This window comes from Eubalaena glacialis, chromosome 5, assembly GCF_028564815.1.
Source record: "Eubalaena glacialis isolate mEubGla1 chromosome 5, mEubGla1.1.hap2.+ XY, whole genome shotgun sequence".
In the NCBI taxonomy this organism is placed as follows: domain Eukaryota; kingdom Metazoa; phylum Chordata; class Mammalia; order Artiodactyla; family Balaenidae; genus Eubalaena; species Eubalaena glacialis.
This window is the reverse complement of record NC_083720.1, coordinates 155,832,786-155,891,333: the sequence shown is the minus strand read 5'-3', so window position 1 is coordinate 155,891,333 and position 58,548 is coordinate 155,832,786. Positions and strand designations below refer to the sequence as shown.

At 40.8% G+C, this 58,548-nt stretch overlaps 1 protein-coding gene across 1 annotated transcript; it reads right to left on the bottom strand.

Annotated features, from left to right (window-relative positions):
* Positions 1-9,264: 9,264 nt before the first annotated feature.
* On the bottom strand, positions 9,265-45,092 carry ASIC5 (acid sensing ion channel subunit family member 5). The gene is given in 14 exon segments (XM_061191047.1): positions 9,265-9,419; positions 9,422-9,454; positions 10,816-10,907; positions 16,753-16,921; positions 19,072-19,128; positions 21,395-21,542; positions 22,774-22,923; positions 25,630-25,749; positions 26,375-26,612; positions 41,137-41,335; positions 41,338-41,391; positions 41,394-41,428; positions 44,716-44,782; positions 44,984-45,092. Coding segments are annotated over 14 exon segments (1,626 nt in total).
* Positions 45,093-58,548: the final 13,456 nt, after the last annotated feature.

The following is a 58,548-nucleotide window of genomic DNA, read 5'->3' as shown; positions in this document are numbered from 1 at the left end:
TATCTCTCTGGAGCTCACTCTCACTCATTGTCTCTCTCTCTCTCTCTCTCCCCCTCTCTCCCTCCTGCTCATACAAAAATAATATAGGACTGTTTACTGTAAGAAAGCTCCTTTTTGGCCTCAAGAGGATACGGGAATAGCTCCAAGGTGATTTTGATTTGCTCTTAATAGAGATAGAAATTTGCCAGCACTTTAGAAAGATGTACTAATTTATTCAGAACATCCGAATGGTCACTGACAGAAGTCACATTTAATTGGTGATATACTGTGGTTTGTTAGCATATGAAAAATTGAATGTCATTTAAAGTTGATATTTGAGTCATCTGAGCTACTCTTCCTCTTTCCACAGGTATTTACTTATTGCAGATGTTTAGAACATGGAATAATGGATTTGCATAAAAGCTGCCAGATGTTATTGTGTGGATAATAACTGACCATAATGTAGAAATTGTTGAGTAACTTTTGCAGTAATTCATCTTCTTTCTTATTTTCTCAAAACCCCTAACTCTGGAAAAATCTGTGTCAACTGATTCTAAGTTGGATTTGTAGATCGAAATCCCTTTTCATATGACTTGTATTCCTGCCATTCCCCATTCTTTATTCTGATTTTGGATATAGGCATTCCAATGAGATCATTTTTATTCTTGCTAAGCCCTAGAAGAAAACTTTCTATCACCTTAAATCTAAAAGTAATTACTCACATGCCAACATTCATTTTGCCTTCAGATGAAGAGTGATGCTCCAATAGGCTTTCAGAATTTTAGTAATGAGATGATTTAACAAAATAAGTAACAGAGTCCCTACATTAGATATATTTTTTCCAAAGTCAACCATTCATTTCTTGCTGAATAAATGAATTTATTTGTTTTCTGAATGATTTAAAATAACTGTTCTTACCCACAAGGACCTACTGTGTAGCACAGGGAACTATACTCAATATCTTGTAATAACCTATAATGGAAGTGAATATAAAAAAAGAAAAAATATATATATATGTATAACTGAATCATTTTACCGTACACCTGAAACTAACAACATGGTAAATCAACTATATTTCAATGAAAATTAAAAAAAACAAATAAATAAAAGAAAAAATATTCACCATAAAAATGCTCATTAAAAAATAAAACTAAAATAAAATGTATTATGGAGCTTAAAATAAATAAATAAAGTAACTGTTCCTTTTTCTAAACATTGTTTCTCATTTTTTTCTTCATGACAAGGAAAATTGCAATAAACCTCGGGTGATGACTACTCGCAAAGGAATAGTCAGAACAGAATACATTGACTGGCAATTTTCGGGGGTAAATTCTCAGTCAGAAGAGTTTTTCTTCCAGTAACTACCACACTCGCCCTCATCACTTGCCTTACATCACGCCAAAACAACCCGACAAGTCGGCCGATGCCTACACTGATGTTAGCCTAAGAGCCGTGCAATACCTGCTCCCTCGTGTTAAAGGGGACAGAGCTTACGCAGGACCCTCTGCCCGTCCCACTGACCCTCTGGGCATCACCGTCTCCCTAGCAGGTTACCGTCCTCTGAATCCAATCGGAGCTACACAGATCGTGGCCATGCTTCTGCCGCAGCAGCTCCTTACTCTCCGGTAATTTCTTGTTCTCTAGAGAATCTCAACTTCCATCCTGCCTCTTAATGTCCACTGAATATTTACAGCAAAAATAAGATGCATACACATCAGATAGGACAAAAAAGACACTTAAAAGGCTCACATTATAATCTGATGGGAAACACAGTCTGTGTGAATTAAGACAGCAAAGTCAGAGACTGACGTGGCAGTAGACAGTCAAGGGGGAGAAGCACATTCCAGAAAATCCCAGCAATTTCGCTTCCAATAACATAACCAAAACGAAATGTGCAGTTTCATTGCAAGATCTTTGTTATAGTAAAATACTGAAATTATGTAAGTATGAATTAGTTGGGGAAAAGTCAGTAAATAAATCATGGTATATTTATTGATGTAATTTTGTGCAACAAATAAACTAGATCTTCATGTGTTAACATGAATACACAGTAAACATGTAAAATAAAAAAGTAAGTTTTAGACTGACATATATAGCACTGACTCAATCCATGTAAAATCTGAGGGAGATAGGGCAAACTATAATATTAGTTAAATATGAATGGTAGGCACGTGGCTGTTTATTATTTTCTTAAATTTTTCAATTTTTCATTATATTTAATAATCACAAAAGTGTCAATTGCATATATCTCATTTTCTGTGTTAATTTCTATATAAAGTGTTCAATTATCTTATTTAACTACCGATATATTATAACCTTTAAGTAATTTTAAAATGAGTGCTGATTAAATGGCATACTGTATTTAGACACAAAGGAACTAAGTAGAGATTGAAGAATCTGGGGGAACGTAAACAGCGGAGGCAGAATCTTGAAGAGTGCGGAAGATTTCTGAACTTCCATGAAAAGGAAGGATATTGCTGAAAAACAGGAGAAGATGAGGAGAGTTACTGAGGAACCAATCATCCTGGTGACTCTGTGGGACAGAGAAAGAGCTGCCCCGGATTAGTGTGACCAGAAAGAAGTCAAAAACGATGCTGACTACGTAAGATGGACAGCTTGCAAGGGGCGATGGGAAATTGGAAACTGTAAAGTCATTTGGGATGAGAGAAGGCCACGGTAAGAGAACCATAATACCTAAGACATGTTCTCATGTAGTACATTGTCGAGAGGGGGTGTTGAATTCTGGGAGGCTATTTATCGTCCAGTTTCAGGAATGAAAGCCTGTGTTAGGATAGTGGCCATGGAGCATGAGAGAAAATGAGAAAGGAGAGAACGTGTCCCAGGAGAAAGGACAGGATTTTGTGATTAGACGTGGAACACACGCTCTGCAGGAACCAAGCATTGTCAACAATCCGGAAACAGCAAAATTAAAACCACCAGCTCAGTACACAGTACTTAGGAAGAGTTTAGTGGGCACAGAACAGCTGGAGAAGCGGAGCTTTGCAGTGGCTTCAGTGGTTTTGTCTGCTCTGGGAATCCTCCAGCTTGGTTTCCATTTTGTATTGAATTTTTTTTTTTTTTTAACATCTTTATTGGAGTATAATTGCTTTACAATGGTGTGTTAGTTTCTGCTTTATAACAAAGTGAATCAGCTCTTCATATACATATATCCCCATATCTCCTCATATATACACCACCAAATGTAAAATAGATAGCTAGTGGGAAGCAGCCGCATAGCACAGGGAGGTCAGCTCGGTGCTTTGTGACCACCTAGAGGGGAGGGATGGGGAGGGTGGGAGGGAGGCTCAGTATGTATTGAATTTTAACCGAGTTCATGCTCACAGCATTGCAGAGGTATTGTGACGGCAGGAAGAGCTTGCAGTGTGCCCCAGACACTGTGCACTCGGGACGTGCACCGTCGTGCAAGACGGCACTGGGCCCTCAGCCCTGCAGCTCCTCCAGTTTCTACTCGTCACCGGTCGTGAGGGGGTTCTCAGGGTGTGTGGCAGCTCTTGGGTCCCGCGCAGCTCAATGAACAACCCCAAATGCAGGCGCAGCTGCTTCCCATGACCCTCAGTCCTTGGCCGAATGCTCAGTTATCGTGGATCTGAGCCAAGTTTACTTCCATAAACTCCTTGAGTTTCAAGGTAATTCCTCCTTGCGGCTGGAGGAGAGGCCACAGAAGCAAGTCTTCATCCTCAGCCCCGTCTCCCCAGGCACCGCCTCTAATTCTCACTGCAGCAGTTTCTACAATATTTGACCCATAGAGCCAGACCCACTAAAACACCGACGACAATCAGGACTTGTAGCTTCCGGTGAAGTGTGGGAATTTCCTCTCCGAAACATGCTAACGATGACAAGTCTCACCAGTTTTCTGAGAGTCCTTAACCACTTGGATGACTCAATTCCCTCCTTAATCCATTATTTTTTGCACCTTTTAGTAGAGTTTGATAGAGGAATTCAACTCCATATGTTACTTTTCCAAACTTAAATTTACTTTTTCCTCTGGCCAATCAATCTCATGAGTTATGACATCAACGGGGAGTTTTAGGTTAACTCCTGAAAACATACCTTTATCCTGAGATTATAGTTTACTCAAGTTTCATTTACATTTAGGTTTATAAGTAAAACTGTGAATCTTTTATTATGACATATAGCTGCTGTGGAGAGCTTAAAAATATGCTTTACATAACACATCTCAGTTAATATTACGTCTCAAACTTTCCCCCAAAGATCTCTTTCTATGTGAAATGCACTGCCGGTTAGCACAGGACTCATCGGAGGCCAGTGGTCACTAAACTTCAGGTCCATCTGGGCTGGTGGAGCATCCCGTACCCTAACCTTTAAGAAACAAATTTGCAGCGACACAGGATTCCAGGGATTATTTTGAAGCACTGACATTCTACCTCCCGACCCATTCACTGTCCTGTGGGGAAAGTTCTTTGTTAATTTGTGGCACTCTGGCCAGAAAAGAGCAATGATTCATAAGTGTTCTTATTTACCAGAAACAGATTGTCACATTTTAGCCTGTATATAGTGTTCCTACAAATGTATCCCTCTATTCTGAGTCTTCCTCAGCCCTCACCACTGCCCTTTAAACAAAAAGAATGAATACACTTAATTTTTTCGAGCAGTTTTAGGTTGACAGAAAAACTGAGTGGAAACTACAGAATTCCCGTATACCCCTTACCCCACCACCCCCTAGATTCCCCTATTATTGATGTTTTGCGTTAACACACACGTGTTACAATTGATGCCCCAATATTGATACATTATAATTAGCTAAAGTCCATAGTTTACATTAGGGCTCACTCTCTGTTTCATACACTCTATGGATTTTGACAAATGTCTAATAGCATGTGTCCACCACTACAGTATCATGCAGAAAATTTTCACTGCTCCCCAAATCTCCTGCATATTACCTACTTATCCTTCCCTTCCCTGAGTCCTGTAAACCACTGATTTTTCTTCTTTCTGTTTCTGTAGTTTTGCCTTTTTTCCAGAATCCCACATAGTTAGAATCATACAATATGCTGTCTTTTCAGACTGGCTTCTTTCCCTTAGCAGCATGCATTTAAGGTCCTGCCATGTCTTCTTCATGGTTTGATAGCTCCTTTCTTTGTATGCCATTGCACTTTTAACACAATAGATTTTATTACAATCAAGATATTACTAAATCCGCCCTGATGGAAGATATAAACCCTTTTCCGGAATGGTTGGCAAGTCTGATGCCCCATCAGTTTGCAAATACAATAGTGCATCGTGTCTACACATTACCCTTCCGGGCAGCCTCCAACAATGCCAGGACCACTTGGTTCAATGCCCCAAGTCCCGTTTCCCAGGTACTGACTCTCTCAGGACATTGAGACCAATACTACTTAAGCCTAAGTGTGGTAGCCACTGTCTACTTATTATATTTTATGCACGTTCATGAATAGTGTCCCCCACAGATCATGAGTTCAAATATTCAGCTTCTGGGTGTGCCTCTTTCTGAAGGTTCTTTGGGTGACTCCTCAGTAACATATGGGCATACGGAAGTATGAATATGATAAGCATAACTTGAGAAACAAAACCCAGTGATGATTTCAACCTGCTCTTCGTTCAGGCAGGTCATCAAGGGATGCTGATTGATACCTTTTCTGCAATGACCTCAAGGAGTTACTTGGGTTAACTTTATAGTTTGGCTTCAGGTCACTTTTCCATCTTAGAGGAAAAGCAAATCCAGGGGTCTTCTCAGCATGGATCATGACCTGCAGCCACTCCTGAGAGAATTAAGGGGATTCATTGTCTCATGACGAAGCCCTCTCTCAGGAGAAGCACGACCGCATCCTCTCCCGATGTTATCTGCATCCACGTGCCCCTCCCCCCCTTCCCCAGCCTCTCCCTGTCCACCGTTCACCTGTCTCCACTCAGACCTGGCCTTTCGGATTCAGCCATCTGACCCGCTAACAGACAATGGCAGAAATCTCCTTCCTGGGAGGGCCCCGATTGTCCGTTCCCGAGAAGAAACACCTTTCAGAGGCAAAGGCTCTGGGACCATCATGGCCATGGGCAGAGGCCAGCTCTTCCGGTCAGTCCTAGGTGAGCCACGTAATGCGCGACCTCACTCAGCCCTTCTGTTCCCCTAGGAACATTTACACTTTCAGACGAACCGACATCGTGGTGTCCGTCGCTTGCATGGTGATTCTCCCCTCCTTCGGGACACACAGGTGCAACCCTCGACCCGGGACAGCTAGATCCAGGAAAACAAGAAGCGTGGTTTGGGGATGAGAAAGTCATTGTGTGATTGCAGCGTCCTCCGGCCTTCATTCTCATCCCATCCCCTTTCTTCGGAAGGGACCCTTTTCAAAGACGTTCCTCCTCTACCATTCCTCATAGAGTCAGGTCAGCTCTTCATGACTCGATCACAGTCTCTCCATCTTTTAGGAAAAGCGTTTTGAGTCCAGCTCGAAGGTGGTAGGAGACATGCTAAGACCAGACAACATTAAACTGCTCACCATTTTGGTACATTGACAGCAGTGACTTGTCACCTTGGTCCATGAAATGTAGTTGGTAGAATCAAACAAACACAATCTGTTGCTTCAAGCCCTTAAGGGGACTGGATTCAGCCAAAGGGTAATAAAGCCCAGAGTAGAAATCATGCCTATTCCAGTCAGAACCACTTTGAAGCCACTGGGGTTACTGGCAAGGGTTCTAACAACCTACCTGCCGACGCTTGTTCTTGAGCGCCTTACCCAAAGCCTTTTAAGGCAGTCCCTTTTCTCTCAGCATTCACAACTGTGCCTGACCACATGGGAAAGCAATACGCCATCTTTCCACCCATCATTACGAGGCTTGGACACCTCTATGCTCATTTACACTCATCTACCGAGTAGCCAGCTCTGGGGCCAGAATCAGCGAGCCTCAGCCTTCACATTCCAGGTTCCTTTTGAGTCAGTGGCAGGGTCTTCCAGGTGGGCATCTGATAACCCACTTTGATTCTCTTTCAGAATTCCAACACAGATTTCTAAAATCACCTTCCCCATAGAGAGATATTCCTAATGGTTCAATTACTGGGGGCCCGTTTGATTGGCCATACATTAGTCTGTAAATATCCAAGCATTATTCTGGGAGTGGGAATCCGAAGCCTCAGTTTCTCGATGAGCCTTCTATTTTGCCTATTGTGTGGACTTACCCTTGCCCTTCTGCAACCAAAGTTTTACTATCTAAGGGGGAAGGGTGGCTGGTTTCCAAACTGACTTACACCTTTCAGTTAGGGATTTTCCATCAGTGCATCAGGCAGCTGGCTTTGCTATAGCAGAGAGGGAATCATGACGTTTAGGCTATTTAGCAGTAGGAGCTGGCCATTGGGGGATGTTGTCACTGGCTTTACATGGACAGCTACAACCTGCCCTTGGGGACAGTGTTCTTCTCCTCCACCCCCTCCAGAGCTGCCATCAAATGTGCTCCCATGAGTACCATTTCCACTGCACCAGTGACTGCTGCTGAGTTGCTCTGTCTTTGCTGAAAAGCCCCTCTGACCGTGCAGTTATTGAGGGGCTTAGAGTGATGTGATATCTCAGTTTCAGGATCCGTCTTCACCAAAGGCTGGTAACACAGAAACAATTGACTCCTGAAAGAATTCTAGGTAGTTGCTGCATCTGGTGATGGACGGTCCTAAATTTCCAGTATTTTATGCCAAGATGCAGTATTAGGTTTCTGCCAGAGACTCTAGTCTGCCTACATCCATTTGATGATACTTCCAAAACGATGTACGCTATAGTTAAATGAGAATAGTCACTGTGGGTGGAAACTGGGCAATTCTGGAGGTTCTCAAATGAAAGTGGAGTCAAAGGTGAAACCGACTTATTTAAGCTATAAGCCAATAATGGCACGCCCTCTGTCTCGTATAATAAATGCATCACAAGATGTCTCTTTCCTTCTTGTTCCCCGATCCGCAGTTTCATTCTAGTGCGTCCACTGCAGCAGCCTTGCCCTTTTGGCTTTAGGATACCGCTTGCCACAGCTTCAGGTTCCTATGTGGCCTCATCCCCCCTCAAGAGGAGGTCTGTATTAGGGGCCCAAGCCTTCATCGGCAGCCACCATCCCTCGCTTCCGCGTTGTATCACTCCAGGGTGACCCATCGCTGGCTGCCATGTCGCAAACCTAGGTTTGCTTGTCCCTACAGTATAGCAAATGCTTCGGGAGGACTAGTCCATTTTTCTGCAGGTGACAGAGTTGCAGTTTTGACTTTCAAAGCATGGACTCTCTGTGTTCCTACCTTTGTCAATCCTGAAAGAAGTAACACTCACACATCTGAAATTCTGGGGAACCGTTTGGATGCTGAACACGGCAACCAACTGAAGGTGGACACTCATCCGGAGGAGTCTTCTCCATCCCGTGGTGTTTACCCTCCCATTATCTGCGCTTGATCTTTTACGCAAAGAAAAGAAGAAAGCCAAGATTCACAGGCAGGCGATGGTACTTTTCAGCCACGTGGTCCCTCTCTCCCCTGGCCTGCCTGTTACCACGTGCTGCTTCGATGGCACATTTAGTAATAGAGTCACAAGAGAAGAAGGCTGAAAGTAGACTGATTGCCCGAGGGGTAATGAGAACACTGCAAGTCTTGAATTTCCTCCTTAGATTAAAGAAGTATGTGGAGGTATTGGAGAAAATGGTAAACACTTTGTTCTCCCAACATACTACAAATTTAACTTTACTTTCAAACAGATTTATTGTAAGTCTCCACCTGTATAGGAAATAGAGATCCTGCCCCTCCAAAAGTTAGTTATAAAATTGAAGTCTCCAGATAAAAGAAAATAAATCATGTTGAATTTTCCTGAAAATGAAAATTTTCAGAATTTTATAAAGAACAAATTATATGTATTATTTCCTGAATAAACAAGTATCTTCTCTCCTCAAATATAGTTTATTTATCAGGTTTAATTTATATAGTTAGCCCTAAAGTATGTCTTTTTCCATTACTCAAACTTTCATTCATTAAAAAATATTTCCGAAATGCTTTCAACATAATCTCTACTGTTCTAGGTGCAGGGAATTCCATGGTGGAAAAAAACCCCTAAAAAACAAGACAGTGCCTGTTTCTTTTTTTATATATAAATTAATATATATACCTAAATACAGACGCAGACAGAGATGAAGATATGTATAAAGAGATAGATATCTACAATGGATTTTACTGAATCCCCAGAACTATAACGTAAAGTTACAAAGCAGTGAGTTAGTCATGAATAAATGTGAAGGCATCATGAAGAGAAAAGCAAAAGCTTGTGTCCTAAGTGGACGTCAGCATTCCTGTGTGCTGTTTTTATTCCCCAGATGAACCTGAGGTGCAGGAGCCCCCTGGCTCACTTCAGGGATCTTCAGCAAGAACAAAATGCATATCCAGTAGAAACTGGTGAATATATACTCAGTGATTTCTATCATTGTAATCACGCTGGCCCACAAAATAGGCCCAGCAGACCTCCAAGATCTGCTGGCATAAAACCAATAAAGAAAGTGAATAAATCATGTTTTTTCATGAAAAGCAAATTAAACATTACTAATTTTTAAATTATTTGAAGCTAATTAGTTAATAGTAACTGATATTATATGAATATGAGTTAATGGTATCATATTGTTTGGTATAAATAATGCAACAGCAATTAATATGTCTTAATATTATCTCAGAAGGAAGAGAGAAAAGGCAAACATAAAATCCATTTCCAAAAATATAACTCAAAGACTTTGGAGGTTATTAAACCTCAGCAAATTCATAAAACCTCCTAGAAAAGTACGAATTCATTTCTAAGTGCGGAATGGAGAACAGAAATTGGACATTAGGGCGGCATTACTGCATAATGATGTTTTCCAGAAACAGATTTCCAAGCCATTTGTGACCTCAAGTGTCCAAACGATTTCTTTTTGCAGTATTTCGTTACACGACAATATATTAACAAAGTACTGCCTTCTTTTTAAGAAGTTTTCAACATCTATGTGTCTGTATTGTTTGTGCTTTTTTGTGGTAAAATGGATATAACATCAAAGTTGCCATGTGGACCAATTTTAAGTGTACAGTTCTGCGGCATGAAGCACATTGTTGTAAAACCATCGCCACCATCGTCTCCAGGACCTTCTCATCTTCCCCAGCGGAAACTCCGTCCCCATGAAACACTAGCCCGTCGCCCCTCCCCCAGCCCCCTGTACCCACCACCTTCGTTTGTCCTTATGGATTTCACTGCTGTAGCACTGCCTTCTTAAATAGACACGTTATTAATCTTTGCTCCTTGCCTGGGCCGTGCCTAGGACGATGCTGTTTTGTGAGCGCTGAGGAATTTGTGTGTTTCCTCCCTGTTCAGGGGCTCAGCTGCCAGGGCCTGACTGCGCTCACTTTGCCTGACTCTGATGTCCTCTTCTGTCTCCTCCAGGACCTCCTCGCATAGGCGGTGAGATCTAGGAAACCAGCCATTACGTCTGCCAAGGACGGAAGGGGCGGGAGCGGTGCTCAGCCCTTATCAATAGATTCAGGCTTGTTCAGGCTCTTTGCAGCCCAGTCTGGGTGGAGTTTGTGGAGAGGTCTGCGTCGCTTCGACCCGGACGTGGGGTTGGGGTACGTCTGAGGGGAAGAGGATGCTGAGTGTGTCTAGGACATGACGAGCCCCGGCCTTTACTTGTGAGCACCCCTGTGAGTTTGCTGCAGGCGAGTCAAGGGGCTGGAAAGGCGTCAGATTCACGCGGCAGGCGAACGACAAGCCCTAGGGATTCCTTTCCTCCACTGATAGGCTAAACCTTAAGTACGAAAGGAAAAAACACTGACATAATTTCTTCTAAATTGAGGAACAACGAAATAACACTTACCAAGTAACTCAGACACACTCACTGCTTTTTGAGGCTGGGTTACTTTATAGTTTACGTCACTACGGTTTATTTCAACGTTCACAAGATTGTCCCTGGGAATACCAACAGAGTTAATTGAGCTCAAGATTCTCAGGCCTACTTTTAATTCCTAGTTGACAAAGGTAATATGTATTTTTGGTTCAGAAGTTGTTTAGTGTTGAATTAGACACGCCACTGTATTCAGTACTAATCACAATAGCTTTGCTTGGAAGGCATTCACATCTTGTTGGTATTTAGGGAAAAGAATTTTTCCGCTGACCCAATACTTTTTCTATGCTTTATTCCTGAGAAACTGGAAAAAGACATTAAATGTAAACCTCTGCTGAGTATATTATTTACAAACATTGGAGTGTGTGTCTAATTTTACTTCAAGTCTTGGTCCTGTCCCGTGTGACTTACATGGTCCTGGAGAAAGCACACGGTTTTCCCAAGTCGTGGCACTCCGTCTGTGGCTGGGCTTTTAGACTGGCAAGAAGCAATTAAATAACGTATGGAAAGAACTGGCACAGAACCTGCACATACTGGGTGCTTAATAAATGGTAGTCATTTACCTGACATTCTTAATATATTATGGCATAGACTCAGCTTTCTTAATACATTCTGGAAGTCGTTATATGTGACCAGAGTAGCTAAACAATATTTTTAAATAACTTATGCACCCTCACCATCTCCAGCTCAGATTCCACCTTGAACTTCATTAGTACCTTGAATTACCTCTTGGTATTTCTACTTGGATGTTCAATAGGTATTTCGAATATTCGAAGCCAAACTCTTGATATTTCCCCATTTTAATGCAATAACACTGCACAGCCAATTCATCAATAAATACTTGTTTTACCTTCAAATATGCCCAGACTCCAGCCTCTCACCCACTCACTGCTACCACCTGTGCCTAAGCTGTCATCATCTCTCACCTGGAGTTTTCCAGTCGCTTTCTGGTTGGGCCTTCTGCTTCCGACTTTAGCGCACTCCATCTCAATAGATACTCACTCTTTGCGCTTCACACAAGAGCCAACATAGTACTTGTGTAACTTGCAGATCCATCACTCTCCTGCTCAAAACTCCCCAGAGACTTCCCAGAATATGCCAAGGAAAACCCTCTGTGGCCCTGAGAGATTTCTGTCCACCAGTGACCCACGCCCGGGCCATCCTTGGCCATCACCTACTCTGCCTGTTGACACATCCGGTTCCAAGCTATTCTACCCACACACGAGGCATGCTGTTGGCCTAGGACCTTTCTCTGCATGTGGTTTTCCCTCCTGAAATGTCCTTTCCCCATTAATATCGAGGCCAACTCTTACATTGCCTTTAGGTCAGCAGTTTTCAAAGTGTGGTTGCAGACCCCTAGGGGTCCCCGTTATCTTTTAGGGAGGTTCACAAAGTCAAACTCATTTTCATAAAGTACTAACATGTTATCTGACATTTTCACTATGATTGTATTTCAAGAAAGCTGCAGCAGCCACTTTTGATGTGGAACATCATTTTCACTTGAAGGAACGACTGACGAACGACGGTTCTTCAGACTATGAAATTTGGGGGACATTTTCACAGTAATGAACAAAATGAGCTGTTGCACCCCAAAAATAATGGAGAAGACTTGCAGTCAATAATAAATTGCAAGCTTAACTTTTATGCTAAAGTGAGAATTTTGGAAAATTTATGTCTGCTATGATGAGCTTGACAACTCAATTTTTAAAGACATTTATGGCAGGATAAGTAATGGTATTAAATTGAAATGTGCATTATATAATACAGTGGATCAATATTTGGAAAATCTGCATAGCCCAGAGAATTTCTCTCATGTCCAAATCATGCATGAGTAAAAGATCCAAAGTGCAAGATCAATGAATATAAACACAATTGAGTATGAAAAATTCACTGATACGTTTTGACATTTCAGTGCTCACAGCTTTCAAATGCCACCCTGCCCGTTTCTTGTCCCCAAAGAGTTAAGCTGATGAGAAGGCCATGCGCTTCCTGCTTCAGCACCTGGGAAAGTTCAAGCACACAGACTCTGACCCTCATCTGGGATCGCTCGTCCACGTCCTACCTCAAAACCACAAGGACAGGTAAAGCCAGCTGCCTTTCCTTGTTCTCTCAAACCAGGAGAGGTTCTGCCTGGGAGCCTGCATTACTCTTCCCAGAAAGTGTCATTACGTGAGCAGTAAGTACATTTGTCATACCTCTTGATGCACGTGTGGCAGCATAACCCCAGCAGCCTCGTGAAATGTTGAGTGGAGAGTTGACCCCCGTCCTGTGGGGCAACCGCAAGACACGTACTACAGTTAACATGTGAGAAGCTACTCTTGTTGAGTGTTGATGTGTAATCAAAGAAAAATATCACAATTAGCCATAAAGGCTATTAAATACGCCTCTCTTTTTGAACAGTGCTTGTGTTCGACGCAAGGTTTTCTTTGTGTTCTCCAACCAGACGACATAAACCAAGAGACTAAATGTCTGGCTCTCCTTTCTTAAGCCAGACACTAAAGAAACCTACAACATCCTAAAATAACACCACTCCTCTTCCTAAATGTTTTTTTTTGTTTCGGAAAATAGTCACTGTTTATAAAAAAAACTTTTCTTTGCGTCACCGTATAGCACGTTCATTGTTGTTGTTTCAAATGAATCAAAAAGTAAAAAAGTTCACACCTTACTTTTCTAATATGGCAAATATTGTTACTTAAAACTCACATGAAGAAAAGCTCATTGGACCCCTCAGTGATTTATGAGAATGCAAAGGGACCTTGACACTGAAAATCTGAGACCCACTGGCTTAGTTCTGCCCAGCTGTCACCTTCACAGGAGGATCTTACTTGATGGCAATCCTCCAGGCTGAGGACAACCCTCCCCCCGACCCTACCTGGCTCCTGCAGCCCCTTCCTCTGCCCCTTTCCTCTCCGGCACTCCACACCACTGACATGCCCTCACGGATTTACCGTCCATCTTCTCTCCACGGGAAGTGAGTGCAGCAAGGCAGGGTTTTGTCTTTTGTGCGCGGAGGTATCTCTAGTTTTTAGAGCACCCTGGAATCCCGACACACACTAGGTACTCATGACCTATTTGTGAAATGGACAAATAAGGGAACAAATCAAAACTGAAAGCAATGAATGAATAGATAAGTACATATTAACCTGTCTGTTTTATAAGCTGAGGTGGAAACTAACCACCTGATGATTTTCAGACACAACAGTAATTCCATTACGAATATATCCTATTGTGTAATTACCTAAATGGGAAAAGAATTTGAAAAAGAATAGATATATGTATATGTATAATTGAATCACTTTGCTGTACACATGGAACTAACACAGCATTGTAAATCAACTGTATAGTCCAATATAGAATAAAAAGTTAAAAAAAAAAGAATAGATCCCATTAACAATGTTTCCCGGAATCATGTGGTGTCTTTAATATATCTAAGAAGCATGGCTGTAAATCACTCTCCTTACGGTTTACTGTTTAGAAATCAGTATTCCCTAATATAATTAAGTCAAAATATATCATTAATATGTTTAATTAATTTCCATTGGTTTAACCCTGGGTAACAGGAGAATGTACTGTGTTTAAGTAGCTAATCAGGGGGGTATTGTAATATTTGCAAATAATAAACCAGTTGCCAGAGTGAAGGAAATAATAAAGTTGTTTTGGAAGTCCAGAAATTTTAGTAATATTGCAATCTTTCCGTGCTCCATTGTGCTTCTAATTTGCATGTAAACTGGTAATACTGTGTAATTTCCCAAGCACAAAACTCATAGCCATTTCCCAGCATTATCCATTTGTGTTTTTGCGAGAAGATAAATTCATCCCCTACAAAAATATCCCGAGGTTTACTCAGCTCCTCTCCAGTGTGTGACTTGCCCAGTAATTTGGGTCTCATTGAATCTACACCTCATGGTGATGGCGAAATTTTTCAGGACTTAAGTCCAGGAATATTTGTTTATGTCAGGAGAGGCACAATTATGAAATAAAATCTGGATTTTAATGAGGCTAAGAAGATCAAAGAAAAAACAGAGTGTTTATTGCATTTACAAAACACTAAAAAAATGCTTTCACGTGCTTGAGTCTGAGTGCTGGATTAAGGGGAATAAATTTGTTTTGCATAAAGCAAACTACTTTATACACATTTTACTTGAAAATTTGTTCAATTAAAACAAAAAATATTGTTTTGCTAATGAAATTGGCCTAAATTCAGCCACAATTCACTTCCCCATCGCCTGCTTCAGTCAGGCTAAGCTTCTTATCACCTTTGTAATAGAGTCCAGCAATTAGCACGTGGGGCTCTGTACTGGTCATAGTCTGGGGTTGGTTTGTGCCCCAAGAAAAAAACATACAGTCTTCGTAATTAAATTAGGGGTGTTTTAAATCCTACTGATGTTAAAATTCTATATCTGGTTTCCTGACAAACTGTATGTGTGTTTTCTGATTTACTGCTCTGATTTCTGGTCCTTGTGCACAAACCAGTCTTTTAATTATATGTGTGATTCTAACCCCGGCTCTGTCTAGGATTTGGGCGCCCCTGAGTCCAGCAGTACTTGTTCAGGCCCTTGCCTTAACCTTCCTGGTACTGGCCTCTGCTGGTCACAAGCATGCAAGGTCCCTACGTGTCAGTTACGTGATAAGGTTGATTGCATAACTACTTACAATAATACAAGGTTTAGGAGAAAAAACCAGCAATGTTTGCTAAGGTTGCCTTGTATAACAAAGGGTTTCTTTTCTGGTTCACCAATATGTCTCCAAAATGGTGCCTACATTCTCTGCAGGCCAAATAGGAAAACTGGAATATCCCTTCCAGCCAAAATGTCACACAAAGTGCTCTTCTCGGGCACATTTAAGTATAATAGGAATAACACTATAAGTACATCAGTTTCCCATATTAAAATGAAATACAGAGACATCTGTATTGGAGACAGAAGTGCTCACAGAGATATAGCTGCAAATTTTCCAGCTTTCCAGCTTTTTATCTGCCAAGTGTTTGAAGTGATATCCTATCCACCCTGTCTTAAAGAAAAGACTTTTTCTTCCTGATTTGAAAGATCACTTTATTGTCTAGGCATTTACACCAGGAGCCTGTTTTTTGTTTGTTTCATTAAAATAAACACCAGCTTAAAACTGGAATCAAAACATTCTTTCAAAGTTAGGTACTTGGCTTTCCAGAAGTAAATCAGCTTTTATTTAGTTAATATACTTTATTATAATAGATATAAGTACAAACACCAAATGTACTATATTGTTATTTCAGGCCCTCAGCTTAAAAGTATAAATAAGATACAAAGAGAAATGCTACATCTGCTCCTTGATTTTAAAAAAAGAGCTTTTTATGAAGTTTGATTTGTAATTTCTGATGGGTAGTGTGATGTAGCAGAAAGACACCTAATATAATCTTCAGTTCATCAAAATTGTAGTGCTATGTCTCTGTGGAAAATATATGGAGACCAGAGTCATAGGTTTGGGGCATAAATTCTTTGTGTGCCACTAAGGACTTTCACAGGACAGTTACTTGAAATGCCGTGACTTCAGTTCCCTCATCTGTAAAATGAGACTAATTTGTATTCCCCCTAATACAGTTATTAGAAGACTCAAACTATATAATATACAGGTAAGGAACTTCACGTTTTCACACACTAAGTGATATTTGTCAGCATTATTCCCCAGTTGGGCCAAAAATGTAAGGTCATAAGCAAATTACTTGGACAGACCTCATTTTACTTTTCACTAAATTAAATTAAGGGATCGAAAGACACGATCTTTTCTATGTTTCAGATTCTAAGCTTTCATTGACAATTCATTGCTGTAAGCTGTTGCTTCCTGTGATTGATCAGAATTTCATTTCCTGAGTCTTTGAAAGTAAAGAAAATATGTATGTTAATTACAAATAATTTACAAGACTAAAACGATTACCTGATATATTGCTGGCTTTGATTCAACTTCCTGGAAAGATGTTTCAAAGCTTTTTGACTCGGAAAAGTAGAATAAGAAATGGCCTCAGGGTATTCTGTTTCTTCAGGAGGAACAGGGCAGCTGGAATTATGAGTTCCCATTGTACATAATCCCTTAACTTCAGTGTGGTCTGAAATGAAAATTAGGACAGGATATTCAGAGAAGAGGATTACTTCAGTGGGGAGGACAGAGCTTTTTAAATTTTTATCATTTCACTTTCAATGTTTAAAACAGTGGTTAACAAGTTCAATCACTGCCCCCTTAACAAGTGGTATTTATAGTTCATTTACATTTTAGTATAAATACATCAGAGGAGACAATATAAAACAAAGGCGTTACCCTTGAATTCATGGAGTCACTGGATCCAGATCTTTGTTAGAAATAAGAAATTCTTTCCAGAAAGTCTCTGGGCTTATTTTCATAAGATATCAGACATTTGGATAAAAGATGGCAAGTTTGTGTGACCTTGTGTCACCTTGAGAGGAACTTACAAACGTCATCCTGAAAGCCAGTGACTCAGGTGTAAGCCAAACCTGTCCTGGGCTTTTCTCAGTAATACTGGTGTGAAATGTGCTGGAGGCGTCAGCGGCCCTCAGGTCTGGGGAGCAGTGAGTGACCTTCTCACTCAGCTGAGGTTCCCTGTCCTCTGTCCTCTCCTGGCCTTGGACAGCATCCGGGCCACCCATGCAGGTGTGTCCAGGCAGGGGAGTGGCGGTCGGCCGCAGCTTCCCTCTGGACAAGCACCCGGGCCCGTCTCACTGCTCTTCGCTTTCGGTAGATGTTCCGGTTCTTGTTTTCCTTGTGGGTTGGTTACTGAAACACTTTCCTGTGAACCCTTTGTTCACCAACACCGTCTGATTAATGACCAGATTTGGGCTTCTTTTCTAGATTCTATTAGTGATACTCCTTCGGGGAATGACTTCTGCAGGCATCCTCTGGTTCTGCGAGATGACTGGGAATAACCCCCTCACTTTTCCAACACATGCACACGCACACACAAACCACACGCACAAACACACACGCGCACACACAAACCACACGCACAAATACACGCGCGCGCGCACACACACGCACAGGCACGCACACGCACAATGCACAAACACATGCACACATACACACGCACACACACGCAACACACATGCACACACACACATGCACAGGCACACACGCACACAAATCACACACTCACACAGACACACACGCACAAACACACACAAACACACACACGCACACGCACACACACACACATGCACTCTTCTGACCCCATTATCCCATCAAATGCCCATCAAAATCCCTGCATGCATGATTTGTTTTCCCCAAATTTTCCCATCCTCCCCCTTCAGGGATAGGAAGTTACAAGAAATTTGACAGTATAACTTTACCTCCTCGGTCAGTAATACGACTTCATTTTCAGCTTATAAGCCATTAAAAAATATCAGATCTTTTCTGCCTATGCCCATTCCATGAAATATTTTACACCCATTAAAAAGAGACTGTTAAAGCTATTCCTGTTGACCTGGAGATATTTCCACAGTGGGTTAGGTAAGCAAGTTTCATAGAAAGGTATATAATATGATTCCTTTTTAATAAAAGAACCAATGACTTAAAGTCATAAATATGAAGCTATATTTGCAGAGAAAGTGACGGTAGAATATACTGGAGTGTTAATAACATTGGTTGAGGGTTACGATAAAAGGTACATAAGCAAAAATTGCAGTTTAAGAGGACGTTTTCCTCAGTAAAGGTGGCGTGGGAGATTGTGATTCCATTTATGTAAAAATTATCTATGCACATTTATACATAAGGTACATATAATGAAATGAATGAATGAAAGGATGGTCACCTAAATTTTGACAGTAATTTTCAAAGTGATGCTACTTCTATTGATTTCCACATGATTCTTTTCTATTCTGTAATGTTTGAACTAGTCACAACAAGCATGCTTTATTTATGTAATAAGAAAAATTAACAAAGCTATTTTAGTTATAAAAATGTTTACAATTTAAAAAAATTTTAGAAATAAAAACCAGAACTCTCTTGCTGTCACTTTGTCACTTCATATCTTTGATTCAGATGAATCTTGAAATCAGAAGGGCTTTTCGTTTTGTTTTACTGCCTATGTAAGCTATTGTTATTAAATTTAAGAACGTTGAAAAACTACCTCTTATAGTCTCTCTTGTTTCATTTCTGAACTTTGTATGGTATGATTTAAAGTCTTGTATGATTCTGAGCAACTTTCATATAAATCCTGAAAATAAAGAAATAAATTAAGCCACTTACTGAGTATAGGAGACACACAGTTGTAAAACTTTTGTAGGTCACACTCTATGCCATTTCCTTAAAAAAAATAAGTGTAAATATAGAGACTTTACATTTTATGTAAATATCTTTCTTCCATCCATCCATCCATCCATCCATCCATCCATCCATCCATCCATCTGTCCATCTGTCCATCCATTTATTCTTTTTCAAAAAATAGAATGAAAACATAATACCCAATGAAAATGCACATTGAGAGGAAGAAAATAATGTTTTTGTTTACTTCCATGTTTCTTTCCATTTGTCCATATCATTCTAAAATCTTTTAAGCAGGAATATTGATTTTAAACTGTTCATATTTTTAAAATTTACACTTGCTTTCACATTTATCATCTCATTTTTTTCCTACTGTAATCCTACGATGTGGAAATCATCATTTTACAAATGAAGAAACCAAGGTTCGGAAAGTGACTCTTGCCGAAGCACATGGGGTCCTAGGCTCATTCTCTTCACCTTCTGTTCCGCTCTCTCTAACCATTGATTCAAATATATGTGCACTCACACACCTGGTGGGCTGCCTATCTAGTGGTGGGATGGGGCAGGTGAGTACCACTATCCTTTAAGCATCTGCTGTGGACTTTGAGACAACATCAATATGTATCAGAGCCAGGTTTCATCCCAGGCTGATTTGCACCTTAATACAGCATTTGTCTCTTGCCATACCCATGTATCTCTGGGGTGAGCCTCAATGTTTAGTCAACGGCCCTGAAAACAACCAAAAGAGATTGTCACTTAGAATCTGTGGAGAAGTTCAACTGACTAGCAGGAAGTGTGCTTTGTGAAAATCTTCTCTTACTTAAGGATTCTCTTACTTCTTGAATGATATTTCTTCCATTACGAAGAACAAGGAAATTTTGGAAATGACCCTTATCTGAAAGGCTGATTTTGAGGTTTGCCTCTACAGTTTGTTAGTGGGGATACTTTAGCTAGTTCGTTTAATGTGCGTAAATCTCAGTTCCCTCATCTGTAAGTAGACTTAGAGGGATAACTAAGCATCAAACCAAATAAGATATCTTTCTGTAAGCACTTGATACACCCTAAAGTTTGTGCAAATGTCGTGCTTTGTGTTTTACATTTCATTTTGCCTAGTTTCTGATTCCTATTATTCAGTTTTTGTTTTGTCAGAAATGATACATTTTAAAATTAGAACATTATTTTTCATCTATCAATTCAGACTTTTACCTGTACCTTTGGAAAGATAATTAGGAAGGAGAAATCAGAGCCAGAGCTAGCAGTTTTATAGAATGGCAGTTTTGAAGGAGCCAGAGACCAATAAAAAGTATTCTAGAAAGAAGGAAGTGATGAGTCTAGAAATTCCAGCAGTTTGCCAAGTCAAGACTCTGGTGATAGGGGCAGAGGCAGCCTTAGTATATCCGAGTGTGTGTGTGTGTGTGTGTGTGTGTGTGTGTGGTGTCAGAGGGATCATCACGTGGGGAACTGGCAAACTTGCAGGACCAGACTGGTTTTGCCCCTTAATTCACTCTACACTTCTTTATAAATACGCTGGAGAAGCGGGGGTGAAGGAAATCTGAATAAAACTATCCAGCTCTTACATACTCTGTTCTGTGTCAGGCAGTTTTGAGACCACTTGCATACTCGCTTCATCCCCGTTAGGACCTGTAAGATCGCTCAGGTTGGGCCCCGTGCTCCTTATTCTACAGGAGCTGCAGAGGTTACGTGCAAGGCCGTGTAGATGAGAAACTGTGGAGCTGAGCCGAGGGGCCCCGGTTGGAGCCCAGGTCCTTCCACCCCGCTGCACTGCCCTGTCCCGGGCTTGCCTTGGACATCCATGGCTCTGAAAGCATTTCAACTGGATGCAAAGGGAGACCAGAGATTCTTTTCTGACAACAGCAACGACGACTTCTCAACAGGGAAGCATTCAGCGTCGGTAACATTTATATAGAGGATCTCAGTTTTCTTTCAAACTGAGAAGCAGCTTTAGATGAACAGCTTTAGATGCTTGATGAACAGCTTTAGATGCTTGAGAGCACCCAATTTAAGATGTTGAAATAAGACTTGGGGACCGGCTCAGACAACACAAGGTTATTTTCGTTTCCAGAAATCTCCGCTATGAGCCCACGATTTACAGTCTGTTGGTTGAGGTTTATTTGTCAGGTGGATGATTTTCCATCATAGAATTTCTTAAAAATGGAAAACAGCTTTAGGATATGTTTATCCTAATGTTTCAGAAATTCAGATTCAGAAATAAACATATATGTTTATTTCCATGTTTCAGATTAAGTGAATGTAATTAAAGAGAGGGACAGGGCCATTCCCTATTTACCAGGAAGCAGAAAAGACAGACATCCACACTGCTTCTCTATGTGCCAAGCTTTGCATTCCTGCAAACAGCCAGAGGTGCTGTAGGTCCTGAGATTTTGCAGCTTCATGTGAGCGTTGCATTCTCCCCAAGGGTATTCTTGATGGGCTGTCTTAAGACAAAATAAACACCTGGGTCAGGAGATCTGTCTGAGTCAATTCACTCCTTTCCTCCCCAAGAAGAGAGGCTGATACACATTTTTCCTTTTCTCTCAGAGGTCTTTGAAATTTTTTTAGTTGACAACATTTGCTTATTTTGCCTACTCTGTTAACCTGAAAATCCCTGAAGGTAAGTCTAATGTTTGTCCTTTAATATCTATCCCAAATACTCTGTACCTGTAGTGAATCAACTACAAAATTAACTCAACTCATACAAGGAAAAATAGTATCATTCCTGGAAATGATATTTTAGCATATTAATCAACCCACTCACAAAACAGCCACCAAAATCATGCACAAAAAAAGATCCTTTAAAGCAGACTCACAGACATGAGAACAGACTTGTGGTTGCCAAGGGGGAGGGTGGGGGAGGGATGGAGTGGGAGTTTGGGATTAGCAGATGGCAACCATTCTATAGAGGATGGATAAACAGCAAGGTCCTACCGTAGAGCACAGGGAACTATATCCAATCTCCTGGGATAAAGCATAATGGAAAGGAACATAAAAAGGAATGTATATATATATATATATATATATGTATAACTGAATCGCTTTGCTGTACAGCAGAAATTAACACAACATTCTAAATCAACTAAATTTCAATTAAAAAAAAAGATCCTTTATTGAGTACCTATTATGTGCCAGGCAACCCGGTAAGTGCTTTCTTTATGTTATTTCACTTAAATTTCATTATAACTGTGAAAGGACACATTACCCCAGCCCGCAGTGAGCAGAGAGGAGATGGAAGTTCAGGAAGTTAAACTAGGAAATTACAGAGCAAGGGGCTGGCAAATGGAAACCTGCCAGACTCGTCGGATTCCAAGAGTACTGCTCTGCCCGCTGACCTCCTTCTCAGAATGTCCCGTTGAGAAAACGCACAGTTCAGCCACGTGGGCATAGCTCTTACTGTCTGTTTCCAGCTCGAATGAAATTCAAAGTTAACTTGGGTTTGATGGGCTTCCCAGCATTCACTTACATTGTATATGTGAATTCACTGTTTTTCCTAAATATGAGCCTCCCAGTAAAGGAAAGGTAAGTATCTGACCTGAAACTCAGGAATTTCTGGTGGTGTTTGAACCGCAGATGCAGGAGAAAGGAATTTCTGGCGAAAGGTGTTATTTACGTACTTATGGGTTTGCTACCCCCTGAGTTCCATCAGACTCTGTATTTTGCGATTGTATTTACCTGCACCTGGCGGAGGGTCACCCGAGCATGCATTCCTACAGGTGATGGCAAGCCTAACCCATCAAACTGCGGCACCTTCATCCGTGAGTGGATAATAAAGATGATCCCAGTGTCGACAAAGCCAAGGGTTGGGTCATCAGTAAACTCCTCCTGAAACAAACATGTGCTTCTTCCCAAATTGCAGATTGACCGCAATTCTGTACAAGTTTAAGACTGGGTTTTATCATCTCATGACAACATCTGAATTACTTAAAATCAAATATTTCATAGCAGTACGCAATCTCTTTTGACATAAAAGCTGTGAAAATTAGACACCTAAGACCTACTCTTCATGGCTGAATCACACTTGAAGGCCTGGACAGTTTTCCCTGGATCACCTCTTGCCTGAGGTGATATCACGTCCGTATCATGACTGTCAACCACCTGAGTCCCCTGGCCCACTCTTCACCCTGCTTGCCTTTAGTTGTTTCCTCCTTGGCTGTTCTCTTTGCTTATTTGCTTTAGAAAATCCTTTGGCCCTTTGCTTCTCTTTGCAATTAAAATATCTGGCCTGACTTAAAATTCAAATTCATTTTCCCCTGAAAGTGAAGACTTACACGACTTCGTTAACACTAGTGCATTTCTTCTAGAAATCTTATGTCAGATGAAGAAATTGAAGACTAAACTTCTGGTGACTTTGTTATTAGTTGTAATTTCAGGCTATAAGGAGAGGGAATAGGCCTTGATGAGGGAATAGGATGATTTTTCTTGTGAATGGGTCAAATACACATGCAATGGCGTTTAATACATATGCTCAGCCTTCCATCTGAAACTCAGGACCCTATTTCTCCTGGTCCTGTTATGACTCTAAGGAACGCTTAACCAGCTGGTCTGGAAGAATATCTCAACTCCATTTACTTATGGAACTTTGCGTTGAATTTGCAGAGTTTAATTGCATTCTAAAAATATGTGGGAAATTCTAGCTTGTAAAAGTCATTATATATTATTCGAAGTGAACGTATGGCTAACATTTAAATGACTTGAAAATTTTGATGAACTAGATGTACGAGCATGGCTGCATGTGCTGCAGTGTGCAGCACTGTGTCTGAACATAAGGCAAAGCATCGTGAATGGGGCACAGGAGGTGGCTATGAAGCGTGGATTAGGAGAAATTCTTTGCAAGTAACCAGTGGCTTCGTTCACTTGGTTTGGGTGGTGGGTAGTTTGATGGGATTCAGGGAGGCTAGTTTTATTTCTCGTCTCTGCCCTTAATTGTGTGATTTTGGATACCTGATTCAACAGCATTTCAGAATCTTCGTTTACAAAACCATTGTAAATCTTCATTTACAATACCTCTAAGTGTGTAACACCAGAAATGATTGTGCAAGACAGAAGGTGAGAATCAGCCTGGGGTGAGAGCTCTGCCAGCTACTCTCGAAGGTGATACCACTGCATTTCTTAGGTGCCTGGACACCAGCTACGCTCGAAGGTGATACCACTGCACTTCTTAGGTGCCTGGACACCAGCTACTCTCGAAGGTGATACCACTGCACTTCTTAGGTGCCTGGACACCAGCTACTCTCGAAGGTGATACCACTGCACTTCTTAGGTGCCTGGACACCAGCTACTCTCGAAGGTGATACCACTGCACTTCTTAGGTGCCTGGACACCAGCTACTCTCGAAGGTGATACCACTGCACTTCTTAGGTGCCTGGACACCAGCTACTCTCGAAGGTGATACCACTGCACTTCTTAGGTGCCTGGACACCAGCTACTCTCGAAGGTGATACCACTGCACTTCTTAGGTGCCTGGACACCAGCTACTCTCGAAGGTGATACCACTGCACTTCTTAGGTGCCTGGACACCAGCTACGCTCGAAGGTGATACCACTGCACTTCTTAGGTGCCTGGACACCAGCTACTCTCGAAGGTGATACCACTGCACTTCTTAGGTGCCTGGACACCAGCTACTCTCGAAGGTGATACCACTGCACTTCTTAGGTGCCTGGACACCAGCTACTCTCGAAGGTGATACCACTGCACTTCTTAGGTGCCTGGACACCAGCTACTCTCGAAGGTGATACCACTGCACTTCTTAGGTGCCTGGACACCAGCTACTCTCGAAGGTGATACCACTGCACTTCTTAGGTGCCTGGACACCAGCTACTCTCGAAGGTGATACCACTGCACTTCTTAGGTGCCTGGACACCAGCTACGCTCGAAGGTGATACCACTGCACTTCTTAGGTGCCTGGACACCAGCTACTCTCGAAGGTGATACCACTGCACTTCTTAGGTGCCTGGACACCAGCTACTCTCGAAGGTGATACCACTGCACTTCTTAGGTGCCTGGACACCTCGTAGGCGTAAGCACTTGGAACTTCTTAGATCAAAATTACAAAGTTGCAGAACTAGGCTTAGGCAAAGTCCATCTGTACGGTACGTTTGCACAGCAATTATTGTTTCATCACCTCTTCAGACTAGAGATTCTATGGTTTGTCAAAGGTCTGTGTAGGGCTTCTTTCTAAAACATATTGCCTGCTTTCATGAAAATCTAAAAGTTGTTTTAAAAATGCATTGGGTCGTTTTAAATTAACTGTATACCTTGCGATTTAGAAATCTCTAGTTTCCTTATTTGGTGGCATGAACGTTTCCAGAGTCATAACAATGATAGTAACTGATATAGCTAAAAATATCCAGGTTATGCCTCTAAATTGGGCCTTTTTAATCTCTAAGTCAGTAGTTTCATCCATGGAAGTCTTGGCGAAATTAATAAAAAACGAATTTGTGGGAACAATTTGACAAGGCACAGTGTTCTGAGACTCTGGTGCATTCTTGTTTGTCCTGAACCCTGGCGAAGTTTAAGGAAATTCAATACCTGATTGACATTGAAGAGCAAGCTTAAGCAAGCCTCTTCCGGAAACATCTTTTCCTTTGCTTGGATATTTTCACCGTGATTAAAACAATTTCCATATTCAGTGAATACATGTGCAAAATCCTCCAGTATGAAAATAAACCAAAGAAAACACAATCACTTGGGTATTTTGGTCACTTCTGAGGTTTAAATTGCTATAACTTTCTTTTCTTGATAACAGTGCCTAAGTGAGAATGCAGACATAGCAGGGAGAATAGGTAATCTGGTGATTTTGGTCTGTATTCAACAACAGTTTTCCATTTTTGTAATATGCATTTGTCAATTTGTATATGATTATCTAATTGAGACATTTTCATACACAGTTATCTCTTGAACAACAGGGGTTCAAACTGCATGGACCCATTTTTTTCAATAAATATGTGCTACAGTACTACAAGGTCTGTGGTTGGTTGAATCCTCGGCTGGGATTTGGAATCATGGATAGGGTTTTCCTTTTAAAAGGACTGTCCTGCAAGAAAGATCACCAAAGACTTCCGTTCTCTATCTTTTCTTATCTAACTATATGAAAAAGGAAGCATGTCTCATGTGTATTCACACCCCCTGATGTCATAAGGCTGAGCTAATGACATCTGATCTTTGAGCAAATTTAGATTGATTCCCCACAGGAGTAAACTTTACCTCAATGCAAAATGATACAATGAAGTAGCTTATTGTATTGATAAAATTTGAAGAAATATCAAATCATTACCTCTGGGCCCCATGGCTTTCCAAAAAAGTCACATTCTAACAAAGTGCTACTGTTGAGATAAAAACCATTTGTCTTGACAAACTGCGTAATGCTGAAGTTTTGCTCGCTTGCAAGAAAATCAATAGCCTCTTTAGAGCCAGTGGAATTGGTACTGATTTCCTGAGGATGAAGGACTTTGGATATGATATTCCATAAGAAAAAAATAACGCCAAATGTGGCTGCAGCTTCTGTTTGGAACCTATTAGCAGGAATAAAGGCAATATTTAGAATAATAAGCACTTATCATCTAGAAGACAATATCTGAACCCTAGCATCTTCTCCATCTTATCTCCTGCATTTCCCCTCATTCATACTACATTCAAGCAAAACTGGATTCCTAAGAGGTCTTTGTCACCTCCTGCAATCTACCTTGTGTTTCTGCATATAGTTTCGTTTACCTAGACTACCTCCCAGACCTTGCTCTGGATACATCCAAACGATCTCCACACCCCAGCATCGAGAGAGAGGTGGGTGGGTAATTGTTAGCAATATAGTTTAGGATTCAGATTTCCTGGGTTCACATCCAAGCTCCACCATTCTCTGGGCCGAGTCCGTATGACTACCCTGCAACTCTCATTTCTAAACCTTTCCCTCTTGTCTGCATCTGGTTAGAACCTGCCGTTCATTGCAGGGCAGGAGCTTTGGTTGCTCACGTACATTGTGTGTGTGGATCTGCGACCCCAGCTGGTTTGCAGGGGACAGCAGCCAGCCTGCACTCCCCCAGCCCTGTCCAACCCCCTCCTACAGCTTCTTCAGATCCGGTGTCAAGCCAGGGTGCAACCTGGAGAAGGTGCCCACTTACCTTGCAGGTCACCGGTACCACCAGGATCGGAGGTGAAACACACATTCCCAGCTCATGTTTGTTTCCCTCACTTCAAATCTGTCTTCTTTTCTAATTGCTGATTAGAAGCAGCAGTTAGAAAGGAGAGGCAGCAGACCTGCAAAGTCTGCTTGCCCTGTGACTTAGTGCGCTGAATCCCTAGAATAAACCCCTTATTCTCTGTCAGTCATAGAGGTTCTGCTCCTCTGGTCGAGCCCTGATTGCCACAGCAACTTCATGGTATGACTTAGCACATTTTTTCATCTGACTGTGATTCCGTTTCCCCACTTATACAACTGGTGTATGTTAATAAGTGATACAGGTTAATGTATAGATATATTTTGATACAACCCACCTCAAGCTGTCACTTGGATGATTACATTATTTTTCCTAAAACATTTAGAAGAGTGCCTGGAATTTAGTGAGTGTAAGGCAAATATTTATTGAATGAATGTCTCATTATTGTCAAAGTGATTTTCTGTCAATCATAGCAGCAGTAATCTGTTTGCCCTAATAAGTACCTTGTAATTCTTTTATTTTGCTAAGCAATTTCTGCTTTGCATTATATATGGTTCTATATATTCATACCCTAACTTCTTTCAAAATGTGATTGGTATTTTCATATTTTGGATATTATATTATATAATATTATCTTATTATACATCTTGAAACTGAACAAACTTCCTCTCTTCAAATTGGTTGCCTGGCAGCATAGAATAAAATATGTACCCGCTCTTGGTGAGCGTACAGGACGTGCAGTGCAGGGTTTGTGTGTGATTTTGCTCATGGTCTTCCTTTATGTCCCAGATTCCATATTTTATTTTCACTTTCCTTTTGTATTATCTTTAATGTTATTTTTCTTTCTCATGACAGCCACATTAAACACTTTTTCGGTCAAGGTGGGGCACACACAAAACCAAAAGTAGGGAAAAAAAATCCCAAACCAATATCATATAATTTTAGAGATGAGAAACAGCTTTTTTGACCAGCTCTTAATAGAATACCTTAAGTAACCAGCTCTGAGCCTTCTAAGGCCTGTCTTAAAACCACCAGCCCAGGTCCCAGAATCCTATATTCTCTTTGACTCCCCCTTTCTTTAGAGATCCTATTCAGCCCCCCATCATCACGGTTTTCTACCTAACTACAGTACATCTAACAACCTTGATTTTCTGGGGCAAAAGTGTTTTTTAGTGATCTTTTGGAGAGTTAAAAACCTACATTAGCAACAGATTCCGGGGAGAAGAACAGTGTTAGCTCTAAACTGGGGGATGGACCTTTAGCCTACTTCAGGTTTCTAACTCTCTGACCGACAGGCACCAAGGATCTGCTCCAGAGCCCCATGACTTTGGATCCTGCACAGGCTCAGCTAATACTGCCCCATACAATGGTCACTGGATTCTTTTCAAAATGGTTATGCAGAGAAATGAAGAAACTCTCACAGGTGTAGGAGGTATGAATACAATAAATTAAAAGGTTAAAGAGGAGAGCTTTTTAGAACATTGCTTTAGAAGCTTTTTTATTATACTAATAATAGTTGAGATCATGGGGGTAATTTAGGTGTGTGAATTAAACTTAATAAAGTCTAACAGTATTTGGAACAAAGGAATTGATAAATTTTGTGAGATATATTGTTCAGCATAAAATCAAAGTGTTTTGCTCCGAGTTTATTTTCACCTTTAATGCAAACCTCAAAACCCTTCCAAATATATTCTTTCAGAAACCTTGCTTAGTTATAGCCTGTGTTACTCTTTCATTTAACATATGCTGATAAAAGGCTAGTAAAAGAAAGCAATGAAAATACATCGATTTGTTAAAACAATTTAACAACTGATAACCAATTCCCAAGCCTGTCCTTCTTAGCTGTATTAATACCTCTAACTACACTTCCCCAGATTATGACCCAAACAAGTAAGTTTCATCTCAAGTCCACGTCGATGCCTGACTCAGCTCTGCACTGAGTCCCACCAAAACAGACCCAAGTGCACTGTAAATTGGAATCAATTTCCAGACCTCCACTCTAACTCAGAGGTTAAGAAGAGGCTGCATTCATAATGGATCTTCTCCAATTTAGGAAAGAGTTCTTACCTGTCAATCATCACAAATCTCAGCATTTAATGCGCCCTGGTGTGTAACAATCTCAGGGCCCCTGACAAAGGCAAACATCAGTGGAAGACACCTCTAAGAATTAAGCACAGCTCCTTAAACTTTGTCTTGGCCTGATATGCACATGTTTCTGGTTAGGGTGAAGCATGGCGTCATAGGGTATCTGAGCCCTTACTGGGATCCTCTGAATTGACAAAAGCTGAAATAATATGGTGAAATTTGTTATTTTAAATGTAACTGGATTATTATTTGCTACCTGCAGATTATTGTGATATTCAAAGTCCACAGATTAAAAATTTCTGTATTTATATCAGTAAAGTAATTAAAACTTTATGAAATCATATGAAATATTTATTCCTATTACAGTCAATCCTTATCATATTTTATCTCATAACATTTATTTTTGATCTCCTAAAACTAAGAAGTAAAGTTATGTAAAGCTATGGTTAAAATTTTAGATGCCAATTTAAAATATGCAAGTGAAATACATAGTTTTTTTAAAGTTCCTTTATATGGCACATGAGCTAAAATATTTGAAGACAATAGGCTTTGAGAACCAGACAATAGACAACTTAAGTTCTTTTCCTGATCTGTCAATCATTTGCTAAACAATGTTGGTGAGATGCTGGTGAACTGATATTCAAAGTGTCTATTTGTAAAATGAGACTTTGGGCGTTGAAAAAGTCTCTAACCACCACTGTACTGATGAAGTCTTAGTTATCTGTCACCTATAAGTAATTCTCTTATAATTAAGAATTTTCCTCTTCTACAATTTTAGTTTCTAGACGACTGAATCTCACTTTTCGTCTGGGTATTAACTATGTCTAACTGAAGGATACACTATCAGTTTTCTTAAAATGCCACCATCTAACACCAGAGTCTAAATCATTGATTTGAGATTTGAGCTATGCAAAATAAATTAAATTTTATACAAGTTAAAATTTCATTAGAAACATGGAAGTGCTAAAATCCTAGAGTATTAAATATTTTCTTTGAGATCTTTCTTCATTTTGAATCCAGGTGTTTGCAGCCATGCATTTATCCATTCACCTACTTAAGAACATCTTGGTTACTTACAAATTTTTGAATTACGAATAAAGCTGTTGTGAATATTCATGTTCAGGTTTATGTGTGGTCAGAATTTTCCCACTTTTTTGGCTAAATATCAAGGACCAAAATTGCTGGATCATATGGTAAGAGTATGTTTAGTTTTGTAAAAAAGCATGCCAAACTGCCTTCCAAAGTGGCTGTACCATTTTGCATTCCTCCCAGGGATGAATGAGTATTCCTTTTGCTCCACATCTTCACCAAGATTTGATGTTGTCAGCATTCTGGATTTTGGCCATTCTAATAAGTGTGCCATTCTAATAGGTATCTCGTTGTATTAATTTGCATTTTCCTGATGATATGATGTAGAGCATCTTTTTATATGCTAATTGCCATCTGTATGTTTTCTTTGATGAGGTACCTGTTAAGGTTTTTGGCTCATATTTAAATCAAGTTGTTTTCTTATTTTTTAAGTTTGAATGGTTCTTTGTATATTTTGGATAAGAGTCTTTCATCAGATATGTCTTTTGCAAAAATTTCTATCATTCTGTGGCTTGTGTTTTAATTCTCTTATGCTGTATTGTTTTTAACAATATCCTGGGTCATAAATTGCTCCAGAGTCTAATCAAATTAAATTTGGGCCCTTTTACAGAAGAGTTTGAGGCCAGTGTTTGAGAGTTCTTCTGACCCCAGGAGGACTCTTCTTGTGTGCCTCTTTCTTGGATTCTCACTGGAAAACCACTGGCCTGTGGTTTAGCTTGTTTTTATGGACCCACTAGCCTCTTCTTAACTGCTTTACCACCAGAATATATGGTGTTTTTGCGAGCACTCTTAGGCTTGAACTTCACCACACTCTGTTCAAAATAGAGTTCCTCTGGGGAGAGCTTCAGAATTCATTTTTCTTATGGCCTTCCTTTCCCACCCGGCAAAATATTTACAAGGAGGATTCTGGGCAGGGAAGAGGTATCCGGTTTCTGACTTTGTCACTCTCAAGGTGGAGCCTCCATCCTTGAGCAGGCTGGATGAGGGTGATTATCTCAACCTACCAGGCCTTAGACAGAGCTTCGACCCTGTAAGTGGGGTTCACATAAAGAAGGGAGCCCCCAGCCTCTTAACTGTGCTCATCTGGAATTTAGCCTTTGTGACATTGAGCCGTGTTGGATGATGAATGTTGACCGCCTGTGTTTCCCAGGGCACAGTGTAGCCCTTGACTAGAAGTTTGGAGGAGAAGAGCCCTGTCTTCCTGGTCAAACCCACCTGGAGTGGACCTCCTGTCATGCTGGGACAGAAAGGGGGAAGGAGGGAGTGTTTGTGGCTCAAGTTCTGTAGACTCTCCCTGTTCTGGTTGAGATTTAGTGGATTTTCTTGAATAAGTATGTCTTCATTTGCTATATTCCCTGAGGACAACTTCCAGATACTTTAAATGGCTGTTTTTATATATAAATATTTAGGTGCATTTTATTATATTTTAATTATTGTAGTAGATTCAATGATTTTCTCTTTTTTCTGCAAAATTTTAAAACATGCTATTTTATGTGATAGGAATACTTCCCATGAGATCTGCCCTTTTAACAAGTGAAAGTGTGGGATGCAGGATGGCTGACTCAAGGTGCAAGTCTGTACAGCAAGTCTCTGGAGTTCATTTATCCTAACTACCTGAAACTTTATGTCTGTTGACTAGTAGTTCCCTATTTCTATACCCCACCCCCTGCCAGACCCTGGCAACTACCATTCCAACCTTTGATTCTATGAATTTGACTATTTCAGACACCTCACATAAGTGGAATGATGCAGTATTTGTCTTTCTGTGACTTATTTAACTTAGCATAACATCCTGAAGGTTTAGCCACATTCTCTCCTATTGCAGAATTTCCTTCTTTTTCACAGCTGAATAATATTCTATTACGTGCATATACTACATTTTCTTTGTCCATTTGTCAGTCAATGTGCACTTAGTTTATTTCTAGATCTTAGGCAATGCATATGGGTGTGGTAATATCTCTTTGAGACCCTGATTTAAATTATTTTGTATAAAAATTTAAGACTGAGATTGCTAGATCATGTGGTATCTCTATTTTCAGTTTTCTGAGGAACCTCCATGTTGCTTTCCAAAGCAGATGCACCATTTTGCATTCCCACCAACTGTGTGCAAGGGTTCCAAATTCTTCACATCCTTACCAACATTTCTTGTCTTTTGTTTTTTGTAATGGCCATCCTGACAGGTCTGAGGTGATATCTAATTGTTGTATTGATTTGCATTTCTCTGATGCTTAGTGATATTGAGCATTTTTTCATATTCTTGTTGGCCATTTGTATGCCTTCTTGGAAGCAATGTCTATTCAAGTTCTCAGTACATTTTAAATTGGGTTCTTAGGGTTTTTTGTTTTTGTTTTTTGCTACTGAGTTGTAGGAGTTCGTTAAATTCTAAATGGTTAATTTTTTAAATACAGTTTACCAGTTATGGCTGTTTCTCTGGGGAAAAGATCTGTGAGGGTCCTCACACTGCTGTTCTCAAAATGATAAATACATTTTCTTTTAATAAAGGGTATCTGCAGCCAATCTTTGCTTTCGTTAGAACACATACCATTTAAAATAGTACAGAGCAATAGTATTGAAAATATTTGAGGGCATTTGATTTACTTCTACTCTTTGGGACCTTGATACATATCTTGATATATATCTAAAAATCACAGGAACATGCTATAATACCTACTGTATATTGAACACCTGTTCAAACAACACCCCAGGGATGAGACAAAATGGTGTATATATTACCTGATCTAATGACACAGCAAGCATGTGAAGTAGATGATATTACATCATTTTGTACACACACATATTGAAGCTTAAAAAGGTGAAGTGACTTGTCCATGGTAAAATAGCTGATCAGTGGTGGATCTGAAGGAAGTCACCTCCACCACCCCCAGGTGAAAATCTTATGTGCAGCCATTCATGCTTGACCACAGACAATGACAAGGCTTTTCATGGATGGCCTCATGGGGAAGCTGCCCTCCCCACAGGAGACCTGGTGCACAGCCAGGGACGTGCAGTTCTCTGGAGGGAGTTGTGGTCAAGGGCTCAACAACAGCAGAGCAGTAAACCAAGGGTGAGCACAGGTCACACGCCCATGGAGCTGGGCACGTTCCTATTACAATAAACGTCTGACCCTAAACACGTTGAAGCATTTCACTTCTCCATACTTTAGCACAGTGCTTCTCTGTATCTTCAAGTTATTCGTCATCTCCCCCTACAAACTGCCTGGACATCCTTAGACACTCACACTCCGTGACACCCAGACAGGGACTGTCACCTGTCATCTGTGCTCTCAGAGCCCCTGCACACACGTTTAATCTATAATCGCCACACATACTGCATTGTGATTGCTAATGTTTCTCTCTCTTTTGTTAATTAACAAATTTTTTAAATGCAAGGATAAATACTTGTACATCTATTTAACCACAGGGCTTGTTGCTTAGCCCAGCATATAATTGTGGAGGGAAAGAAGGAAGAAAAGAAGGAAAATGGAGAAGAAATCAATAAGCTTCTTAGCCCCTTACATTTCTGTTTTTCAGTACAATTTAAGACCTTCAGTGGTTTTGTGTATATTAAATAGCAAACAAACTATTTCAGTCATCCAAGAAAGGTTATACTAGCAAAATTATAGAGACTTGTTATTATTATTTTTTTCATCTTTATTGTAGTATAATTGCTTTACAATGTTGTGTTAGTTTCTGCTGTATAACAAAGTGAATCAGCTATACGTATACTTATATCCCCATATCCCCTCCCTGTTGCTTCTCCCTCCCACTCTCCCTATCCCACCCCTCTAGGTGGTCACAAAGCACCGAGCTGATCTCCCTGTGCTATGCGGCTGCTCCCCACTAGCTATCTATTTTACATTTGGCAGTGTATATATGTCCATGCTACTCTCTCACTTTGTCCCAGCTTACCATTCCCCCCGCCCTGTGTCCTCAAGTCCATTCTCTATGTCTGCATCTTTATTTCTGTCCTGCCACTAGGTTCATCAGTACCGTTTTTTTAGATTCCATATATATGCCTTAGCATACAGTATTTGTTTTTCTCTTTCTGACTTACTTCACTCTGTATGACAGACTCTAGGTCCATCTACTTCACTACAAATAACTCAATTTCATTTCTTTTTATGGCTGAGTAATATTCCATTGTATATATGTGCCACATCTTCTTTATCCATTCATCTGTTCATGGACACTTAAGTTGCTTCTATGTCCTGGATATTGTAAATAGAGCTGCAATGAACATTGTGGTACATGACTCTATTTGAATTATGGTTTTCTCAGGGAATATGCCCAGTAGTGGGATTGCTGGTTGTATGGTAGTTCTATTTTTAATTTTTTAAGGAACCTCCATACTGTTCTCCATAGTGGCTGTATCAATTTACATTCCCACCAACAGTGCAAGAGTGTTCCCTTTTCTCCACACCCTCTCCAGCATTTATTGTTTGTAGATTTTTTGATGATGGCCATTCTGACTGGTGTGAGGTGATACTTCATTGTAGTTTTGATTTGCATTTCTCTGATGATTAATGATGTTGCGAATCCTTTCATGTGTTTGTTGGCAATCTGTATATCTACTTTAGAGGAATGTCTATTTAGTTCTGCCCGTTTTTGGATTGGGTTGTTTGTTTTTTTGATATTGAGCTTCATGAGTTGCTTGTATATTCTGGAGATTAATCTTTTGTCAGTTGCTTCGTTTGCAAATATATTCTCCCATTCTGAGGGTTGCCTTTTTGTCTTGTTTATGGTTTCTTTGGCTTTGCAAAAGTTTTAGGTTTCATTAGGTCCCATTTGTTTATTTTTCTTTTTATTTCCATTTCTCTAGGAGGTGGGTCAAAAAGGATCTTGCTGTAATTTATGTCATAGAGTGTTCTGCCTATGTTTTCCTCTAAGAGTTTTACAGTGTTTGGCCTTACATTTAGGTCTTTAATCCATTTTGAGTTTATTTTTGAGTATGTTTTTAGGGAGTGTTCTAATTTCATTCTTTTACATGTAGCTGTCCAGTTTTCCCAACACCACTTATTGAAGAGGCTGTCTTTTCTCCATTGCATATTCTTGCCTCCTTTATCAAAAATAAGGTGACCATATGTGCGTGGGTTTATCTCTGGGCTTTCTATCTGGTTCCATTGATCTGTATTTCTGTTTTTGTGCCAGTACCATATTGTCTTGATTACTGTAGCTTTGTAGTATAGTCTGAAGTCAGGAAGCCTGATTCCTCCAGCTCCATTTTTCTTTCTCAAGATTGCATTGGCTATTCGGGGTCTTTTGTGTTTCCATCCAAATTGTGAAATTTTTGGTTCTAGTTCTGTGAAAAATGCCGTTGGTAGTTTGAAAGGGATTGCATTCAATCTGTAGATCGCTTTGGGTAGTATAGTCATTTTCACAATGTTGGTTCTTCCAATCCAAGAACATGGTATATCTCTCCATCTGTTTGTATCATCTTTAATTTCTTTCATCAGTGTCTTATAGTTTCCTGGAGATAGGTCTTTTGTCTCCTTAGGTAGGTTTATTCCTAGGTATTTTATTCTTTTTGTTGTAATGGTAAGTGGGAATGTTTCCTTAATTTCTCTTTCAGATTTTTCATCATTAGTGTATAGGAATGCAAGAGATTTCTGTGCATTAATTTTGTGTCCTGCTACTTTACCAAATTCATTGATTAGCTCTAGTAGTTTTCTGGTAGCATCTTCAGGATTCTCTATGTATAGTATCGTGTCATCTACAAACAGTGACAGTTTTACTTCTTTTCTGATTTGGATTCCTTCTACTTCTTCTTCTTCTCTGATTGTTGTGGCTAAAACTTCCAAAACTATGTTGAATAATAGTGGTGAGAGTGGGCAACCTTGTCTTGTTCCTGATCTTAGTGGAAATGGTTTCAGTTTTTCACCATTGAGAACGATATTGGCTGTGGCTTTGTCATATATGGCTTTTATTATGTTGAGGTACATTCCCTCTATGCCTACATTCTGGAGGGTTTTTATCATAATTGGGTGTTGAATTTTTTTGAAAGCTTTTTCTGCATCTATTGAGATGATCATATGGTTTTTCTCCACCAATTTGTTAATATGGTTTATCACATTGATTGATTTGCATATATTGAAGAATCCTTGCATTCCTGGGATAAACCCAACTTGATCATGGTGTATGATTCTTTTAATGTGCTGTTGGATTCTGTTTGCTAGTATTTCATTGAGGATTTTTGCATCTATGTTCATCAGGGATATTAGCCTGTAGTTTTCTTTCTTTGTGACAGCTTTGTCTGGTTTTGGTATCAGGGTGATGGTGGCCTCGTAGAATGAGTTTGGGAGTGTTCTTCCCTCTGATATATTTTGGAAGAGTTTGAGGAGGATAGGTGTTCACTCTTCTCTAAATGTTTGATAGAATTTGCCTGTGAAGCCATCTCGTCGTGGGCTTTTGTTTGTTGGAAGATTTTTAATCACAGTTTCAATTTCATTGCTTGTGATTGGTCTGTTTATATTTTCTATTTCTTCCTGGTTCAGTTTTGGAAGGTTGTGCTTTTCTAAGAATTTGTCCATTCCTTCCAGGTTGTCCATTTTAGTGGCATAGTGTTGCTTGTAGTAATCTCTCATGATCCTTTGTGTTTCTTCAGTGTCAGTTGTTACTTCTCCTTTTTCATTTCTAATTCTGTTCATTTGAGTCTTCTCCTTTTTTTTTTTAATGAGTGGCTAATGGTTTATCAACTTGTTTATCTTCTCAATGAATCAACTTTTAGTTTTATTGATCTTTGCTATTTTTCCTTCATTTCTTTTTCATTTATTTCTGATCTGATCTTTATGATTTCTTTCCTTCTGCTAACTTAGGGTTTTTTTTGTTCTTCTTTGTCTGATTGCTTTAGGTGTAAGGTTAGGTTGTTTATTTGAGATGTTTCTTGTTTCTTGACGTAGGATTGTATTGCTATAAACTTCCCTCTTAGAACTGCTTTTGCTGCATCCCACAGGTTTTGGGTCATCGTGTTTTCATTGTCATTTGTTTCTGGGTATTTTTTGATTTCCTCTTTGATTTCTTCAGTGATCTCTTGGTTATTTAGTAGTGTATTGTTTGGCCTCCATGAGTTTGTATTTTTTACAGATTTTTTCCCTGTAATTGATATATAGTCTCATAGCATTGTTGTTGGAAAAGATACTTGATATGATTTCAATTTTCTTAAATTTACCATGGCTTGATTTGTGACCCAACATATGATCTATCCTGGAGAATGTTCCATGAGCACTTGAGAAGAAAGTGTATTCTGTTGTTTTTGGATGGAATGTCCTACAAGTATCAATTAAGTGCATGTTGTTTAATGTATAATTTAAAGCTTGTGCTTCCTTAATTATTTTCATTTTGGATGATCTGTCCATTGGTGAAAGTGGGGTGTTAAAGTTTTCCCCTTTTATGGCTGTTAGCATTTGCCTTATGTATTGAGGTGCTCCTATGTTGGGTGCATAAATATTTACAATTGTTCTATCTTCTTCTTGGATTGATCCCTTGATCATTATGTAGTGTCCTTCTTTGTCTCTTGTAACTGTCTTTATTTTAAAGTCTATTTTGTCTGATATGAGAATTGCTACTCCAGCTTTCTTTTGATTTCCATTTGCATGGAATACCTTTTTCCATCCCCTCACTTTCAGTCTCTATGTGCCCCTAGGTCTGAAGTGGGTCTCTTGTAGACAGCATATATATGGGTCCTGTTTTTGTATCCATTCAGCCAGTCTATATCTTTTGGTTGGAGCATTTAATTCATTTACATTTAAGGTAATTATCGATATGTATGTTCCTATTACCATTTTCTTAATTGTTTTGGGTTTGTTTTTGTAGGTCTTTTCCTTCTCTTGTGTTTCCTGCCTAGAGAAATTCCTTTAGCATTTGTTGTAAAGCTGGTTTGGCGGTGCTGAATTTTCTTAGCTTTTGCTTGTCTGTAAAGGTTTTAAGTTCTCCATTGAATCTGAATGAGATCCTTGCTGGGTAGAGTAATTTTGGCTGTAGGTTTTTCCCTTTCATCACTTTAAATATGTCCTGTCACTCCCTTTTGGCTTGCAGAGTTTCTGCTGAACGATTAACTGTTAACCTTATGGGGATTCCCTTGTATGTTATTTGTTGCTTTTCCTTAATGCTTTTAATATTTTTTCTTTGTATTTAATTTTTGATAGTTTGATTAATATGTGTCTTGGTGTGTTTCTCCTTGGATTTTTCCCATATGGCACTCTCTGTGCTTCCTGGACTTTATTAACTATTTCCTTTCCCATATTAGGGAAGTTTTTAGCTGTAATCTCTTCAAATATTGTCTCAGTCCCTTTCTTTTTCTCTTCTTCTTCTGGGACCCCTATAATTCGAATATTGGTGCTGTTAATGTTGTCCCAGAAGTCTCTGAGACGGTCCTGAATTCTTTTCATTCTTTTTTCTTTATTCTGCTCTGTGGTAGTTATTTCCACTATTTTATCTTCCAGGTCACATCTCCATTGTTCTGCTTCAGTTATTCTTCTATTGTTTCCTTTTAGAGAATTTTTAATTTCATTTATTGTGTTGTTCATCATTGTTTGTTTGCTCTTTAGTTCTCCTAGGTCCTTGTTAAACATTTCTTGTATTTTCTCCATTCTGTTTCCAAGATTTTGGATCATCTTTACTATCATTACTCTGAATTCTTTTTCAGGTAGACTGCCTATTTTCTTTCATTTGTTTGGTCTGGTGGGTTTTTACATCGCTCCTTCATCTGCTGTGTATTTCTCTGTCTTCTCATTTTGCTTAACTTACTGTGTTTAGGGTCTCCTTTTCACAGGCTGCAGGTTCGTAGTTCCTGTTGTTTTTGGTGTCTGCCCCCAGTGGGTGAGGTTGGTTCAGTGGCTTGTGTAGCTTCCTGGTGGAGGGGACTAGTGCCTGTGTTCTGGTGGATGAGGCTGGATCTTGTCTTTCTGGTGGGCACGTCCAAGTCTGGTGGTGTGTTTTGGGGTGTCTATGACCTTATTATGATTTTAGGCAGCCTCTCTGCTAATGGGTGGGGTTGTGTTCCTGTCTTTCTAGTTGTTTGGCATGGGGCATCCAGCACTGGAGCTTGCTGGTCATTGAGTGGAGCTGGGTCTTAGCGTTGAGATGGAGATCTCTGGGAGAGCTCTTGCTGTTTGATATTTCGTGGGGCCTGGAGGTCTCTGGTTGTCCAATGTCCTGAACTTGGCTCCCCCACCTCAGAGGCTCAGGCCTGATACCCAGCTGAAGCACCAAGACCCTGTCAGCTACATGGCTCAGAAGAAAATGGAGGAAAAAAATAGAGAAAGAATAAAATAAAATAAAGTTATTAAAATAAAAAATATATAAATATTATTTAAAATAATTTAAAAATTTAAAAAGTAAAAGGAAGAGAGCAAGCAAATCAATAAACAAATCTACCAGTGATAATAAACTCTAAATACTAAACTAAGATAAACATAAAACCAGAGACAAATTAGATGCAGACAGCAAACCCCAAGTCTACAGTTGCTCCCAAAGTCCACCTCCTGAATTTGGGATGATTCGTTGTCTGTTCAGGTATTCCACAAATGCAGGTACATCACGTTGATTGTGGAGATTTAATCCGCTGCTCCTGAGGCTGCTGGGAGAGATTTCCCTTTCTCTTCTTTGTTCGCACAGCTCCCGGGGTTCAGCTTTGGATGTGGCCCCGCCTCTGCGTGTAGGTCGCCTGAGGGCGTCTGTTCTTCGCTCACACAGGACGGGGTTAAAGGAGCAGCTGCTTCGGGGGCTCTGGCTCACTCAGGCGGGGGGAGGGAGCGGTACGGAGGAGGCGGGGCGAGCCTGCGGCGTCAGAGGCGTCGTGACGTTGCAGCAGCCCGAGGCGCGCCGTGCGCTCTCCCGGGGAAGTTGTCCCCGGATCACGGGACCCTGGCCGTGGCGGGCGGCACAGGCTCCCGGGAGGGGCGGTGTGGAGAGTGACCTGTGCTCGCACACAGGCTTCTTGGTGGCGGCAGCAGCAGCCTTGGCGTCTCATGCCCGTCTCTGGGGTCCGCGCTGATGGCCGCGGCTCGCGCCCGTCTCTGGAGCTCGTTTAGGCGGCGCTCTGAATCCCCTCTCCTCGCGCACCAGGAAACAAAGAGGTAAGACAAAGTCTCTTGCCTCTTCGGCAGCTGCAGACCTTTTCCCGGACTCCCTCCCACTAGCTGTGGTGCGCTAACCCCTTCAGGCTGTGTTCACGCCGCCAACCCCAGTCCTCTCCCTGCGATCCGACCTCCGAAGCCCGAGCCTCAGCTCCCAGCCCCGCCCGCCCCGGCGGCTGAGCAGACAAGCCTCTCGGGCTGGTGAGTGCTGCTCGGCGCCGATCCTCCGTGCGGGAATCTCTCCGCTCTGCCCTCCGCACCCCTGTGGCTGCGCTCTCCTCCGTGGCTCTGAAGCTTCCCCCCTCCGCCACCCACAGTCTCCGCCCGCGAAGGGGCTCCTAGTGTGTGGACACCTTTCCTCCTTCACGGCTCCCTCCCGCTGGTGCAGGTCCCGTCCCTATTCTTTTGTCTCTGTTATTTCTGTTTTCTTTTGCCCTCCCCAGGTACGTGGGGAGTTTCTTGCCTTGTGGGAGGTCTGAGGTCTTCTGCCAGCGTTCAGTAGGTGTTCTGTAGGAGTTGTTCCACATGTAGGTGTATTTCTGATGTATTTGTGGGGAGGAAGGTGATCTCCACGTCTTACTCCTCTGCTGTCTTGAAGGTCCTCTGGAGACTTTTTATTATTAAAAGAGTAATTTTTACCTGTTTAAATTACAGAAGGTCATGGCCGGGAACTCTGTCTTCTCCACATATTGTGCCTCCGTAGATGTCATGGGGCGGGGTCACCTGAAGTAGTTGGCCAGACGGCTATAGATCTGCCAGACCATGAGCCCCATGGAGCCTGGGACCACCTTGCGAATTCTACTGTGGTTCCGGACAATGTCATGGACCCCATGGAAGGAGTGGAGATGGCAAAGTCATGGTCAGACTCCTTGCGGTCAGTGCGAGGTGGTAGATTTTCTTTGAAAGGCAGAGCTTTATCTTTTCTAAGAGTCTTTAAGTTTAATCAAATAATTCAACAGACAAACAAAACAAGGAATGAGTTAGGGAACCTTATGCTGTATGTGAAAAACACAACCCACTTAGGTTTAAACATGTTCCCCTTTTATGGGTACACATGAGGACTCAAAATTCATCTTGACCACAGGCAATGACAAGGCTGTTCATGGACGGCCCCATGGGGCACGGATTGTTTAGGAGTCAGGAAGTGTGGACCACCGAGGTCTGATAAGAATGTGGGGCTGTTCCGAGGGTGCCTCTTGCTCATGCAACCCTATTCGTGCCACCCCATTAATGTTGCATTTTCAATAGCAACCCACCCTGAAAGGGTTGCGTACAATAGCTCATGATCTTTAAAAAATTGCCTCTGGTCCAGGCTTCGTTCTGGGAAACTGTGGTACTTTAGCCAATGTCTTAATCTTTCTAATACATTGCTTCTCTCCTGGCAAACGGGCGCGACAATCTCTGCCTCATGAGTGTGTTGTAGTAAATAAAAGAACACCTGGGGATGGCTCGGTACCTTACCTGGACCATGGTAAGTGCTCACTTCACATTAGCTCCTTTTGTTATTCTGCTAATTCAGTGGTGATGTGGTAATTGGCAAAGTCTCCTGTCTAAGATTCTCATTTAAGAGATGAGTCCTTAATAGTCTCACAAATGCTCATAATTAGGTGAATTAACCTTTATATCCTTTGCTTCAATTCAGGAAGTATTCTTTATGTCAACGAATCAGCATTAATTTACTTCCAAAAGGTCTCATTAAATCATTAGTTAATATTTCATAGGTTTCTAATCAATTAGCTAAGTAAGCTTAAGTCATGGGATATATAATGATATATAAGAGACTCCTATGAACATTTTCTAAGGGATTCCATTTCATCTGCAAAGTGTTAGGACACAATTCCAAATTATATTATGATTATTTTACAGAGACTGTAAACTAAGCAAGAAATTGTGTATTAGTCTGATTAGCTTGACTTTGGACCAACATTTTGTAATAGCTCCACAAACCACAAACTGTTTTTTTAAAAAATATTGAATTAGGATATATGTGTGTATATATTATAGGTACACACACACACACATATGTATTTAAAGTAACTGCACAGTCCCAGAGCAAAATCAGAAATGTCTGAAAAGCTATTATTATTGTTCATGAGCAAAATAAATTTAACAATGCTCTTTTACATATTATTTAGCCATTAGCAACAAACACATGTGGAGGATTTCCTCTGACAGAAGGACAACTCAGTCTCAAGGAATCTGGCACCCTTCCCACCACAGGGGAAGGGTGACCTAGTAATCAGTAACTGGCCAACCAAAGTATTGCTGGTTGCAAGCATTACCTTGAAAAATATGTTTCAAGTTGATCTGTCAAAAATCAGCTCATTTAGGGACTTCCCTGGTGGTCCAGTGGTTACGGCTTCGCCTTCCAATGCAGGGGGTGCAGGTTCAATCCCTGGTCAGGGAGCTAAGATCTCACATGCCTCACGGCCAGAAAAAACAAAACATAAAGCAGAAGGAATATTGTAACAAATTCAATAAAGTCTTTAAAAATGGTCCACATCAAAAAAAAGAAGAAATCTTTAAAAAACAAACAAAAAAACACAAAAATCAGCTCATTTAATATAAATCTACCCTTTGACAACTGCTTTGGCTTTCCTGGAGTGTTCTCTATCTCTTCCTAGGGTTTCAAAAGAGTTCTCAAAAATATTGTATTAGATGAATGGTGAAGAAACAAGGGGATGTATTACTGTGAGGAAGATTAGAATTGGTTTAATAAAGAGCCTACCAGCCTACTGGAAACTTCTTACTTTCCCAATAATACTTCTTATGTAATTACTACAAGTGGCCCTTGCATTGAATACTGATCTTTACAGAAGCATTTTGAGGAACATCGAACAAGTCTTGCTGTATTTTGAAATAAAAATTGTAGGCACATGATAAATAGGAATCAGACCAAACCAAACCAAACAAAACAAAAAACAGATTCTAGCATATAGGAATATTTTAAAACTATATATGTTTGACTTCCTCATATAAATGACTTTTTCCTAAGTAACAGAAGCTGTATGACTTACATCCAAGGAATATTGGAAGTCAAATTTCCCCAATGAAAAATATAACCCCCTTTTCCTTTGCTAATTTCTCGCTTCTAGAGATGAAAATTTTAACCGTTCTGAGGATTTTACACCTTTCTCAGCCTGGGCTTTTATTTTCTCAATCTGCCCCATCCCCAATTTCAGTAAGCAGGAGTTCTTGAGGTCTAACCAATTTTCATCAATAACCACACTCATTTTGTGGCCTTTGTATAAAATACAGCAGTCGAGGCTGTGAAACGTGGGGCAGTTTCAATGTTTGTGTTGCTATGTTTTGCCCCGTAAAGCACATAATCTGCAAACCAAAAATGCTGGCAGAACCAGCTATGGGCATTTATGGACTCAGGAGAAGCTACTGTAGAGTGAAACCAAAAAACATAATTAAGGCAACCATTTTCTCAGAATTAGAGGGACAACCTCTACGAATACTTGTGGTTTTAGAATCACCTCTAATGGACCAGGCTAATTGAATCTCAGGAGACTCACTGGAGATCGTCTCCTTAGTTTTTAATTCTACCTCTCTTTACATCACTTTGAATCAAAATGCAGCTGGAGTGAAATCTGTGGGGACAAAGATGTCTTTTCCTTGTTGAAGTTTCTTTCTAAATCACAGATGAAACTGTTTTAAACAGAAATAGTAATCAAATGAAAATGATAAAATAAAGCACCAGAGAATATTTCCTCAAGAAGAAATGATTGCTGAAAGCATTCAAATTCAATAAAGCACAAAGGCTAATTATTGGTTCATATGAACACTTTTGAGAAATTATTAGAACTTATTATATTAAATAATAAACTGGAGAATATGCATTATTGTGTATAAATGGCACCATCTCCTGACAGAACTGAGGAATTGCGTGTATCTCAGAGCCTTTTAGAAGCGCCACGGTAACATTTTACAAGTATATAACCTCTAACCATTAACATGGTTAGATATGAGTCACAAGTATTTTCTTGGAAACTCAGGACTCTAAGTTGAAACTAGTCTTATATGGAAACAAACTAAGAAATTTCAAGAGATGTAAATGAAAGTCCTAGGGAGACTTCCCCAAGCATCCAATTAAAGATTTCAGGAAGAGGGTCAGTCTTACGACGACTATGCGTTTCTCCCTCCGAGAGCTCTTCTTGGGGTTAATCACAGCTTCAGTTACAGTCTGTTAAAACCCAGGTGCTCCTGACTTACCTGATCACCCTTCCTTCCCTTGCCAGCCGCCCTTCCTTTCTTCTCCTCGGCGTCTTTCCACAGCATCCTGGAGGTTACAGGTCAGTGTCCTGTCAGTTACTCACTGTTTGGACTTCTAGGGGCAGAATCTTTGGCTGATTTCAGTTTGGGAACAGACTGCCTGCGGGGGGCCAATAATGCACCTGGGCAGGGGGACATGGGTGCCCTGGGGGGAGAGCGCTGGAAGGAAACTCAAGAGAGAAAGAGGGCCTACAAAGCCGTATTTTACCTGCGCCGTGATTTAACCAAGGCTCAGGCATAACCAGAAATTTTCTTGACGTTCCTTTCAGTTTCACTTCCTCTTCTGCCTTGCTCACAACCTTTAGTTGCTTCCGCATCGGACCTCAGTGCAAAGGGAAAAAAGAGAGTGAAACATAGAAAGGAAAGAAGGCCAGCAAGATCTCTCCCGTCATGCCTACCCTTTACTTGATAAAGAATACAAATTTTAAAAGCCTCTTATTTTTATTTGCTCACGTGTTCCTCTCTTCTGTGACATTTAAAAACGATGATTTCCCACAACACTGTAAACCAGCTATAATAGAATGGTTTTGAAAAGTAAAAATAAAAATAAAATAGATAATTTTGGTTGCTCTCGCTTGCAGGGCTCTGATACCGCCTCATGGATGCCTCTTCTACTTTAGGATGAACATTGTTGCCTTTTCTTCCTCTCCGCTCATTTAAAAAGTATTTCACTATCACCTCCCTCTACTCTGGCGACTTGTAGTAAATTTGCACTCCATCTTTGCCTGGCAAGGAAATGCCGCCCCCCACCCCACCGTTTGCCTTCACCGCCCCTGTCTGAAATCAAAGCCCAGCATCCTTCTCCCTCAACGACCTCTGCTTGCTTCTTTGTTATTAACTCTCTAAGTAGCTCAATAAAAACACAGACCCTCCCCCTTTCCTTCCTCCTGCTTCCCCTGCTCACGCCCTTGGTTTGCAGAGCAGATGCCTTTGGCCAAAGATCCATCCTCAGCTTTCTCCCATCACCACCCCTCAACAAGCTCACAAACAAAAGAATGGGGAATTCAAGGACAAAGCCAAATCCAGGGAGAACCTAGAGGGTTCTGAATTAGTGTTCTCTACCACCCTTGCGCAAGTAGCGTCAGCAGCAGAAAACCACTCATTACCACGGAAGACCGCAAAAGATGAAATAACGAGAGTGGATGGGGAGAAAGAAACCATTTTCTCTGACCTTGCATTTGAATCCAGAGCATAAACAACGTTAAGAATTTTATGCAGTGTCTAGAGAAGTATGCTCTGGCCCACCACTGGTTATACAGACACACTTTTATGGTGTTTTTCAAAAAATCTTATGTGTTTTTAATAAAATTTTTGATCCGATTGAATAGGCATACATCTAAAGGTATAAAAAAGTTATCTTTAGCTACTACTTTTAAATCTAGCTTTGAATTAAAACTTGTATTTTACTATCTCTTTGGGGCAATGCATAACCATTAATAGTGATGCAATTTCTTTTTTAGATTTAAACAGATTTGATACGACTACAGGGTCTGCAAAGGAAGACAGTGTAAAGAATACCTTTTCTTTTATTGGAAGTAGATATTTTTCTTAGTAATCTTGGAAGGGAAAAACAAAGCAAACTCACAGCTTAGCACGTTCTTAATAAATACTTTAATGCTGCCTTGCTTTGGGTTTGTATTAAGACAAAAACCAGAACTGCTATTTTCTTTATGCCCTGTATGTAAGCATTGTGGGTTAGTGTTTTTGTATTCATTACAATATTTTTGATAAAATACTAAATGGAAGAAATTAGCCACTCTATCATACCTATTCAAAGCAAATAAATTCACAGACCTAAAACAATAGCATTTCGTGCAGAAAGGGACCTTATGTTGCCACCAAGGCCAACCCTCTATGCCACACTCCCACCCTCACTCATTCAACAGCGGAGAGAGCTCAGACCTGAAGAGGAAGAATGTAAATTCCACGAGGGCCGGGCTCTTTGGCTGTTTCGTTGTATTTGCTGTGGATCTACCCATCTGGTAGGTAGGAAGCAGTCGAGAAATATGTTGAATGAATAAAAAGTTTGCCCTAGCCTTGCACTGCTTTCATTACACACATGCCATCATGATATAAGAAAACGACTGTAATTTTTCCAACCTTTTATTTTGGAAAATGCAAACTTACAGCAAAGTTGCAAAAACTGCGCAGTGAATACCTATGTACTCTTTACTGTAATTCATTAATTTTAAACATTTTCCCACATTTGCTTTATCTTCCTCGTTAAGTGAAACTTCCTCTTCTTGCTTAAGAAAAGGGATAACCTCCTGTGTAAATAAGATATAAAAATCACATTCAGGAAACTTAACTTTGATACAGCACTCTTATTTAGTATACATCCCATACTGAACATTTCTAAATTCTTCCCCAATCAAACTTTATAATGTTTTATTTCCCAATTCAACATCCCATCAAGGATTATGGATTTTATTTCCTTGTCATTTCTGTTTATTCACTTTTCATCCGGAACAGTTCCCTACCCATTAATTTATTTTTTGCTTTTTGGGTTTTTTTTCTGTCTTCTCATTACATTGCTAATTTTGAAGAATCCATGTCAGGTGTTTTGCCGAATGCCTCTCAGTTTGGGGTTGTACAGTTTCTTCTTCGTCATCAGGCTCAGGTCTAGTATTTAGGGTCATTGGAGCCACACGGGGATGAGTGTCCTTCACAAAACATCACATCAAGGAGCACATGACCTCAGACCCTCCTCCTATTGGTGACAATAAGCTCGATCTCTCAGTTAAGGTGTGTCAGTCAAATTTCTCCTTTGTAAACATACCTTTTCCCTTTGTAATTAATAAGTAATCTGTGGGAGATTAGCCTATCTCGTCCCCAACCTTTCACTCAGTGATTTTAGTATAAATCAGTGAGTCTCATCTTAATTAATTATTGCTATGGTGTTTACAAAATGATGATATTCTCTTTCTATCTTTCTTTCTATATTTTGTTGGCATTCTTCTCTAAAGTAGAGCTTTAACTTCTGATCTCCCCTATTTTTTAAAAATTAAAGAATTGCTTTATTATTCTGTACATTAAAACCTATTTCCATAGTTGCTATTTTAAAAAAATTGTTTAAAATGGCACCTTTTCTGGAAGAACTAATGGAAATAAATTTACTGTATTTACTACTGTCTCATTTTCAATAATTATCTATTAAAATTAGTAACTCAAAAATATATTTTAGAAGAAAAACATTGTTAATTTGAGAATACAAACTTGTGTTGTTTTGTACTCAGATCAATCAATTTAAAGCACCAAAATACTTAGCTGTAGAAAGGAGATAGGGTTCATGATATTTTGGCTCTCAATTACTTGGATGGTTATAAAAAAGGTGGTAAGGCAACATACAGACATGCTAACTTTTGTGTGTTCCTTGTAAATAACTCAGTTTCCTCTGCTATATGTATTTTATTCTTTTCTAGCAGATATACTAGAAACAGAACTTCTTGGGTCAACACAAAATCGAGTCACAGACTCTCTGTTTCTTTATTCTATTTTTTGATATTTAATAAGATGTTGAACTTGTTATCAAACAGAATTCTTCTGATTTGCATTTTTGTGCACTGATTAAATGAAATGCCCATCCTTCGATTTTTAAATATAGGAAGCAACTGTTTTGTAATGCACATAGGAGTAATACACACAGGAAAATGTTACAGATCTGTAACACCATCATTAACAATCATATGTTAAATGCACCTCGGATATATCCTAATTATTTATATGTTCAAAAAGCCCATTCCCGGCTTGTGTGTTCAACCTTCTGAAAATGAAAGGCTGCGGGGACTGCTGGTGAGTTTCTCACTTCAGCTCTGCCATACCTGCCATTGGTCCAGTCTGTGGGAGGTTTGTTTGTCACTCAGCTGCTGCCACGCCACCAGGGAAACAGCCTCTGTATAAGCACCTCTGGGGCTTTCTTCCCAGCGTTGCAACTGTTCCGGAAATTGGTCAAGGTAGGGAAGGACTCCACTAATGCTTAACCTGCAGGCCCAGGAGGTTGCAAAATCATGTGTCACTGGGGTCAAGGTTACCCGGATAGCATCAAATTATCCAAACATTGTACTGGCAATTTTATGTTCCTGTCTCTTTTCTCAACTCTGATCTCTTATCTCTTTGCACAGTAGAACATTTGGGAGAAATTTACCTACCTTCCAACGACTTAGAACAAAAATATTGATTTCCCATAATTTTCATACCTTTGGGAACTATTCTAAAGAAGGGTTATAAGTTGTGTGCTTAGTGCATCTTCCAAAAAGAAAGCAAAACAAAAGAACTCAAAGATGGCAATTTTTTTTTTTAATAAATTTATTTATTTATTTATTTTTGGCTGCGTTGGGTGTTCGTTGCGGTGCGTGGGCTTCTCATTGCGGTGGCCTCTCCCGTTGCGGAGCACGGGCTCTAGGTGTGCGGGCTTCAGCAGTTGCGGCACACGGGCCCAGCCACTCCATGGCATGTGGGATCTTCCCAGACCAGGGCTCGAACCCCTGTCCCCTGCATTGGCAGGCAGACTCTCAACTACTGCGCCACCAGGGAAGTCCTAAAGATGGCAAATTTAAAAAACTGAACATTCATGAGGTGTAGATCATCGGGCATGATATAATAGAGACGATTTAATTTTTTCTCATGTGAATTTCACACACTACAGTGGGGTTAAAAAAAAATTCACGTCCACCCGGAACCTCAATGTGACCTTATTTGGAGATAGAGTCTTTGTATGGATAGATGTGATCTGTTAAGGCTCTCAAGGTGAAATCATCTGGGTTTTGGACACAGGGACACACAGGGCGGAGGATGTGTGAAGACAGAGGCAGCGATTGGAATGATGCTGCCATCAGCCAAGGGTCTCCGGGGGCCCCCAGAAGCTGGACGAGGCAGGAAGAATTCCTCCCTGGAGCCTTGGTGGGAGCCTGGCCCGGGCAGCACCTTGACTTAGAATTTTGGGAGAACTGTGAGAGAATAAGTTTCTGTTGTTTTAAGCCACCACATCTGTGGTAAATTGTTTTCGCAGTCCTAAAAACCCGTACACACACTGAAGAGGAATCAGATGGGTTCTAGCTGAGGATTTGTGAAGAAGTTGTGAGGTTCCTTGGCAACTAAGCCTGACGATAAAGCCTGGTTTTCAAAAGTGAGCAGTGAGTTTATACACGAGATGAAACTCTTCTGCAGCTCTATAGCAAAACAAACGTGACAATCCAGATGAATGCCAGGAAAGATGTGGAAGATGGAGAGAAATACCTCATGACATCTATGTCACAGCAAAAGGCCAAAAGCTCTGTAATGCTTTCAGTCCGTCGAGAACAATTAGAAGTATTTTTACACTGTGCTTGGGTTTTGCATTAAATTCCCAGGGGTAGTTGTCTTCATTCAACAAAGACAGGACACCTGATGTGGCCCAGGCGCTGCTCCCAGCTCTGCAGGATGCATCCATGAGCAAAACAGACATGACTAATCTTGTGGACCTGCTAGTTTAGCAGCAAGTGACAGTAAACCTAATCAGTGAGTAAGTTACCTAACGCGTTAGAGAAGGAAATGTGCTAGGGGAATAAAAGAAGTAAAACCTGGCAGGAGAAATCAAGGGTCCTCAGAATGAGGAGACAGTGTGATGAAGGTGACAAATGGGGAAGTCAGTGTGTAACAGGGAAGAACAACTCTGACTCCATACTGGATCTGCTCCTTCTACTTTCACCTTCGTGTTCTAGGGGTAGGGGAGAGAGGACAAGATGAAAATAATGTGAAGAGCCCACCTGAGTTTCATGGTTATGATTCTAAAGTGAACCCAGTAGCATGGCACTGGGACAAGACACATTTGTAATTTCAAATTTTCCTGTAGACGTAAAAAAGGAGAAACAGGTGAAATTAATTTTAATCATGGCTCTTCTGTAACAAAATAATTAAAAAATATTATTTGGACTTGTAATCAACATAAGAATTATTAAGGAGACATTTCCCCATTCTTCTTTTAGCGCTTGGTCTTCAAAATCTGGTGTATATTTTACACTCACATCCCTATTTGGACCAAGCACATTCCAAGTGTTAATAGCCACGTGTGTTTAATGGCTACAGCGTTGGCGGTGCAGATGCGGGTGGTGACGGCGGAAGTGACTGGCTGAGAAAAAGTGAAGTTCAAGATCCTCAGAGGAGGACAGGGAACTGAAAGTCCAGGCTGCTCATAGGACCGTCTAGACGTTTATTGAAAGTTCCAAGAATAAACAAAGGAGAACCTTTGAAGAGAAAGCCAATAAGCAGGTAGGTAGAATCACTTGGACACATGAGAGGACAGTGCAGGATTCTGTCCATCATAGCAATGGGGAGGAGTGATGCAGTTTTTAGAGAGAAAGAAAGAAAGAAGAATAGTCTGAAAACAAGAATAAGAAGTGAGTAGACAGCCATAAAAAAGAACGAACTTCTGCCATTTGCAGCAACATAAATGGACCTAGAGATTGTCATACTAAGCGAAGTAAGTCAGACAGAGGAAGACAAATATCATATGACACACTTAAATGTAGAATCTAAAAAAAATGATACAAATGAACTTATTTACAAAGCCGAAACAGATTCACAGACATAGAAAACAAACCTGTAGTTACCAAAGGGGAAAGGTTGAGGGGGATACACTGGGAGATTGGGATGGACGTATGCACACTTTTATATTTAAAATAGATAACCAACACGGACCTGCTGTATAGCACAGAGAACTCCATTTAATACTCTGTAATGACCTATATGGAAAAAGAATCTAAAAAAGAGTGGATATATGTATATGTATAACTGAATCACTTTGCTGTACACTTGAAACTAACACAACATTGTAAATCAACTATATCCCAATATAAAATAAAAATTAAATTAAAAAAAAGGGAGTAGAGTTTCTATCGCTCCCCATGGTACGAGGCCTGGGGGGTTGTGGAGAGAAGAAGCAGCCATGTTGGAGAGGGCTTCTTTGGGGATGAATATCTTTAGGGGATGTTTTTCTCAGGAAAGTGAAATCAACCTGTTAATCAACAGACACTGGTTTGCTTACAGCTCTTAGGAGGGGAGAGGGTCTTTGCTGGGGTTGAAAACTTGTGTAACATACACATATTTACATTTTTCAACATAGGTAAAGAAAGATTTGACTAAGTTTATAATATTTAAAATAATTGTTTATCTAGACATGGGAAAATTTGGGGAGTATTTGACTCTAGTTAATGATTAGTCATTTCTGGGAGGTGGAACCTGGTAACTTTCATTTTTGACTTGGTGCTCTTTTTGTATCGATATTGTCTTACAATGTGTACATTTTTACCTGAATAAAGAAAAATTCAAATACCTATTCTTTCCTGGAGGTCCTTTAATTTGATATAACCTCTCTCCTGAAGAAAACATGGGATTTTCAAAAGAATTGTTAAGTGAATAAGATTGGTGTGTGTGTGTGTGTGTGTGTGTGTAATACCAAGTTAGATAATAGATACAAAGGACAACCAAAGTGACCAGTAATGAAGAAAACGCCAGAATATATCACCCCAAATATGCTTCTTTGACATAGAAGTTATATGGAGGTGAAGGCAATTAAGAAGCAGTAAATGCAGGAAAAGTTCCCCACTTTCTGCCTAAAGGCAGGAAATAAATCCTCCTTTTACTCTTATCAGCCCAGAGAAGTCACCGGAGAAATCTGCAAACAAAACCTATTCCAATCGCCCTTATATCCCAAGTTACTTCTTCACTATTTACTACCTCAAACCCTTTTGTCCTGTCAATTCTTCACAAACTTATTGTTTCTTGGTCTAAAAAATATAAAAGCTTCCTGCTCTGGCCCTTTCGGGGCTTCGTTCCCTTACGAAGGGTCCCCTGTACATGCACAAGTTCAGCAACGTTCGTATGCTTTTCTCCTGTTTATGTGGCAGTTTGATTTTCAGACACAGCCAGGGACCCTCAAAGGGTCGAGGAGCACTCTTTGCTCCCCTTCTGTAACAATTCTGAGCATTCACTGTACACAAGCTAAAACCAGCCTTCACCGGGACAAATGTGTTTCTCAGATGACATACCAAAGCAGGTGGCTAAGGACAGCTGGAGGGACTTCCCTGGTGGTGCAGTGGATAGGACTCCACGCTCCCAATGCAGGGGTTTGATCCCTGGTCAGGGAACTAGATCCCATATGCACGCCACAACTCAGAGTTTGCATGCCACAACTAAAGAGCTGGCGAGCTGCAACTAAGGAGCCCACCTGCTGCAACTAAGACCTGGTGCAACCAAATAAATAAATAAATATTAAAAAAAATAAAAATAAAGACAGGTGGAGTCTGTGGGTGCAAGTGTGTTTGCAGATTTGCTGTTGATGTGCTGAATTGATCTGTCAGTTGAGGCGATAGCAATGGTTCTTTCCCTTCTGTGACATGAGGTCTGCCCTTGGCTGGTGCCAGCAGCTATGGTTTGCAGGCCCATGGCTCTTTTACAATGGCCTTTTTAGCTTGAGGTGACTGAAAACTTTTGCTTGAAATAAGTCACGACTCGCTCAAGTCTGAATGATAATTTGAGTTTAAAAAAAGTTTAAAGTTGCCATTATTTTTCTTTTTTATCAAGATAAATAATATATTTTTTTTCTTTTCCATGACGGTTGATTACAGGATATTGAATATAGTTCCCTGTGCTCTACAGTAGGAACTTGTTATTTATCCATCCTATATACAATAGTCTGTATCTGTTAATCCCACACTCCCTATCCATCCCTCCCTCACCCCCTCCCCCTTGGCAACCACAAGTCTGTTCTCTATGTCTGTGAGTCTGTTTCTATTTCGTAGATAAGTTCATTTGTGTCATAGTTTAGGTTCCACATATAAGCGGTATCCTATGGTATTTGTCTTTCTTTTTCTGACTGACTTCGCTTAGTATGATCATCTCTAGCTGCATCCATGTTGCTGCAAATGGCATTATTTCATCCTTTTTTATGGCTGAGTAATATTCCATTGTATACATGTACGACATCTTTATCCATTTCTCTTTCGCTGGACATTTAGGTTGTTCCCATGTCTTGGCTATTGTGAACAGTGCTGCTGTGAACATAGGGGGTGCAGGTATCTTTTTTGAATCATAGCTTTGTCCAGGTATATGCCCAGGAGTGGATCATATGCAAAGTTGCCATTATTTTTCTGCTTGTTTTTTATAGAATTTCTTTCTCTTACATTTTGTGGTTCTCCTACTTGCAGTTATTATAGTTCGTCAAGTGGGTTATACCTTGTCAATCAGTTTGAGCAAACATCAAGACAATAATCTCTTTTAGGAGACAAAGTTAGTTTATTAAGAGAAGGCAGCCTAGCAGAGTAGAAAGCGCATAGTGTTTGCAATGGCCTGACTCTGCCATTGACCGGCTGTGTAGCCAGGAAAGGTCACTCAGATTCTCCTTAGGATCAAGTACAATGGCTTCTCATAAAGTTGTCCATGAATTAAATGAGGTAATGTGTCTGCCCCATGGTGAGCTCAATACTTGTTAGCAATGACTGTTATAGATTAGCCCACATTGTCAAGTAGGGATGACTTGTACAAGTTTTTTTTTTTGTTAGAAGAATCACAACAATTATAATTACAAGCAGATGCTTCCAATGTTTAGATAGAAAGATATTACAGCTATTTCAATCTTCAAAGTCATGTGCAGCCTATAGTCTTTTTTTTTTAACATCTTTATTGGAGTATAATTGATTTATGTTGTTGTGTTAGTTTCTGCTGTATAACAAAGTGAGTCAGTTATACGTGTATATATATCCCCATATCTCCTCCCTCTTGCATCTCCCTCCCACCCTCCCTATCCCACCCCTCTAGGTGGTCACAAAGCACCGAGCTGATCTCCCTGTGCTATGCAGCTGCTTTCCACTAGCTATCTATTTTACATTTGGGAGTGTATATATGTCCATGCCACTCTCACTTCATCCCAGCTTACCCTTCCCCCTCCCCGTGTCCTCAAGTCCATTCTCTATGTCTGTGTCTTTATTCCTGTCCTGCCCCTAGGTTCATCAGAACCATTTTTTTTAGATTCCATATATATGTGTTAGCATATGGTATTTGTTTTTCTCTTTCTGACTTACTTCACTCTGTATGACAGGCTCTAGGTCCATCCACCTCACTACAAATAACTCAATTTCATTTTTTTTATGGCGGAGTAATATTCCATTGTATATATGTGCCACATCTTTTTTATCCATTCATCTGTTGATGGACATTTAGGTTGCTTCCATGTCCTGGCTATTGTAAATAGAGCTGCAATGAATATTGTGGTACATGTCTCTTTTTGAATTATGGTTTTCTCAGGGTATATGACCAGTAGTGGGATTGCTGGATCATATGGTAATTCTATTTTTAGTTTTTTAAGGAACCGCCATACTGTCCTCCATAGTGGCTGTATCAATTTACATTCCCACCAACAGGGAAACGGCAATAGTTTTGCATTACAGTAAGTCCCCTACATATGAACGATTTCCATTCCGAGAGCGCATTCGTAAGTCCAATTTGTTCGTGAAGTCCAACAAAGTTAGCCTAGGTACCCAACTAACACAATCGGCTATATACCACTGCTTTTACGCTTGCTTCCAGACATCCTGGGCTTGAAATAAAGATACTGTATTACTGTGCTCTATACAGTCCTGTACAGTAAAGTACACAAAAGCACAGCCCCCTGTGGAGGATGCATACACATAACAATGTACGCCAGACACGTGAACTAACTTACGTGACTGGACGTGCGAACGCACGTTCGCATCTTTGAAAGTTCACAGCTCGAAGGTTCGTATGTAGGGGACTTGCTGCATTTACTTTCAGAATGTCAGCTGACTGCAGCGCACGTGCTCGTGGCAAGAAGGTTCCACTGCCACAGGGGGGCTCGTGAGGAGTCTCCCCACCCCCCAGCCTCGAGGTGCTTTCTGTGCAGGCAGACGAAGGCTCTGGTTCCATGCCACCTGTGATGTGGGGATGTGCGCACTTGTGTTTACATTCACGTCCTCACCCACACCCCGTGCTTCTGTCCTGGGCAGATGAGACGAGAATACGGGAGAGCTGGAAGGGGTCTGCCTGTTCACACCCGGCACAGCCCCGATGTGACCGCTCTGCTCTGCTGGGAAGGGTTTTCACAATCGTAGGGACAGACAGCAGTGCTGGCAGGATGGAGGCATCACTCAGCCCCCTCACTGCCAGCAAACAACACTCAGAAGGACCTGCCTTGAAACAAGTGTAAGCAGTCACACTGGGGCCAAGCACGCACTTTCAACAGACATTAAGTTAGACCTGTGACTTGAAATTTGCCGCATATACAATTTAATTGGTAAGTTTTGTTTTTTTTTAAAGGAATTTCTTTATTTTTATTTATTTATTTATTTATTTTTGGCCGTGTTGGGTCTTCGTTTCTATGCGAGGGCTTTCTTTAGTTGCGGCAAGCGGGGGCCACTCTTCATCGCGGTGCGCGGGCCTCTCACTATCGCGGCCTCTCTTGTTGCGGAGCACAGGCTCCAGACGCGCAGGCTCAGTAGTTGTGGCTCACGGGCCCAGTTGCTCCGCGGCATGTGGGATCTTCCCAGACCAGGGCTCGAACCCGTGTCCCCTGCATTGGCAGGCAGATTCTCAACCACTGCGCCACCAGGCAAGCCCCTTATTGGTAAGTTTTTATACATTTGCTTTGGAGTTTAAATCCTTTACAGGAGTCAAGCTTCTGATATCATGTCTACCCAGATCTGGGCCTGGCTGATTCCTTCCTACCATTTGGGCTCACTGGTGGCACCTCTCGGAGGGCCCGTTCCTTGTCAATCAAGCTTCCCAAGCCCTGCTACTCCCTGTCTCATGACCCTGTTTTATTTTATTCATTGTGATCTAAAATCATCGTCTTTTTTTCTTAATTCATCTTAATTTTTATTGTCAGTTTTCTCTTACTAAGAGTATTATCTTTATGGAGGAATGGATATTTTCTGTGCCGCTTGTCATTTGAACCCTTGCGCCTAGAACTCTGCTTGTAACGGAGCCACCGTGCTCAATATCCTGACTGAATAAATGTTTTTAGGGCAAATTTAAATAACCTTATAATAACATAGTTTAACACTTAAGATTATTTATATTTTGGTACAGTGTTTTAAAAGATTCTCTGTTGTTGGACAGATGATGAACTAAGCGATTTTAACTTCTAAAACCCAGGCTGTATTTTAAATACCTAGGAGCTTATGAAATACAAATGCTATGTTGAAAATACTAAGCACTTTGTTTTTTACACCAGAGATATGAGTCCTTGGTGTCCTATTGATATTTTATCCTATTAAGTTTGGATGCATCTCTTTTAATTTGGCTGTTTAAACAGATCCAAGCCTTGAAGCAAACTTGGAACTAGTGAGACTTTTCCTTTCACAAATGCCTTACTTCCTGGAGAACTGATAAACCTGACTTACAGGTCAGATTCTGGTTATTGCAATTCTGTCACTTAAGCAAATAAAAGTTAAAATCAAAGTCAAATCAGCAAATCATTATCATAAAAATTGATTTCTTTGTTGTATAAGACAATTAAAGATATTCCTAGGTTTACAGAAATGCAAAATGTGGGACTTGATCCTTGATAAAGAGGAGAGTGAGTAAAGGGCTGTAAAAAGAAAAAAAGCTTCTTACCTGTTGTGGCTCCTTTACTCTCACACAGAGCAGTTTACTTCTGGTCACCAGATGTGTGGAGGCTTTTCCCCCCATCAAGCGATTCTCTTTTCTTTTCCTTCGGAATTACTGATAACTGTTGTTACGCCAACACAGACTTAAAAATCCCACTTGGACATGGGGCGAGAGCGGGGAGAGGGTGGGCAGCAGATTAGCCGGTGGGGGGCACGGGGAGCCAGGGCCTGGGCTCGTTGCCCCCAGACGAGGGCTGCTGGGGGTACGGCCCTCACAGGCGGGGTCTCTGTCCCAGAGCACAGGTGTTCTCGGTGCAGAGGCCACCAAGAGCTCCCCACAAAAGTCACGAGAGGGGGCAAGGACAAAACGCATCCAAAAGGAGGAAGGAGGAAGGCGGGACACCAGCAGGTGTCTGTCCTGCGATTTCACTGGCTTCTAATGGTTTCTACCTGGAGATGGCGTCAGATCCCCCAGGTTAGGGATCAGCCCCACAGGACCGCCTCTGACTGCCACTCAGATGCCAACTGCGGCAGTAGTTCCTCGGGTCACCCACAGCCTCCGTCCGATTTGGCTACAAACTGGAGGCTCCCCTGACCCCCTCCTCAGGTCCGATTACTTGCTAGGATGGCTTTCAGCACTCAGAAACACTTCCTCATGTTTACCAGTTCATTAAAGGGTACAGATGAACAGCCAGATGAAGAGGGCTGCAGGGCACGGTGTGCGGAGGGGTGCAGAGCCCTGCTGCCCGCTGAGTGCCACCCTCCCACACCTTCCCCTGTGCACCCAGCGGGCCCTTGCTGGAGGCCAGGCTCTTGGGATTGCGTGGAGCGTTCATCACACAGGCATGATGGATCTGTAACCCCATTTTCCGCCCTTCTCCCTTCACAAGAGAAAGGGGCTGGGCCTGAAAATCCGGAGCTTCTAACGGTGGCTTAGTGTTTCCAGTGACCCACCCTTGTCCAGGACCCCACCCAGAGGCGCCTCCTTAGAACAAAAGACACTCCTGTCCTCCAGCAAATGACAAGGGTTTCAGGAGCTGTGTCAGGAGTCGGGGTCAAAGGCCAAATATTAGAACAAAAGATGCTCCCAGCACTCTTATCACTTGAGTAATTACAATGTTTCAAGAACCCTGTGCCAGGAACTATAATCTCCCAGTGAGTTACTGAAGTCTAC